Source organism: Sorex araneus, chromosome 11, assembly GCF_027595985.1.
Source record: "Sorex araneus isolate mSorAra2 chromosome 11, mSorAra2.pri, whole genome shotgun sequence".
Taxonomy (NCBI): Eukaryota; Metazoa; Chordata; class Mammalia; order Eulipotyphla; family Soricidae; genus Sorex; species Sorex araneus.
The window spans coordinates 34,200,390-34,261,337 of NC_073312.1; the positions used below are offsets into that span (position 1 = coordinate 34,200,390).

Consider the following 60,948-nt stretch of genomic DNA (forward strand, 5'->3'; position numbering starts at 1 on the left):
GCAGAGTCAGGAGTAACCGCTGAGCACCATCAGGTGTGAACCCAAAACCAAAAAAAAAAAAAAAAAGATAAAAATCTCTATAAATGTGAAAAAAAAATCACCTGGCTAGACATAGAACATTCAATATAGGGAGCTGAGAGATAGCAGAGCAGGTAGGGCACTTGCCTTGCATGTGGCTGACCTGGCTTCAATCCTTGGCACCACATATGGTCCCCTGAGCCCCACCAGGAGTGATCACTGAGCAAAACCGGGTAAGGCCCAAAGAAAAGAACATTCAATGTAGATGAAATGTTAATTCATTATTGAAAAGCCCTTAGCAAGCTTTTATTTTTAGGTCTCCGAATAGTGTTCAGAAGGCTCAGAACCCGAACCCCAACAGTTGTCAGCCAACTGGGTTGGCTGCTCAGTGTGAGGGCCTGAAGATGCAGTGCCGGGGGCTGGGGGGGGGAGGGAGGGGACAGGATTAACAGTGCACTGACTACATGCAGCTCCAGGCCTCTCTAGGGCTGCACCCACGGGTGCTCAGTCACCAAAGTAAAGTGAAGGAGTAAAAGAGATGAGTCCAGACTGAGCCCAATGAAATAAGGTCCAGTTCCCAGGTTGGAGGGTGCCCCTGGACTCATCGCTGCTGAAGATGCGGAGTTGTCTCGGTCCTCCCTCGCCGTATGCTAGCACATAGCCTGAAGCCTGCGAGCATCAGCAAGGATAGATGAAAATGAATACAAAGCATAAGACTCAAGAACTGGAAAATTCAGTGAACCCCCTCCCTCCCCAACCCCTCTCCCGGCAATGCCAGAGGAAAGGACAGGAGTTGGCGGACTGAGAGCCACCTGTGGGGCTTTCTGAGGTTTAGCGAAGGGGCTGTGTGCTTGGAGCAAGCAGGGGGTCAATGACTTGATACCGGGGGAGGAATAAGCAGAGGAACCAGGAACAAGAGCAATCATAGGGCTGCAAGTGTGGCATGACCACGTGGCAGCAGCTGTGAAAATGAGTTAATGGCAGTGGCAAGACCCAACACCGATGCCAGCTTAGAGCAGAACGCTGTCCACACATGTAAGTCCTGGCTGGAGCTGCATGCAGGCCAGGCTGCTAGCTTGTTTTCTTTCCTTAGTTTCTTTGTTCCTCTTTTCCCCTCTTTCTCTCCTCTTTCCTTCTTTTTTTTTGCTTGTAATTTTGCCAGACCTCATGGTGCTCAGGGGTTACTCCTAACTCTGTGCTCAGGGATTATTCTTAGCAGAGCTCGGGGGATTCAACTTGGGTGGCTGCATGTAAGACTTAAACTCGATACTCCCTCTCGGGCTCATCGTTTTTTCTTCCTCTCACTTTGTCTGTTTCTCCTTTTCCTTTCTACATGGCTGAGAGCTATAAGGGCCAGACCCAGTGGTCTTCAAGGAATCACTGGTGCAGGGGATGGAATCTAGGCCCTCAAGAATGCCAAATTTGGGGGCGGAGAGATAGTCCAGTGGAAAGAGCATTTGCCCTTGCATGCAGCTAACCTGGGTTTGATCCCCAGCATCCCATACAGTCCCCTGAGCGTTGCCAGGAGTAATTCCTGAGTGCAGAGCCAAGAGTAACCCCTGAACATTAATAGGTGTGATCCAAAGAGCAAAGAAGAAAAAAAGCCATAAAAAAGAGCTAAACTTGGGGCTAGAGCAATAGCACAGCAGGTAAGGCGTTTGCCTTTCATGCAGCTGACCCAGGTTCAATTCCCCATATGGTCCCCTGAGCACCGCCAGGGGTAATTCCTGAGTGCAGAGCCAGGAATAACCCCTGTGCATCGCCAGGTGTGACCCAAAAAGCAAAAAAAAAAAAAAAAAAAAAGCTAAACTTGCACTCCAGTCCTCTCAGCTATCTGCTGGTCCTAGAACCTTTAGTCCATTGCCTGTAGCTCTGAGCCAGCAAGCCCCAGGCACCATGGAATAGCAGCCTTCCTGGGCTGGAAGGGCAGAGACCTATCATCCATCACAGCTCTGGCACAGAGAGGCTTTGAAAGCTGGGGGAGCAGAAACATTTTGAGAGAAGGCCTCCAGCAATATAGCTCCACCCAGATCCAACTACAGAAATAAGGTAAAGAAAAGTCAATGCAGGCTAAAGAAAAATCCATTAAATGCAGAAAAAGCTAAGAATCTCATATCCTGACTGTTGTACTCGACACTGCAATGGGCTAGGTGTTCAAATGTCTTTCTGACTTCATGATTTTGTGCTCTGGGGTAAAATGCCAAGAAGTGGAATCGCCATCATAGGGAAGTTTTTTCCCCCTCAAGTCTCTCTCCTTTTTGCTTGTATGCTAGTATGTTGACAGATTTCCCTGAAAGCCAGTATCCAAAAATAACTAAAACAAGAAAACGGAGAGAAAATAAATCCTCCAAGACTCTGGAGATTGTTAGAACACACCTTCGCCACTTAGTTATTTTAAATCAGTCTTGGCTTTCACTTCCAGCTCGGACTGAGCAGAGATCAGAAGTGGTGAAAGCCGTTTCTTTCTTTCTTCAGCATCCTCCAACTTGCCATAGACATATGAGTGGATTCTCCACTCCCTGAATGACCCAATTCCCTCAGAAATCCACTCCCATTATCAGAGGCCAATTTAGGCTTGTTTGACTCAAACGTAGTCTTTTACACCAGGCTTTAGTGGATTATTCATTTGTTTGTATGTATGAGACAAGCCTGTTTATTTTCCAGTTTGATTAGGTTTGGGGTCAGATGAAACACAGGCTAGAGTCTTGTACCAGCCCTCACATAGCCACAGACAGGTTATAACAGTGTTTGGAGATACTTCTTTCTTTTTCATTTTTTGGGCTACACCCAACAGTGCTCAGTTTACATCCAGCTCTGTGCTCAGGATCACTCCAGGAGCGCTCAGAGGACCGTATGACACTGGGATCAAACCCAGATCAGGCATGTCCAAGATAAGCACCCTATCTGAAGTACTCTGGTTCTGGTTCCCTTTGGAGAAGTCTCTCCTAAGTTCTCCTCTACTCCTTCAGAACCCAGGAACAGAAGTGCCATGCTGAGAACAGTCAGCCTTCTAGCTCCAAGATCACCACAAAGCCAGTGAGGAATGGAGAAAGGAAAAAAATGAAGGGAGGGAATCCTCAAACCAAAAACCAAACTCACAAAGTTTTTCTATTTTTAGATTACCGTTACCTTAATGTTTGAGTACTGCTATACTCTACTTTCCAGAAAACTGACAAAATTGTTTTTGAATGGGAAGCTGCCTGACTGCCATTTGTGAGTGCACAACACTGTAAATGAAAGCTGATATAACCAGTTTAAGGTCCCAGATGTTGAATTTCTTCAGAAACATACTTGCCTCTGTCAGAGTTAAATGACTTGCATCAGCATTTCCGTGCAACTTTAAAACGGGGCATGAGCTGACAAAGCTAACTTCAGGCCCAATGCGGGTCTGCTTCCTCAGAGTTTTTCTGTGTAGATGTTCATTTTTAGGAATTGTAATACAACTTGCTCAACTGCGTAAACAAACCCATTGCCAAATAAGAAATAGGGCAAGCAAATTAACATAGAAACCAAATTTATTGATCGTATATTTACTGAGGGCAGTTAATTTTATTAGACATTTAGTATCATAGTTTATGCTTACACTGAATAATTTACAGAGAAATTATGTCATTATTTTCTTTAAGATAATACTCTGCAAGGTACGTTTCATTCCTTGAATTAGCACAATTTCTAACTCTCTAATAGGGCATAATTTTACTAGGTATCAAGGCCAAATCTAAGTTTTATATGCTTAATTTCAACGTGGGCACAATACTTATTCCTTCTAAGCGCTCTTGCTTCCTCATGCAGAATCAAACACCTCAGCTTCCAAAAATTTGGCTGCTACATCAAAATGGTCCGAACAAAGATTAAGGGATATGAGTTCAATAGAGAAAAAAATATATTTACATTTTTCATTATATACAAAAATAACAAGTTTCATACCATACCTAGGCATCAGTAATAACTTCAGAAAGACCATAAATCACTTATGCAGAAGAGCAGCCCTCAAAGTGGGGCAATGGAGTCATTAATCAGTGCTCTAGCTCTAGGAAATTCTCCCATAATAGAATTTATGTTAAACTTGTTGACTTTTGGGAGGCAGAGGACAGGTGGGGAGGGGGTAAAGGTGGGGAGTCCCGCCCACAAGCAATGCTCAGAGGGCCCAGGGGCTACTTCCCAGATGAGCAGCTTAGTGCCAGGCCTGAGAAGGTGGAGCTGTTTGGGTTCTGCATGGGGACCCCCAGGTGGTGTTTGGGGTTCATGTCATCCAGGGTCTCGAATATGTAAAACATGTTCCCTGAATGTTCCCTGACACCCTGTGCTATCTCCCTGGGCCCAAATTTTGTTGCCTTTTGAAGTTAGTACATTAAGCCTCATAAAGAAATGAAATACTTTCACGTCCAGGAGAAAACAATTTAAAGATATTAAAATGAGGGGCTATGTGGTTTAGAGGTTAAGGCACTTGCTTTGCATGAGGTTCCCCAGCTTTGATCCCCAGCACCACCCCCAAACCCACCCACCTGGGATCAACCTCAAGCACAGAGTTGGCAGTGGTCCCTGAGCACCACTAGGTGTGGCAAAAAAAATTTTAAAGAGGGTCGAGAGTGATAGTACAGCAGGCAGGGTGTTTGCCTTGCACACGATCAACCTGGATTCGATCCCTAACACCCTATATGGCGGGTCACCTAAGCACCGCTGGGAGTGATCCCTATATAGCTAGATATATACTGGGCACCATCAGAGATGGCCCCCAAGTAAAACAAAACAGAACAAAACAGAACAAAAAATTTCAAAAGGAAAAAAGAAGAAAGAAAATAATGATGAAGAAGTGCCTCCAGTATCTACCTGTTAATGGGGTTTTAGAGACAGCCACACAAAATAGAGATTTTTAGACAAAACCATGGCTATCTCATCAGACTGGATTACAATTTGGAGCCCTACATATGATTTGGTAGTGAATAACGGAGGAAAGTGATTTCAGAAGTTAAAATAAAAAAAGTCCAGGGAAGAAAGCAACCAAATACATACATACATAATTCAATCAGCAAAAAATGGGAAAGAGATGATCCTTCCCGAAGCAAAGTAGTGGTAATGTCTAACTCTCTAAGGTCAAGCCTAAAAGAACAAGGCAGCTTCTCTCTTTCTAGATATATATACTACTCAGTAATATGCAGGAAAGATTTTTTATTATCTATGAAATGATTATATTAAAAGCTTTAAACTCAGAATTACTCAATGAAAATCCCAAATTAAACCCTACTTACACATAATAAACTAAAGGGATGACAGAAAAATGAATAGATACATTAAAATCAAATTTACAGTATTGCCTTGATCTTTTTAGTTTTAAATCTGTACACAAGGCTCAAGTTCTGGGTTTACAGTTTTTATTTTTATAAAAATATGCGATTACCAATCCTCAAATTAACTAAAGATTAATCTGGGCTCGAAGAGGCAATTTGCTTTTTGCAAATGGTTCTGTATTTTCTTCCACTTTAGACCTCTTCACTGGGTTAATGCCTCTGTTTTCTTTGTCTTTTCCATGTGGCCTTTCACGCTGCAGATTTAAGGGAGAAAATAAGTCAATATAAAGTAAAATTTTATACGTATTAGCTACATTTCATTATCAAAGTTCTCTAGGTTACAGAAATTAAGAATGGAAAAAAAAAATCAGAAAAATTTTCTTTTCTGAATGAAGCACAGCAATTTGAGCCAACCAACTGTTTGGTTAAATAGACATGAATGGCTTCATTTTACCGCAATGAAAGGATGGGATGAAAGAAATATTAATTTTCTGCCAGATTTTCTAAAGTATATTTACAGAGATTTTACTGTAGTTAGTGGCTCAGAATTTTTTTTTTTCGGCCTGCCAGGTAAAGTCTAGAGACATTTTTGACTGGTGGAGGGTATGATGCCACCAGCAGATCAACCTGTACCTGTGGGGCAAGCGCATCAGCAGCCTGATGGGCCTTCAGGCATCTTTTTTTTTTTTTTTGCTTTTTGGGTCACACCCGGCGATGCTCAGGGGTCACTTCTGGCTCTACACTCAGGAATTACTCCTGGCGGTGTTCGGGGGACCATGTGGGATGCTGGGAATCGAACCCAGGTTGGCCACGTGCAAGGCAAACGCCCTACCTGCTGTGCTATCACTCCAGCCCCAACCTTCAGGCTTCTTGATACCCCAAAATTGCTGCTGTGCCTTTAACCGTACCTCAACAACTTGGGACCAAGTTTACCAAGAAATGAATTGGCCAAAAGTTAGGTATGTGGGAGCCACACCCACAAACACCTCTGGCTCAGCTATACAAACTCATTTATTGGCCTTATCTCAGAGACCCATAAATAAATTTTTTTTTTTTTTGGTTTTTGGGTCACACCCGGCGATGCACAGTGGTTACTCCTGGCTCTTCACTCAGGAATTACCCTTGGCGGTGCTCAGAGGACCATATGGGATGCTGGGATTAGAACCCGGGTCGGCCTCGTGCAAGGCAAACGCCCTACCCACTGTACTATCGCTCTAGCCCCCCATAAATAAATCTTGAAAGAGATTAAAAGCCGCAGTTAAACTTGGACCCCCGCATGGCTGAACAGACCCGGGTAAATCTAAGTGGGATAGGTCAGCCTGGTGCCTGCTCAAGCAGAGCCCCCAGCAGCTACTTGCTCCCACAATCCAAAAATCACTGCCATATCCTGGCCTGACTCCCCTGTCTCAGGGCGGATCTCACTGAGACATAATCTGCTGAAAATTTGGGTATGCAGGTTTCGTGACTGAAATCTCCAGGCTTTTTCAAAATGGGGATGGGCTACCTCTCCCCCCCACCAACTCCCTTTACTTCCGGAAGCCTCAGCAGTCACATCCACACCTAAAAACGGCCCTCCTAATTGAAAAGCTACTCCAGCCTTACCATTCTGATAAAAATACCAAATGCCCTAAACAAAGACCATGACCTATTAGCACCTGTATTGCAAACCATAATGCACAAAAGGAAAAGGAGAGAGAGAGGAAGTAGAAAAGTGCCTCCCTAGAAGAAGGCTGTGGTAGGGGCTTGGGTGTTGTGGGATGGTGGTAGGGAAACGGGACATGTGGTGGGAAATATACACTGGTGGAGGGATGGGTGTTAGATCATTGTGTGACTGAAACCCAATTATGAACAGCTTTGTCTATCTCACAGATATTCAATTTAAAAATTTTTTTAAAAAGTAATGTGGAGGGGGCTGGAGCAATAGCATAGCGAGTAGGGCGTTTGCCTTGCACGGGGCCGACCTGGGTTCGATTCCCAGTATCCCATATGGTCCCCTGAGCACTGCCAGGGGTGATTCCTGAGTGCAGAGCCAGGAGTAACCCCTGTGAATCACTGGGAGTGACCCAAAAGGCCAAAATAAAAAAAAAGTAACATGGAGTTCATGCTCAATTCAATCAGCTTACTCAATGGCTGAATAACAGCAGTACTCTTAAAAAAAAAAAAAAGAAGTAGAGGGTGTTATTGACTTCTAAAGGTTAAACATAGTTAAACATATAATACACAGGGCAGCCCATTACAACAAACAATTATCTGCTCAAAACCCAAAAGTGCTCCTGGGAAAGCAAAGATTTGCCATCATCAAAAAGAGCAATTATATTTTAAGCAGAAAATCTGATCAGAATTATCTCAGGCACTTATTTTTTTTTCCTTTTTGTTTGCAATTGGGAACACACCCTGCAGTGCTTAGGGTTTGTTCTTCACTCTGCACTCAGATCACTTGGAGCAAGCTTAGAGGACCATAATAAGAGGTGCTGGGGATCAAACCCAAGTCAAGTGTGCAAGGCAAAAGACTGACTCACTGAATTATCACTCTGGCACTATCTTTTTTTTCTTGTTTCAAAACTTATTCACTATAGATTTAGTCATAATTCTTAAGGCAAACCATAAAACAACTTTAAATCTTTACCCCCACATCATACTATCAGGGTAAAAATAATTTCTGAATTTCAGCTGATGGTCTAAACCCATTCCTGATCTTAAATGCTTTTTGATACTCTAGGAACTTCCTACCCACAGCTGAGTCACTAAGCCTAACCTTCAAAATGCCATAAATAGAAAAAATATAAAACAGAATTCCAACCAGGAAGTCATCACTAGGTTGTTTTCATAACTTTCCCCTTTGCTTTACTTAAAAGATAGAAAGATGGTGGGGCTGGAGAGACAGTATAATGGGTAGGGCGCTTTCCTTGCCTGCGGCTGACCAGGTTCGATTCTCATAGTCCCCCAGCCCACCAGGAGTGATCCCTGAGCACAGAACCAGGAGTAAGCCCTAAGCACCGCTGGGTGTAGTCTAAACTTCCCCCTCAAGAAAACGAGAAGAAAACGATGGGGACACAGGGATGTGCCGGGGGTAGAGAGCCTATGAGCCCTGAGTTCCATCCCTGATGGCACTACCACTGTGATACCCAGCACCACAACAGGTATGCGAGTCCTAGCAACACCACAAGCAAGTATACAACCCCTGGACATCACAACAGTGACAACAAGAACAAAGGAAGGGAAGGGCGGGAAAAGATGAAAGCACCAAAGGGAAGGGCACTGTCAGAGTTCTAACACTGTCAGAGTTTTCTAACTGAAAGAGTAAAGCGAAAGAAGGTAGGAAGAACGAACTTTGGGATAAAACTGGCTTGAAGCAGCAGAGGAATTTCACAGAATGTGAATTAAAACAGACAGGTAGAAGCATACATCTATCACAAGCAGTGCTTCCCTATAAAATGAAGGCACCAATGCTTTCTGTAAGGAAACCCTTAAGAACTCTGTCTAGTCCCATGTTTTCAAAATAGCAAGAGCTAGACAGTAATAATCTGTCCCAAGTGTATAAAAGAATGGAAAAGAAATCAGAGGATTTAGTAGCACAGGATCAAGGCAGGTGAAAGGCACAGGAAACAGAAATAAAGAGCAAAACTGCAGGGCCAGAGAGATAAAACAGAGGGTAGGGCTTCTGCCTTGTTGGCAGCTGGCCCAGGTTAGATCCCTGACATTCCATCTGGTCCCCCGAGTATCAGCAGGAGTAACCCCTGAACACTACTGTCAGGCCCGAAAACCAAAGATAAAAATATAAAAAGAAGTGCTTCAGGCAAGAGAAATCATTCATAGCTCTGAGGAGCATTTGGTCTCTCAAGTGTTTAAATCTCTTGCCTTCTCAGTCTGTTTCTGGGCAGACTGAAACTACTGGAGTTCTACTTCCATGTCAGGTAAAAAGCAGAGAGAAATCACAGCTCAGAAACCTTTCTGAGAATGTAGGAAGCAGAAAGAGGATTCTTTATATTCAGTGAAAATATCAGCTAAAAGATTAAGTGGAGAATAAGTCTAATTTTGTCTTTATGCCATAGAAAAACCATAACCAATCACCAGGTTTGTGTAAATAATTTTGATTATAAAAGTTAACAAGCCATATCAAATAATTGTCTAAAATGAACTTGCCCTTCTACCCAACAATATATATAAAGGTATATATACCTTTATAGTAAGTAGCAAATGACTTGTATCAGATGTGGAAGGGTTATCTGATAAAATATCATTAGGTACCTGAAAAAATGGAACCCCACCACTTGATGAACAATCCATACTAGTATCTACAGAAGGCTCTTGACTTTGAGGTTCTTCTATGGTATGCTCCAGAACTGCCTTTTCTTCATCCGAGTCCTAGAATAAGAAGCTGGGTGAGTAAATCCAAGAACTTAAAAAATCACAAAGGGCAGTTTTCATCTTCAAAAGTACCACAATGCTCATTCTATAAAAGCTATAACTGCATATAAGTAGAAGCACCTGTACTAAAATGGTAAAGTGGGACCAGAGAGATGCTCAATGGGATAAAGTGCATGTTTTGTATGTAGGATGGAACTTGGGTTCCATTCCTGGTACCTCAAGATCCCCTGAGCACCACTAGGTGCAACCCTAGCTGGAAGTAGCCCCTGAGCACAACCACACACAATTAGGTATGACCCAAACACACCAAAATGGGGGTGAGGGGGGTGAATTATGTTCAAGTGGTTACTCAGGAGCCAGATACTACAGGGTTAAGATGCTTGCCTGCCATGAGGTTAACATGTTCGATCCCTAGCACAGCATAAGGTCCCCTGAACAACACGAGGATTAAATTATTTATAAGCAATGAGTCAGGAGTATGACCTGAGCACTGGCAGGTGTGGCACCAAAACAAATAAATGTTTAAAAATAAAAACAAAAAGGTAGGGGATGGAGTGATAGTACAGCAGGTAGGGTGTTTGCCTTGCACACAACCAACCCAGGTTCAATTCCCAGCATCCCATATGGTCCCCTGAGCACCGCCAGGAGTAATTCCTGAGTGCAAAGCCAGAAGTAACTCCTGTGCATTGCTGGGTTTGACGCACAAAAAATAAAATAAAATAAAATAATAAAAAGGTAATCTCGGGGGCTGGAGCGATAGCACAGCGGGTAAGGCGTTTGCCTTGCACGCGGCCGACCCGGGTTCGAATCCCAGCATCCCATATGGTCCCCTCAGCACCGCCAGGAGTAATTCCTGAGTGTAGAACCAGGAGTAACCCCTGTGCATCGCCGGGTGTGCCGCCAAAAAAAAAAAAAAAAGGTAATCTCAAAGTAATAATATTACAGGTTGTTTTTACTTTCTTCTTTGTAATTTTCTCATTCTCCAATTTTTCTATAATCACTATAGTTATCAGGACAAGCTATAAAGCTTGACTGTGTAGGTTCTATTGCCACGAAAGGACCAACATGAAAATAATAGTTGGAAATGATCATTTTTGACAGGAACTGTGTGTTGAAAGTAGGTAAAGGGATATACCTGATAATAAGAAGAGGAGGAGGAGGAAGAGAAGGAGGAAGAGGAAGAGGAGGAGGAGGAGAAGACGAAGAAGAAAAGTGCCTACTATAGTGGCAGGTGGGCTGGAGTGGGAGGGAAATTGGGACCACTAGTGGTGGGAAAAGTACATAGGAAGGAAGGAAGGAAGGAAGGAAGGAAGGAAGGAAGGAAGGAAGGAAGGAAGGAAGGAAGGAAGGAAGGAAGGAAGGGAGGGAGGGAGGGAGCGAGGGAGGGAGGGACAAAGGAAGGAAGGTAGGAAGGAAGGAAGGTAGGAAGGAAGGTAGGAAGGAAGGAAGGAAGGAAGGAAGGAAGGAAGGAAGGAAGGAAGGAAGGAAGGAAGGAAGGAAGGAAGGAAGGAAGGAGGGAAGGAGGGAGGGAAGGAGGGAAGGAAGGAAGGAAGGAAGGAAGGAAGGAAGGAAGGAAGGAAGGAAGGAAGGAAGGAAGGAAGGAAGGAAGGAAGGAAGGAAGGAAGGAAGGAAGGAAGGAAAAAGGGAGGAAGAGGGAGTGAGGAAGAAAAGAAAGCAAAAGGCTTCATGCGGCAAACATCCTTTTCTCCGGGGAGAGCACAGCCAGCAGTGCTGAGGTCCTCGATGTGCTCTGAAGTGAGAGTGGGCGACTACTGTTCATGAGAGAACAGGAGAACAAGGAAAGAAGAAAAATCTTCATGTCAAGTTAGTAACATCAAGAGTTGATAACGATTTTAAAATAACAACGGTAACTTTTACCTGACTGGCCTCTTCTTTATCCTCTAAAGTGTTAAGCAGCATTAATAGCTCTGGTTGTTTTCTTTTCAGCTGATCAAGAAGCTGCTCTCGTGGTTTGGTTCTCACCAACAGTGATGGATATGAGTAATTTTTCCTCTGTGGCGTTGTACCTTTAGTGAGCAGCAGATAACAGAAAAAATTTTGCATGGGATATGAACCAGATTTATTTTTTAATGCTATTTATACTTCCCAATGATGCTTTATTTTCCCAAAACATAACAATCTCAGTCAAGTTAACTTTCAGAGATTATATTATTCACCGTCCTTATTTCCTGACATCCTATCTTTGAGAGATTCAACTCACATTTTCCATCTCTGAAGATGGACCAAAAATGTTCGCTGTAGCTCTATATGAAGCCCCAGACCTCAAAGAAATGGCAGCACTAGGGGCTGGAGCAATAGCACAATGGGTAGGGTGTTTGCCTTGCATGCGGCCGACCCGGGTTCGATTCCCAGCATCCCATATGGTCCTCTGAGCACCGGCAGGAGTGATTCCTGAGTGCATGAGCCAGAAGTAACCCCTGTGCATCGCCAGGTGTGATGCAAAAAAAAAAAAAAAGAAAGAAATGGCAGCAATACTATTAGAAAAGATCACTGCTTTCCCAGCATCCCAGCAAGATTACTAAGAGGTATAATTTTACGGTGTAAAATTGGCAGTGGCTAACCATTAACCTGATACCTTTCTTTATAATGAGCTCAAGTTCTAATCTGCAAAGGACCTTGCTTTCCTGATTAACATTCACATTTCACAAACTAATTTTATTGAAAAATAGACAATATTATTTGTGGGGTATGGGCGTGACCCAAAACATTCTGTAGTGCCACCTCCTTTTATAAGTGCTGTAAAACAAATCTGACTTAGGGCCAGTCCCCCAGCACTTCGAGGGGTCACTCCTAAATTACAGAGCCAGGAATAGCCCCTGAGCACAACTAGGTGTGGCTCAAACAGACCCCTACCCATTAGCTTTCAAGTATAATTTAACAGCATGAAACTCACTCTTTAAGTTTTATTAAATGTACATCATCACAATCCAATAATAACCCTATTTCTCATCCTATGTTAAACTACTTGTTATACCTTCTTCACGAGGGTTTCCCTGAATCATTACAACCTAAATTAATCTTTGCCCTTCCAAGACCTCCCAAATTGGTGATGTTCTAATGCCAAACTAACAGTCCATGACAAAATGAAAGCATATATAAGAAAATGCATTCTATAGCAAACTTTGTATTAAATTTATTTAATTATGCCCCTTCTCCTGGCTCTGTGCTCAGGGATCTCTCCTGGCTCTGTGCCCAGGATCACTCCTGGAGATGCTCAGGGATCAATTCTGGCTCTGTGCTGTGGCTCTGTGCTCAGGGGATCAGGAAGTGGTTGAATATGGTCAGCTGTGTGCAAGGCGGACTGGAGCATATTCAGCACAGTGGGTAGGGTGTTTGCCTTGCACGAGGCCAACCTGGGTTCAATTCCTCCGTCCCTCTCAGAGAGCCCGGCAAGCTACTGAGAGTATACCGCCTGCACGGCAGAGCCTGGCAAGCTACCCATGGCATATTTGATATGCCAAAAACAGTAACAAGTCTCACAACGGAGACGTTACTGGTGCCCGCTTGAGCAAATCGATGAATAATGGGATGACAGTGACAGTGCTACAATGCTACTAATTTTTATATTAAATATCCTTTCACAAAGAGAGCTGGATAAATGATTTTCTTTTCATTTGCTTTTAAAACATTCTCTTTAACAAAGTCAGTTCTCTGAATGTTTGTAAAATTTTACTCAATTATGGCATCCAAATTTCTGATATGTTCACTTCTATCTTACTTGACTTTTAGTGCTACTTTAGAATACTAATTTTCCACATGTGAGTGAATTAGAGTGAAATGATAAATCCCCCTTAAGACTATGGGAGGACCTAGTTATTGTCTTTGTGCCACACGCAGCGATGCTTAGGGGTTAACTCCTGGCTCTGCACTCAAAAAGTAGTCTTGGTGGTGCTTGGGGTACCATATGGGAGGACGGAGATCGAACCTAGGTCAGCCATGTGCAAGGCTGACCCTACCCATTATACTACTGCTCTGGCCCTAAGACCTAGTTTTTCTTAACTTCTGCCCTGTGTAAGGTTAAGTTCAATTTAAATTTTAGCAATGCTAGAAATAAAGTATATTTTAAAAATGATTTTTGAAAATTCTGTTCTCTCTAAAGTACCTGTTGAGACATCTAGTTTCAGTTCTTGTTGCAGAAAGCTATTAAGCTTGGTCAAGCCAATTTTTATGTTGTCATTAAATTCCAGACTTTGAGACATTAATGTTTCTTCATCAACATGTATCTGATCAAGAAAGATGTTTCTCAAGTTCTCATTAGCTGCTTTATGTCCACTTAATTTTTCAGTAATTTCTGAACTTGAGGTCTCACAACCTTGGTTAACAACCTGTAAATTATGTAAATGGAATTTTCATTATTGAAAGTTGCAGTGATTTATTAAAAATAAATTCTCCTTACCTTAAAGCTTTCCATAATAGAAGCTTAAAAAGCATACACAGAAGTTGAAAGTAGTGTAACTACCCTCTATAGTGGACCCTACTTCTATATATCGAGTACCCAGACTGAACATTTATATAGATATAGGATATAGACCAAACAAAATTGCCACTTACTCCCCCCTGAACCCAGAACAAAATAATAAATAAGTCCAAAAAATAAGATTCATGAGTCTTATTTTTTTGACTTATACATTTTTTCATTTTTTTTGGCTTTGGGGGCTGGAGAATGCTGGATTCTAACAGTTTCTTGCATTAAAAAAAAGTGTGCTTGGTCCTTCCACGTATTTTAAGATACTGTAGTAATGGTTCTTTTTGATGTTCAAATTTTACCATCTTTTAAACAAGGGAGAGTATCATCAGTTTGGTACAGATCTTTTAACACACCCTGGGGCTGTGTTTAAGTGACACACTCATCTATTAACAGCTTCCTTCTGTTCTGATGTGATGTGTTCACCAATTAATCTACGCCTGCTTCAAACCTGACACCAGCTATTTCTCCATGAGTCTTGGTTCCCTCTGGTGACAATGGCTTCTATAACTTGAAATAATTAAATTCTTTAACTTAATCCCTAATAATATTAGTAAAATCTTCCTATTCAGGAGACAGAAAACCAAGCCACCATGCACTTGTGTGTTACACTTCAGCAAGCTCTTAGATCTAGCACGTGTTCTTCGAGCAACCAGAATACAATACTACTTACGTCATTCATTATACTTTTAAGTGTTACGTGTTCTGAAACCTAATTTTAGTCAATACTTAATTTTATGACTATCAGAATTTTCTCCAGGTGCTGGTTCCAGCTACAAAATTATTACCTGCATTAAGTTTTGAAGTTCCTCCTCCCGTTTATTTAAGCAAGATACCCATTCATCCGAAAAACAAAGTGTACTTGTATTCAGAGCCTCGCATCTCTGTTCTGTGTGTTGGGTTAGTATCCCAAGGTTGCTGTTGAGTTTATCAAGGTATTTCACCGACTCCTCGACCAAGTCTGTGCCTTCTTGATGAAAATGCTTGAGTTCCTGGGACAAACCATCTGAATCAGCACAAAATTTTGCATTATGAGATCTTGTTTTCCTGATTATATCCTTAGACTTCCTACAGGAAAAGGGGGGGGAAAAAAAAACAGTTAAAACGGAAAACATCAGGATCGAGGGCTGACAAAAGTGACAGGGCAGTACCAAGCATGTACCAAGTCCTTGAGTTTGATCCTGGTACTGTACAGTCCCAAAAAGCGAATGGGTGAGGTCTTCAAAAGGAAAGTGAAATTAAAAAAAGAAAGAAAAACAATTAGAGCAGAAGAGATAACACAGATCAGGGCACTTCTCTTGCACACAGCCAACCCAGGTTCAATCCCCAGCACCCGCTATGGCCCACTGAGCCCTGGGCAGAGCCAGGAGTAAGCCTTGCATAGTTTTGGTATAGCCAAGAAAAAAAAAAAAAAGAGAGAGAAAGGAGAGGAGGGTTGGGAGAGGAGGAAGGCAGAGGAGAAGAGGCGAAGGAGGTAGGGGAGGAGAGGAGAGGTGAAGAAAGGAGAGAAGAGGGGAAGCACTCAAAATAGGCATGGGGTTGGAGCAATTAGAGCAGCAGGTAGGGCATTTGCCTTGCATGTGGAGGCTGACCCTTGGAGGCTGACCTGGGTGCCATATCTTAGCATACCATATGGTCCCCTGAGCACTGCCAGGAGTGATTCCAGAGGGCAGAGCCAGGAATAAGCCCTGAGCACTGCTGGGTGTGGTCCAAAAACAAAACAAAAAAAATCAAAATATGCACCACTTGCCGAAGTTCACATAGCACGTGTGAGCTGAGGCAGTGTGGCTCAGCTGCTCTTGTTTGCACACTCAGGATGCTGCCTTCACCTGTCTGTCTCACGGCAGAGTGAAGTCCTCTCTGCTGTCAAATGACATTAGGAGAAGTCTCTTCAGAGAATCTTTTAGCCCTCTCCAGGCAGAATGTTCCTTCTGTATGAACCACAACTACTTCAGTGGAATCTACCCGTGTGCAATCTTCCACATTCCTCAAGGGCACCTCCAAGGGGCTCTTGCCCAGTCCCTGCACCCTGGGCTAGCTAGTCATTCTGTTTTTATGCTCTTTTTCTTTGCCTGGCACATAAAATAAATCGTAACAATTACACTATAAAGTAATAAGTTAGCTACGATGGATTTTAACAATGAAAAATTATATTGAGGCATGACAAACTATACATGTAGCACTCCATTCTAACAATGATGATATAAAACCTATCAGTGAGAATATACATTTAAGGGCTGGGGCTGTAAACAATGATGGAACACTTGCCTCGCCCATGTGAGGCCTCAAGTTTAATCCCTAGCACCACAATAAAATCAAATAGAATATATATTTAAAATTCACTGATGATGGGCTGGAGAGGCAGCACAGTAGATATGGCACTTGCCTGCATGGCACCTACCCAAGCTTGAACCCCTCCACCACATATGGTCCCCTGTATACCAATAGGGGTGATCCCTGAGCATGAAGTCAGAAGTAAGCCTTGAGCATTGCCAGGTGTGACCCAACGTCCCCCCAAATTAATAAGTAAAATTCACTGATGACTTCAGTCCCACAAAGGTTCAGAGGGCTGGAGTTAAAACTTACAGTTACCTTTTATTACCAGTAGATGGCATACCACAGTTTACTAAGCTAATTAAGTATTTTGAAAACGTGATTCTAACTACAAACCAAGTAGAAACCATTGAAAATGGGACAGAAACTTAAGCTGTAAGCCTCAAGACTATCAACACAAACCTATCCCCTCAGAGAACTCATCACCTCATAATAAGCTGACGTTTATTCATAAGTAACTATAATCCACACCAATAAATGCCAAAGACAGGACACAAGCTTCAGCATACACAAACTGGACTAAGAATTCCAAGCCCCACCTTACTCAGGGAGCTGAACAGACTCCCTGATTCACACTTTGAGGAATACCAGTACAGACGTAAAAGTTTAAAAAACAAGAGGGAGAGGCTGGAACGATAGCACAGTGGGTAGGGCGGCCTTGCTCGAGGACGACCCAAGTTCGATTCCCAGCATCCCATATGGTCCCTTGAGCACCGCCAGGAGTAATTCCTGAGTGTATGAGCCAGGAGTGACCCCTGTGCATTGCCAGGTGTGACCCAAAAAGGAAAAAAAAAAGAACAAGAGGGGCCCAAGTGATAATTCAAAGAAATGGGGCACATGCTTTGCCCCAAGTTCAATACCTGGCACTACAAGGCTCTTCCTAGAACCGCCGTGGTCCCTGAGCACCACCAGGTGTAGCCCCCAAAACTGTCATCCCGTTGCTCATGGATTCGCTCCAGTGGGCACCAGTAACATCTCCATTGTGATACTTGTTACTGTTTTGGGCATATCAAATACGCCACGGGTAGCTTGCCAGGCTCTGCCGTGCGGGTGAGATAACTCTTGGTAGCTTGCTGGGCTCTCCGAGAGGGGCAGAGGAATTGAACCCAGGTCGGCCACATGAAAGGCAAATGCCCTACTGCTATGCTATCGCTCCAGCCCAGCCCCCCAAAACAAAACCTCAAATCTGAAAGTCAGCATAAAACATGATATAGTGAATAGAAGCAATGACAGGACTGAAAAATGGACACAGAAGCCCAGAGGGATAGCACAGTGGCTCAGCACACCTGCCTTGCAAGTATATGATCAGGAGTTCAAATCCCCAGTATCCCACTGTGCTGAGCTTGATCCTGGCAGTTTTGCTGCCTGCGATCACCAGTGACACAAGCAATTTCAGGTTATACCTCAATCAGGTACAATCACTACAAAAAGACATACAACACCTGGCAAGTGAACACTAACTTTAAGCTATATGCTTAACAAAGTGCAAGCACTGACAAGCATGTATGTGAAGACCACAACTAAAGGAACTGAACACATGACCAGGGTTACAAGCACCAAGACCTAATATGTGACTCCTAATGGGTAAGTTTTGTGCACAAGCTCTGAATCATCTCAACATCAACATGGGAAGAAATAAAAATAAGTGTTTGTGGGTGGGTACACACACACACACACACACACACACACACACACACACACACACACACACACATTTTTAAAGAAGGGAGAACAAAAGTTGGAGTTAGGCCAGCAGTGCTGTGGACAGTTCCTAATGTGGTGCCTGGAATCAAAGCCAAGGGATGCATATCAGCCCTTTGAACCATCTCCCAGGCCCCTCGCTCCAGTCTTTAATAAGCACACTGTAACCACTTATGTATGTTTGTATTCTTACTTGTCAACTAAACGGCACTTGAAAGAAAATGTATCCCATGAATATGCCTTCATATTTTTATGCATCTCTATCACCTGTGATACAACAGGACATTTGCCCTATCAATAGGGCCAGAGAGCGTCATGCAGACTGCCAACCCAGGTTTGAATCCTGATACCACATATGCTTTCCCAAGTACTTCTAAGAGTCACTCTTTTTGTTTGTTTGTTTGGTTTGGTTGCCATACCTAGCGATGTTCATGGGTTACTCCTGGCCCTGCATTCAGGGATAACTCCTGGCAGTGCTCAGGGGACCATATGGGCTGCCAGGGATTGAAGCCGGTTTGGCTGTGTGCAAGTCAAACACCCTACCTGCTATACTATTTCTTAAGCCCATGTCAGGAACAGCCTCTGAGCAACATAGGTTGAGGCTCAAAAACAAACAGAAAATAAAATAAAGGACCACGAGTAAATAAATGTTATTTTGTGTTGAACATGTCTGATGATAGTTTATGATGAAATTTATCAAAGAATCCTTCAAAAATTATTTCTGTACAAAACACAAAAAATAATCTATGGGCCAGAGAGGTAGCTCAAACGGCTAGAGCACATGTTTTTTCATTCACCAAGCATCAAGTTCAATTCCAACACCCCATGGCCCCCAAACTGCAGGGTCCAAGCACTAAACCATCAGGCCAAGGGCCAAGTATCTTTGGAGTGGCACTGAGGCGCTCCCTTTTGGGGAGACACCTCCTCTGACAAAATTAAGCTGATCGAATTAAACAAAAATATAAACATGAAATATTTTAGGTTATGGGGTGTAGGATGACATTACTTTGTCCTCTCCCCGCTTGCCACAAGTAGCTTGTCCCGGTTTTTCCCGGAGTTTAGGCTTACCCCAGTCTCACCCATCAAGGTGTTCCCGACTCTCTCCCATCCCTTTGTTTAGCTATAATCACTTCTCCATGCTCTCTTCCCCAAAAGAGTTAATCCGCGGCTTTTCCTTAATCTGACTCTGCTAATTTGCAAGGTCAGACCTTTCTAGGATACTGAATTTATATTATATAAGTTAATATTGCCTTTCTCCTCTTCTTGTGCCTTTTGAATAACTTACCTTAAAGCTATGTCTGTTTTGTATAGACACAAGAAGACAATATTATGTTTTTATAACTTGGGAATTAATTGGCCTTGAATATTATTCCCTCCCGGGCCTCTGCTTTCTCCACTTAAGCCTCAGTTGCCCTCAGTTCCTAGCACCCCAAAGCAGGGTCCCCGACGTGGGACGGGAAGGATCCAGGGCAAGCGGTGAGTTATGTGCTACCCTGGCATCGAGATGGGCCTGGCCAAAGTGCCTAATTCTTTTTTTTTTTTTTTCTTTTTGGGTCACACCTGGCGATGCACAGGGGTTACTCCTGGCTCTGCACTCAGGAATTACCCCTGGCCGTGCTCAGGGGACCATATGGGATGCTGGGATTTGAACCCGGGTCGGCCGCGTGCAAGGCAAACGCCCTACCCGCTGTGCTATCTCTCCAGCCCCAAAGTGCCTAATTCTTAACTATAAGTTAAGAGCTTGATCATAGACAAATGCTGTCATGATCCAATAGTAATTATGAGACTAGGACCCTGCCAGGGATAGGAAAGACTGATCTGGCCTGAGCACTGTAGTCTGAGATTGAGATGGCCCCAGGAGAGCAATTCTATAAGCTTTAATGCATCTCTTATTGTGTCCATACAAAATAATTAATATTATGAATTCTTATATGTTTGCTAGCTGAGGAGAAGAGAAACACATTCATGGGACTCCGCCCTTGGGTGGATCCTCCTGCTGAAAGAGAATTAAGTCCTAGGAGAAGCATTCCCTGGAAAAAAGGACCTTACCCTATTGATGGTGACCACACCTATGTGTACCCCCTCATGCTGTAGAGATTTAACTAAGCTGTAAGAGTGGGTTGGGGGCCCAGATCCACGGGGGCCAGATCTATGGGGCGAGATCCAGGAGAGCGGGAGAGAAACGGAAAGAGAGAATGAAATAAACAGATCGAGCAACCAGTTTGGCCTTCTTCCTTCCGTCGCCTGCCCTCGACACACACAGCGGTTCCGGGGCACCAAACGTGGGCAGTGAGACAGAGCCGCCTGGAGAGCCCGCGAGTGCTCACGCCCCTCGGGGAGCTTTAGTTTTTTACAGCGGGGTATGCAATATTTGACATACTCTTGCAGTACAGAGGAAGCTGAATATAACCAATGAATATAACACATGAACAAACGGACATAGCTATGTTAAATAAATCATCTGAGGAATAGCCAACCAGGCTGCCAGCTACAGTTTGCCAAATCTTGCTCTAATTAATGAATATATCTGTCATCCAAAATGGTGCAGAGGGTCTGGAGCGATAGCACAGCAGGTAGGGCGTTTGCCATGCACACAGCCAACCCGGGTTTGATTCCCAAATCCCATATGGCCCCCTGAGCACCGCCAGGAGTAATTCCTGAGTGCAATGCTGGGAGTAACCCCTATGCATCGCCAAAATGGTGCAGAAATTAATGTATACTCTAAAACTAACCAAAAAAAAAATTATTCATTAGGGCCAGGTTTCTCATGGTCTGCAAGGGAATGCACATGCACCAGAAAGACATTTATGTGCATGTACATATAAATATACACACATATCATTCAAACCATATCTACAAATAGGACTAGGAGACATTACAGTGGTAATGTGTATAACTACTACTCAGAATTCAGTTTCTATGAATAGATTCTAGGGGTGGGTGAGAAAGCACAAGATAAGCTGGGACGAATCCAGAAAGTAAAATAATGCTGGACAGGGTAAGTCATACCAGAAGGACATGGGGGCCGACCTGGCATAGTTCTCACCAGTGCTGAGGGTAGAGCTCAGTGCAACAGCATTTGCCTTGCACTTGTGCGGCCCTGAGTTTGATCCAAGAAACACCAAAAAAAAAAAAAAGTTCTTCTAATCAACTCTAGAATTATTTGAATATCTAAATATAATGAATTTTAACTCTGAATAAATATATGATAACATAAATAAAATAATTGGGAGAGGAAAGAAAAAATTTCTTTTCTTTTCTTTTTTTTTTTAAAGAAGAACTAGCAAACCCAGGTTCAATCCCTGGCATCCCAGATGGTCCCCCGACCACTATCAGGAGTGATTCCTGAGTGCAGAGACAAGAGTAACCACTGAGCATCACCAGGTGCAACACCATCCTCCCTCCCTCCCCCACTCCAAAAAAAAAAGTACATTAGGGAGACAATTGGCTAAATCTGAATTGGGTCTGCCTATTAGGTAATAGTGGTCATCAATATTTATTCTCTTTTGTAAAATAATTATACTTCCAAATGAACAAAATTATGATTAAACTAAGATTATTAAGAGAATATCCATGATTTAATGAAAACACACTGAAGCATTTAGGACACTGTAATTGTAAATTATCCACAGCTAATTGACAAAGATCATAAGAGTGAGAGAAGACAGAATAAAATTTATAAAGCAACCATGTAAACACATTAGTTGAGAAATTGGATTGATAGTAATTGGACTTTTAAAAGTTTGTTTTGTTTTTCCTGAAATCATTTCAGACAGAAAAGGGTATTTAAAAATAGCTTACTGCTCTGTATTTTCTTGAATACTAATATGTGGCTTCTGGATATTTTCACATTTTTCTTCCAAAGCACAGAACCTCTCTCCCCAAAGATTGATTAACTGGAAAAGTTCCTGTAAGAAAGATGTGAGAGAAGAGACAGAAATTACGACACTTGATCTTTTTGCCAAACTGACATAAAGTATTATCCTATAGGTAAAGAGTCTACAAATCCCTGACAAAAAAATTTATTTGCTTGGCATGTCTGCCTCACCTGGCAGTCCTCAGGAGCTATTTCTGGCTCCCTGCTCAGAAGTGACCTCTGGCTGTGCTTGGAGGACCACATGGCGTGCTGGGATCTAACCAGGGTCACGCAAGGCAAGCACCTTAACTCCTGTACCATCTCTCCAGCCCTGGCAAAAGATCTTTAATCCTACTTTTTCTCTCTTAGAAGAAACCAATGGAAAAGCTATTCAAAAATATTATAGGAATCATATATTTTATAAAATGTATTATGAAATGCACTTTATAAAGTTATACATAATTTTATGTCTTCTATAAAATACATGAGATATATATGTATATATGAAAAACCCATATCTGTTTTTGTTTGTTTGTTTAGCTTTGGGGCCACACCTGGTGGTGCTCAGGGGTTCCTTCTACTCTGGACTCAGGAATCACTCCTGGTGACTCAGAGGACTATTCAGGATTCTGAGAATTGAACCGAGGTCAGTCATGCACAAGGCCAATGCCCTACCCACTGTATTGTTACTCTGTCCCCAAAATCCATATCTTTTTAATATCTTATACATATGTTTATCTTAAATAGCCTTTAAAGAGCTTATAATTCAAAATAATTTTAAACAGCTTACATATATCAAATATACATTTTAGTATATTAAAAAGTGGGCTGGAGCAATAGTACAGCGGGTAGGGCATTTGCCTCGCATGCGGCCGACCAGGGTTCAACTCCTCCGCCCCTCTCGGAGAACCTGGCAAGCTACCGAGAGTATCCTGCCTGCACCACAGAGCCTGGCAAGTTACCCATGATGTATTTAATATGTCAAAAATAGTAACAAGTCTCACAATGGAGACGTTACTGGTGCCCGCTCGAGCAAATCGATGAGCAATGGGATGACAGTGACAGTGATATTAAAAAGTAAATAATTTGCAAACTTTGCTATTTTAAACTTTTAGTAATAAATTAACTTCAGAAGATCTCAGATCTAACCAAATGTCCTAAAAGGCCACATTATATTTAAGAGCCACTTTGACAGAGACATATGGTAGTGTCTGATACCACTACTAGAAAAGTAATATTTGAGTTGAAGAGCTAGTACAGTGGATAAGGCGCTGGCATGCAGCCAACTCAGGTTAAATCCCCAGCACCACATATGGTTCCTTGCACCCCACCAGTAGTAACCTTAAGCTCAGAGCCAGGAATAAGCCCAGGGCACAGCAAAGTGTGGACCAAAACTAAACAAATAAAAAAGTGATAATCTACTGAATAAGGTAGTATAAAATAGTATTAAATTACTGGAATGGGACATTTGACAGATCTAGTTGGACCATTAGTGCAGAGTTTTATTTATAATCCTTATTTCACATCTTTAAAACAAGGACTTCCAGGCATATAACACACTAAGGACTTGGGTTGCAATATGATAAAGATAAAGAGCTGAAAATGTACCAGCATCCTAACTACTCAGTATATTATTTGGTCACCTTCCACATATTGATTTTGGATAAAGTCCTCAAGTGCTTTACCTAAGCTCAAAGTTTGAAATGTAAGAATGATAGATTACATATAAATGGGCATTCAGAATTTTTTCTTTCTTTTTGGGTAACACCCAGCGATACACAGGGGTTAATTCTGGCTCTGCACTCAGGAATTACTCCTGGCAGTGCTCAAGAGACCATAAGGGGTGCTGGGAATCGAACCAGGGTCGGCCGCATGCAAGGCAAACACCCTACCCTACCCCCAAACACTCCAGCCCCAGCATTCAGAATTTTACTTAACTTTATTCTTTCTTTTTGCTTGGGCATTCAGAATTTTACTTGACGTTCTTATCTCTCTCTCTCTCTCTCTCTCTTTCTTTCTTTCTTTCTTCCTTTCCTTGAGGGAGGATCACACCTGGCAGTGCTCAGCATTTACTTCTTGTTCTGTGCTCAGGGATCACTCCTTAGCTGTGCTCAGTGAACCATACAGAGTGCCAGAAATTGAACATGGGTTGGCTGCATGCAAAGCATAGGTCCTGACCTCTATATCTCTACAGCCCCCTGTTTTTCTCACATAAATTCAATTTCTAGAAAATCTAAGATATTGCTTACTTAGTGAAATTGCTTCCTTAAAGCAAGGGAAGCCAACCCATTCATGCTAAATACTTTGCAAATTACAGGTGATTTGTTTTTTAAACAACTGTTTATCAACCATAAACATTTCAAAACAGCTAAATGATAAAAGTGGATCAACCACAAAAGATGTATTTAAAACAAGACAAGTAAAAGGCATGTACTCTCCCTATGCAATGACAAAGACACTGCTGCACTTTCAAACAGCAAAAATATGTCCCAAAATACACAGGAGATCCATAAAATAGAGTCCTTTTAGTATAGTTCCTGCTACCTAAAAATGATCTAAGTATTCTTAGATCCTTACAAAGCCCAATTCCTCATTAGGAAGGTGAGCTAGAACACTAGTATATATTGGTGGAAGAATTAAACGTAATGAATTATTCAATAAATGTCAATTATCAGGTTTCTTTGGGGAGGGGCCCCACACCCAGTGGTGTTCATGGCTTACCTCTGGCTCTTACGCTCAAGGATCATTTATGGTGAGCTCAGGGAATGACAGGGGTGCCATGGATCCAACATGGGTTAGCCACATGCAAGGCAAATGCCCCACCCACTGTGGCTATAGGTGGTTGTAACCCTAAAAATAATTTATCACATTATAATGTAAATATTCATTTTATTATTTTGTTTATTTGGGAGCCACAACAGGTAGTACTCAGGGGTTACTCCTGGCTCAGTACTCAGTGGTCACTCTGGAGGAGCTCAGGGGATCTTATGGGATGCCGGTGATGGAAGCCGGGTGGGCTGCATTCAAGGCAAGTGCCTTACCTGCTGTACTATCACTGTGGCCCTGATACTCATTTAAATACCCTCAAGCACAGGGTTCAGCAAATCTTCAAATATTACCAGGTCAAAAAAGAGAGTATTTTGTATTATGTTAACAGTGCTAATTGGTTTGACTAATAATGGCTACGGTATTTTCAGATTTCTGAGTTAGTTATACAGCATTTATCTGTAAAACATGGATTTTCAAGTTACATAACTTTCTCTTTACACTTCCCAAGTCTGCTAAGATACCTGTGAATGGATTTTCTTAATTTCCTTCAGATCTTCTGTTAAGTTTTCATAACGCTTTTGTAAGTCAGCCAAGGAAGAAGTTGTATTTTCTTGTAATTGGTGGAGACTGCTACAAAGTGTGCTGAGAAAGTCATCCATTTCCTTTTTCTGTTCTTCTATCTTTGAAGAAAAATGGGTTTCACTTTAAAATTTTTTAGATTAGCTTTTTAAAAGACAATAGGGTAGTTCTTGGGGGTCACCACAGTCACATCAAGCAATGCTGAAGGAGCAGGAAGAGAAAGTTCCTTCCTCTCCCTAGAATCACACTTACCGCCCCCCCCCCCACACACACACACATATATGAGCAAACTGCTACTTTTTTTCTTAAGTAAAACAAAGTAGCTTTATACTGAAAGAAATCTACTTAGGGAAATGTTTTTAAGTGAAACAAAGTAGTTTTTATCTGAAATAAACTTACTTAGAAAAATATGAACCGAAAGAGAGACTTGGTTCCAGAGAGAGTACAGGCTTCGCCAGAGTGCAAACTGCTATATTTTTACACACTTGCAGAGATCATTTATACAGATTTAAGCAGATGTGTACATTTATACATTTTTTGTTCCTCATTCACCATATTATTTATGCAAAAATTTTACACTGACACATTTTATCATTTATCTTGAAAATTATTCCTTCTCTTTTTACTTTTTTTCCTTTTGAGCCACACCCAGCTGTGGGGTGTGCTCTGGGGCCATATGTAATACCAGGAATCTTACTGGGCTCAGCCAGGCAAGCGTCTTACTCCTTGTACTATCTCTTTACAGTTCCCAGTTTTTTCTTAATCATTATTCTGATTAATGTCCACAGAAATGGTAAAAAGCATCATAGCTCTCCCTTCTCTGGACTGTTTATCCAATTCCTGGAGTGCTCATGAAGATGGGTCTCTAAGTACAACGAGATAAAACAGAATTCTATTCTTTTTTTTTTTTTTTTTTTTTGCTTTTTGGGTCACACCCGGCGATGCACAGGGGTCACTCCTGGCTCATGCACTCCAAGGCAAACGCCCTACCCGCTGTGCTATCACTCCAGCCCCCAGAATTCTATTCTTGTACAATTTAATTTTGAGGGACCAGGGGTGTGGCTGAAGTGACAACATGTATCATCCATGTATGAAACCCTGGCACTGTCAGTTATGGTCCCCAAGCAATACTGGGTGAGATTCCCTCAAACAATAGCAGTAGCAACATTCACTTTTGGGATGTTAAAAACCTAACATACCTACCTTATCAGTCAATGTCAATGAAGTCTTGAAAATATTCGTTAGTTGACTATTGATCTTCAGTATAGACAACACAGTAGGGGATAAAATTGTTTTCAGCGAATTTTGAAGCTCAGTATTGAGTTCACTCTGATTTTAAAAATAAACAAGTCTTTAAAAAAAGAAAAAACTTTCATTTCCATAAACCTGACTAGTTAATTGATATCTTAAATATGTTCTAAATTAAATGCCTACTGATAAAATTCTAAGTGCCCATTCTCTATCCTTTAGTCTTACAGATGCTATCACTAGACTTTATGTTCACAATAAGTCATTTAGACCCACTTACAGGAATTAGGGAAATAGTTGCTTAGGTGTAATAGAATATTTATTTTGTGCTGGGACACAATCCTGGAGTGTCAAGCATGTAGCAAGCACTCTGCCACTAAGAATTACCTCGTTGGCCAACAGAAGCTAGCAATCTAAAGCCAGGTCAGAGAGGGGAGAATGGCAGTCACCTGACAAGGTTACAACATTACAAAGGAAATTAAAAGAAAACAACCCCATAAACAAATGGATCAGGGCATGTAGATCAGTGGTAGAACACTGGCCTTGCAAGCTTGAGGCCAGGAGTAGGGACCTAGGAACCACCCCGCATTCTGAGTATAATTGACAACACTGCACTGCCATACAGGATCCCTGTGCCACAACCAAATGTGTGAGCTCTGGTGCATTCCAACCAAGCATATGTGGTCCCCAGTCACTGCAGGTAATAGGACAAAAAAGTGGTGGGGTAGGGTGGAGGGAATCTGAACTCCATCCACCAGGACAGAGGTCTATCTAGGGAACTAAAACAAATAATTAGTGAAAGATACTAAAAAAGGTTACCATCATTTTTCAGAACGAAGATGTTTATACTAATTTTAACTGCTCTTTGAGAGCATCACTCATTTCTTTTGACTCAAGCAACGCTTATAACTTCTAATATAACTTCATAAAAAGACACGTACAGACCACTTGTTAGTAAATAGATTCATTTCCAAAAAGTCAATACTGTTAGAGCATCCCTTTTGAAATGCCAGGGATTGAACAAGGGTCTTACTCATCTAAAGCATGAGCTTTACCACTGAGCCACACATAAAGCTCCAGTACATCTTAATTTTCTCAAATTTGGGTGACTGAAAACATCAAGCAATAATGTCATACAAGCACTAAAACTAGGCAGTGTCAACTAATATCTATTGTACTTGAGAAGAATCAATACCCTCAAAAAAGACCCAAAAGCGTAGAGAAGCAGCACAATGGCTAAGAACTTCCTAGCCAATGTATACAGTGACAAACTGTACAGAGTACACAATGTATAGCATGCACAAACCAGGTACAGGGTGATATTAACTAGATGAAAACCTGTTTCTACTTATTTTACATACAGGCTTAGTCACAGAGATCGGACCCCTCAAACCATTGTACTTATAGTCCTGTATGTCCTTTCTCTTACACATCTTTCTGTTTTAGTGTTAAGTAATTTTTAAATTAACCACTTAATGTCTCTTTCAGGATGGGTCAGTATAACACCAGCACAAACATTCTGGGGCCAATGAAGAAATAATTCCATGGTCCATTAACTCATGGTCTCTAATTTACTGGGAACCAAATCTAATTTTCTATTACACTCAGTAACTCTTACTCAGTTCCAAAGGTTCATTATATGTATGTGGAAACCAATCTCCCACAGAGGAAAATACATGGAAAGATTAGTCATTAAAAAAGAAAAAATAAAAAAAACACCAGGATTGGAGTGATAGTACAGCAGGTAAGGTGCTTGCCTTGCACACACCGTATACGGGTTCAATCCTCAGTATTCTGTACAGTTCACCTGAGTATTGCCAGAAGTGATTAATTCCTGAATGTGAGTAACCCCTGAGCATCACTGGGTGTGGCAAAAAAAAAAAAAAAAAATCAACCACCCCAGGATTGGAGACACAGTAAAGCATGTAGTACAGTGCTTGCCTTGCATACACCGCCCCAGGCGTGGTTCTTGGGCCTACATAGGGTACCCCAATCACCACCAGGAGTCATCCCTAATGACAGAGCCTAAGTAAACCCTGAGCACAGCGGGGTGGGTCCCAAAACAGGCAAAAAACAATTCTCTCTTTTTAAAGTTAAATGAAGGCAAACAGGAGCATTTTTTATCTCAAAATATTGTTTTATCACTATGTTCATTGTACAAAACTCTAGATGACAAAATAGCATCTGACACTTTGTGAAGATGTGTCAAATGCAACACTTCAGAAGTACTTTATGTCATCAGGGATGTACCTCAAATGGTAGAGCACATGCCTTATGTGTTGAAGGCCCTGGATTCGATCCCTGTCACCACAATACACATACACAAAAATTAAGAAATTCACTAACAATCAACATCTGAAGTACAGTTTTACTTTCCGCTGCCAATGACTGTTCTTTCAATATCATATCAGAAATCTGAGAAATATGTGCAGACACATTTTCTGGAATAGATGTGAGAGATCCAAGTGCTGTTCTAGCAATGGTGTCAAATGCAGAAACACTGGAAGATAGCAGGTTACCTATACCAAAATAGGGTGAAAAAGAAAAAAAATCTTAACATAAGTATATCTAAAAAGAGAACCAGTAAGAAGTAAACAAAATTTCATTCTTGTGGAAATTTTATAAATAAGCTTAAAATTGGCTTAATACATAAGCAAGGAATATCTTAAATGCATGTGTATTTATGTTTGATATACCAAATATAGTAAGCACTTACACAATTAGGTATATTAGACCCAGCAATAACCTACAATTAAAAGAATTAAAATATCTGAGCAAAAGAAAATATTTAGTAAAATGTGTAAGGTGCTTGCTTTGCACATGGCCAGTCTAGGTACCCTATATGGTTCCAAGTAGCACTGTAGCACTTCATCCCGTTGTTCATCGATTTGCTCGAGCAGGCACCAGTAACGTCTCCATTGTGAGATTTATTACTGTTTTTGACATATCAAATATGCCATGGCTAGCTTGCCAGGCTCTGCCAGGTGGGCCGGATACTCTCGGTAGCTTGCCGGGCTCTCCGAGAGGGACGGAGAAATCATTGAACCCCAGGTAGGCCATGTGCAGGGCAAACTCCCTACCGCTGTGCTATCGCTCCAATCCATGGTTCCAAGTACCACCAGCAATGATCCCTGAATGCAGAACGGGAAGAAAGCCCTGTTCACCATCAGGTGTGGTACAAACCCCCCACCTCCAAATATTAATAATAAATCAGAATAGAGGATAGCAAGAGAGAGAGTACAGCGGAAAGGGTGCTTGCCTTGCACACAGATGATCCAGACTCAATTCTAGCACCCCATATGGTCCCCGAGCCTGCCCGGAGTATCTCTGAGCAGAGAGCCAGGAATAAGCCCCGCCCCCCCAACCACCAAATAGTCAGAAAGTTAAAGACAACTGCTAGATGGTTTCACTCACATATGGTATATAAATAAACAAGACCTCAAGCCAGCAAAATAGAAAACAAGGAACTCTCGGACTGTGAAAAAAATTACAATAGTCACTACAGAAAAAAGATGCAGAAAAAATAGGTAGAAAAGCTCATTTTGACAGCATTTCAGCAGTAGAAGTTTGGTGTATGAGATGTATACATTTATAGATGATTGATGCTGCACACCTAAAATTTTATAGTAAACTAATGATAAATCAATACATTGATTAAAAAAATACGGTAGACAAATGCCCAACCCGCTGTGCTATTGTTCCAGCCCTAGGATATTAAATTTTTTTTTTAATTTTATTGAATCACCATGTGGAGGGTTACATAGTTCTCAGGATTATGTCGGTTATACAATTCTCAAACACCCTTCCCTTCACCATCTTCCATCACCAACCCCCCCAGTATACCTGCCGCCCCCTCCCACCTCCCCAGTCCCCACCCTTGTACATGATAAGTTTCACTTCGTTTATGCCTTATCTCGATTACATTCCATGTTTCAACACACAACTCACTACCGTTGTTGGGGTTTCCCCCAAAAAAGGAAAGCAGTCCTATTGCCAAGGAGGCATTTGATAGTTCTCCACTGCTAAGAATATAGAGATATTAAGTCCCGCTGTTTGTTACATAACTTTTCTTTTTCCCCCTTGCCCCGCGCCACCGAGTTCACGCCTGTTTAGTAATCGCCACGCTGCCTGACAAGGGAAAAAAAAACGAAAACCGAAAAGGATGGTTATTTCCCGTCATCGGCAGGCGTAGGGCTCTGGCTTAGTTGATAGACTAGTAGAGTGTCTGCAAGCAGTTTCTGGAACCGAAGGGCTTGCGCTGGTATCGGCTCCGGCTCGAGATTAGGATATTAAATTTTTTAAATCTTTAAATTTTACACTTTTTTACAGTGAGGATAATACTTAGACAACAAATTAACAAGTAATCATTTTCCTAAGTGAAAATAACAGTGGTTATAGTTTAAATGACAGGCATACATATTCTAACAATATAGCAAAAATTCAAGATACATATATTCTTGGGTCAGAGAAATAGTATCTGTGTACTGCTAGGTGTGGCTCCAAACCCAAAAGAAAGTTGCAGAAAATTTATGCAAATTTATAGAGAAAAACAATAAATTAAGCAGAAATATGAAGAATGAGACAGGGTCAGGGATAAAAAAGAATTAAACTTTTAAAGTTTACATCCTTAGTTTAATAAACCTAACTTATATTACAGAAAGTGAGGGTAGGAAAAGCCCAAGATTTTTGTTTCTGTTTTGTTGTTTGAGAACTACACCTGGCAGTGCTTAGGGGATAATTATTCCTGGCTCTGTGCCCAGGGATCACTCCTGGTGGGGCTCAAGAAACCATAGGTGGTACTGAGGGTTGAACCCGGGCCAGCTTCATGCAAGGTACGAACTCTCCAGCTGTACTGCCACTATGGTCCCCTAACTAAGATTTGACTTTTTAAGATTTATTTGGGATCAGGAGACAGTAAAGAGGTCAAGGAACCTGCCTTGCATGCAGCCAGTCCCCATTCATTCCCTGGCACCACTGGCTACCTGGGCACCCCGACCCAAGCATCCAGAGACCCAGAGCACAGAGCTGGGAGTAGTTCCTGAGCACTGCTAATCCCACTGAACCCACACCGATCCTCTTGAAAAATAAAAACAAGATTTTGTTTTAATTCTATGGCAGTAAAAGCATCAATTCCTGCTCGGAACAGTGTGTGTATGTACTGAAAGAGGAAAAGAGGAAAAGACATGGTTCCTTGACTTTTTTTTACTAAACAATCAGTGTTAAAAATAGTCTCACATTAAACACAAAAGAACTAGAATAATTCGAAATGCTCTAACTTACCAAACAGGGCCTTGTGACTGTCAAGCATGGTCTTTTGTTTGGAGCTGCCATCCTTAAGCAATTCTTCCATAGTATTAAACAGACTACTCAGGTTTTTGCCAAAAACATCCTGAACTTGTGCATTGTGCTCATCGACTGCCTTCTTACGATCCAACTTGAAATGGAGGCCAGAAACATCTTTTGTAGTTTCTTCAACGGTGTTAAGCAACTATATGATTTAAAAAAACAATTATTGATAAAAATGGATATGACAATTTAACAAGATATCTGTGCTCTACAAGGAGTTCTTCTGAAGAGAACTACTAAATTTTACATACTGAATCAGAGGAGCATTTTAAATTCATGCTGAGTTATCCAATTGGTCAGCAGTGTTTGTTTTACCCTAAGTTATCTAGTCAAGGAAAACCAATTCTGCCTTTTATTACAGTATTATGCTGCCTCACCTTTCTTTTCCCATTCTGAGCTATTTTATCAAAAGCAAATAAAAGTTAAATACAACATTTTCTAGCGCTAACACTAAATTTTTTTTCTAACTTTTTTTTTATCACCATAGCACTAAATTTTTAATGACTAATTGGTTTCAATCAGGACCACAGGGAAAGCACAACAATATCATTATTCTAGGGACGAGAACAACAGTATAGCAGGTAAGGTGCTTGCATCCCATCTGGTCTCCCAAGCACCACCAGGAGTGAATTCAGAGTGCAAGCCAGGAGTAACCCCTGAGCATCCACAGGTGTGGCCCCAAAACAAAAACAAAAAAAATTATTATTATATCAAATAAAATATATTAAAATCATGTTCTAGGGGCCGGAGTGATAGCACAGCGGGTAGGGCGTTTTCCTTGCACGTGGCTGACCCAGATTCGATCCCCGGCATCCCATATGGTCCCCCAAGCACCGTCAGGAGTAATTCCTGAGTGCAAAGCCAGGAGTAACCCCTGAGCATCGCTAGGTGTGACCCAAAAAGCAAAATAAAATAAAATAAAATAAAATAAAATCATGTTCTACATAAAACTTTAGCAATAGTTTTTTTCTTAAATTATCATTTCCAAGTAGAAAATATTTAATACACTATTTAAAAAAATTTTTTGAAATTGGCAAACATTTAAGGTAATCAATTTTGCAATTAAGGCTAAAGCAAAGAAAGTTAAGTCAACCCATTCTGTAGTTTCCTTAAAATGTATACAAATTAAAACAATGAACAAACCCTGCTGGCAGTATCATGGAGTTTTTCCTCGGTATCTTCCAAAGCTGAGGTGATATAAGTTTCTTCAACAAGCTGTAATTTAGTTTCTTCTAAGTATTTTTGAGTGGTTTCAAGTTCCCGTGCCTTATTTTGCAGGTCAGATTTACACTGATCAAGCTCGTTCTTATGTTCCGTAAACAGTTCTGTAACCTGAATAAAAAACATTAATATTTTTATTTTTTTTTACCATACAAAGCTTTATTATTTTATTTCTTTTTCTTTTTTTTTTAATTTTATTGAATCACCATGTGGAGGGTTACATAGTTCTCAGGATTATGTCAGTTATACAATACTCAAACACCCTTCCCTTCACCAGTGCCCATCTTCCATCACCAACCCCCCCAGTATACCTGCCGCCCCCTCCCACCTCCCCAGTCCCCACCCTTGTAAGTGATAAGTTTCACTTCGTTTATGCCTTATCTCGATTACATTCCATGTTTCAACACACAATTCACTACCGTTGTTGGGGTTTCCCCCAAAAAAGAAAAAGACAGTCCTATTGCCAAGGAGGCATTTGATAGTTCTCCACTGCTAAGAATATAGAGATATTAAGTCCCGCTGTTTGTTACATAACTTTTCTTTTTCCCCCTTGCCCCGCGCCACCGAGTTCACGCCTGTTTAGTAATCGCCACGCTGCCTGACAAGGGAAAAAAAAACGAAAACCGAAAAGGATGGTTATTTCCTGTCATCAGCAGGCGTGGGGCTCTGGCTTAGTTGATAGACTAGTAGAGTGTCTGCAAGCAGTCTCTGGAACCGAAGGTCTTGCGCTGGTGTCGGCTCCGGCTCAAGATTCCACCAACGTCCCACTGTTCCATGTACATAATTTTTCCCCTTATATCCCATTCCCACGCCACCAGGTCTGTTTGCTTAATGGACATCACACTATAGTTGACTCCACGCTGCGTTTCTTCCCGAGAAAGAAGAAAATTTCTTCTCAGCCGGCGTGGGGATATAGCTTAGTTCAGTCTAGAGAGATGGCTACCACTTTGATTGCCTTCAATATTTCAGCAACAGACTTACTATTCTTGTTAGGATCTCCCACAAAAGTCCGACCCATTAAAATGGAACCATTACATATTGCTAAGATGACATTAGGTCGCGCGGCCGCTGTAGTGGCCACGCGGTTTTGGGTTTCTGTATAAAGTCCAGGGAAAGTACAACCAGAAATAACATCACTACAAACTTTTACCCTTTTATGGTGCTCATAAGATGGAGAAACCTAGAGAGAGGCTCGGCGTCTCCATTTTGCGCTCAGCAAGCCGCGGCCCCTGCGCTGTGCTCGGGAGGAAGGAGTTGAGAGAGAGAGGTTGAAAGAATTGGGGGATGCCCGGTTCCCACTGTTTCAGCCCACCGTGGGGTCTCCGATCGCGTGCCGGAATTAGTTCAGTGGGCTGCTTGGAGTCCAAGGGCGCTTCCTTGGGCTCTTCCATCATGCTCTCTCCGCGGCAGGGTCCAAAGGGCAAAAACATTAATATTTTTAAGAATAAAAATAGGAACTGAGGGAAGGGGGAAGGAAGGGCCCGTGACAGTGGGAGGTAATGTTGGTACTGGTGGTAGTCATGGTTTAGTAACATTTACCCCAAAACTTACAAATATTTACATACTATTTCTTTTTTCACCCTTGGCTCTAAAGTGAGGAATAACTTGCATCAGGCGCATGCAAGGCAAGTGCCTTGCCCACTGTGTACTATCTCTCCTGCCCCACAAATACTTACATATTACAAACCAGTGACATCTCAAAAAATCTTTATAATAAAATGTAACTGGTTTATGATTCTTGACTAGTTTATAATCAAATATATTATTCTCATATTAGAAAAATTATACCACTGTATCACTGTCATCCTGTTGTTCATCGATTTGCTTGAGTGGGCTCCAATAGCGTCTCCGTTTGTCCTAGCCCTGAGATTTTAGCAGTCTCTCTTTACTTGTCTTTCCCAACAGTGCTGCATTGGAGGCTCTTTCAGGGTCAGGGTAATGAGACCCATCATTATTACTGTTTTTGGCATATCGAATATACCACGGGGAGCTTTCAGACTCTGCCGTGCTGGCAGGATACTCTCAGTAGCTTGCCAAGTTCTCCGAGAAGAACTAGACAATAAGAGGTCATAGTGATTATATAACATAAGCAAATAACATATAAGCTAAATATTACATTACTATATAATATAGGATATTAGAACTAAACAAATTATTCCCATGAAAGAAACTGCAATAGGTTAACAAGTCATGGAGCACACCAGCCCATTTTATTTGCCATCTGTCCAAAAACACAAGCATGAAGGGCAGGGAACAAAGCTCCCATGAAAAAGTACATGTCTGCCACAGTCAAGGGCCGGAGTTTCCTCTCTGTACCACCATTCCCACCCTAGCACCTCGGTGTGTCCCTTAGCACTGTTGGGAGTAGCCCCAGTGAAAAACAGAACAATTTTTTAAAAAAGCAAATTCAGGGCCAACGAGGTAGTACCACAGATACAAGTGTCTTGCATGTGGTGAGCTCCCCGTTCAATCAATCTCTGGTACTACATGTGATCCCCTAAGCACCACTAGGAGTGAGCCCTGAGCACAGCCTGGGTGACATCCAACAGCATGCTTCAACCAGAAAGGTTTTTTGGGTCATACCAGGAGATGCACAGGGGTTACTCCTGGCTCATGCACTCAGGAATTACTCCTGGCAGTGCTTGGGTGACCATATAGTATGCTGGGAATCAAACCCGGGTCAGCCTTGCGCAAGGCAAATGCCCTACCCGCTGTGCTATCGCTCCAGCCACCAGAAAGATTTTTTTTTTTTAATCAAACAAATTACAGAATAGTGTACTGGTGTTAACTCTTCAGGTTCCTAGTATCACTCCCAACATGAAGAGGGATCAGATCTTAGTTCACCGACATTGGGTTTCTCCCAATATCTGCATTCCTTCCTCGATTAGCATGTAGATGAAATGGTTCAAAATCTGGGGCTGGAGCAATTGCACAGCAGGTAGGGCGTTTGCCTTGCATGCGGCCAACCCAGGTTCGATTCCCAACATCCCATATAGTCCCCCGAGCACCGCCAGGAGTAAGTCCTGAGTGCAGAGCCAGGAGTAACCCCTGTGCATCGCCGGGTGTGACCCAAAAAGAAAAAAAAAAAAGAAAATAGTTCGAAATCCATTATTTCAATGTAAAAATTAAAATTACACAATTTGAGGGCCGGAGCACTAGTACATCGGGTGGGGCACTTGCCTTGCATGGGCCCAACCCAGATTTAATCCCCAGCATCACATATGACCCCCTTGAGCACCACCAGGAGTGATCTCTGAGCACAAAGCCAAGAGTAACCCCTGAGTACTGCTGGGTGTGGCCCAGCACACCAATCGCAAAATTCTATTAATTTCTTGCATTGTGCATTAATATAACTGTCGAAACAGTGTTTATTTATTTTACTGATAATAATAAAATTATAAAACAACTTACTTTATAAAAATCTTCAGAAGAACTGAAGGTCCCTCACAGACTTAGGGACTGAAGTTTCAATATCTGTTTTTTTTTTTTAACATAACGTTTAATATTATTTTGAATGCTTACCCTGCTTAGTTCTTCCTCTAATGCACCAATTTTTTCCATCAATTCAACAATCTGTTCTTCTTGAACTGTTAGTTTTCCACTCATGGTTCTAAAATAAAGTTTAAGAAGAATGTAACAGTATGTTTTCCAATTCCTATAAAATATATTCTAATAAAATTGTGGCAGTTATTCATCATCAATACCACTATCAGTATTTTGATAATAAGCCTGAAAGTCAATAAACAATAATTACAAACTGCAAACACAAATATATTCCTTGCCTTTATTTTAAAACTACTGTTTTCCTAATGAACTCCATGTTTAAACTGAGAATCCTTGCCTAAGAAGGGAGGAAATGTGTAAGTATAAAACTTGAAAAGGTACACAACTGACAGAGGACTTTAATTCACATAAAGCAGGTACTATGAAATACAACTTAAGCACCTTTGTACCTGTAAACTGGAAACATAGGCCCTAGACAAGAAACAAAACCCAGGACAAGCTAAACTTGAAGGCAATAAAGGGCTAACAACTACAAAAGTGAATTACGTAGTTGTACTTTCAGAACAATTATACTGAACACAACCCAATACTTGCCCCAACACATACACGACTACATCACGCAAGCAAGACTCTTCTCTAAGGTGTAGTTTCTCAGCCTCAGTACTACTGACATTTTTTTTTAATTGAATTACCATGAGATACAGTTACAAAACTTTCATGTTTGATTTTTAGTCATACAATGATGGAACATCCCTCCACCAGTGTACATTTTACACCACCAATGTCCCCAGTATCCTCCCTCCACGCCCACCCCTCCCCCTGCTTCTATGGCAATTTCCTTCTTATTCTCTCTCTACTTTGGGGAAATATGGTTTGCAATACAGATTACGAGAGGCCATCTTGTTTGGTTCTCTATCTACTTTCAGAATCATACGTCTCCCATCCCCAGTGATCCCTCCAACCATCACTGGCTTTGTGATCCCTTCTCCATTCCAGCTGCCTCCTCCTCTAGCTCATGAGGCAGGCTTCCAATCGTGGAACAATTTTCCTGGCCCTTGTTTTTGTCTCATGTTATTTTATATTCCACAAATGAGTACAGTCATTCTATGTACTACTGACATGCTGAACCGGGAATTCTGGTCCATCATCATGAGTCTTTCTGATCTGTTGAGCTTCAGAAATGACTGCTGGGCCAGAGACAGTACAGGAGCATTTGCCTTGCACACAGCTGACCCCACTTCAATCCTGGCACTGTATATGGTCCCCCGAGAGTGCCAGGAGTGACTCCTGGATGCAGAGCCCAAAACCTCAGGCCCCTTAAAAGCAGCACTTTGTTTTATTTTTGCCCCCTACCTGGCGGTGCTCAGGGCTGGCTCCTGTGTCTGTGCTCAAGGGTCATTCCTAGTGAGTTCAGGTGACCATAGGGGATGCTAAGGTTGAATCAAGGCTGACCATGTGTCAGGTAAATGCTTGTCCTATCATTGGAATGTACTATCATTCCAACCCTGAAGTAACATTTCTAATATGCACTAGATCTACTTTAGTGTCGTATTTGTCCATTTTAATTCAGTTCTGTTAACAGAAAATGATTATTCTTGGAAATTAATTTCCATTGCCAAGAACTTACTTAAAATTTTCTTCTGAAATGTACACCCCATTTTTCTCACGGGTCGCAGCAAGATCTCGTTTCAGACGCTCTATCTCTTCTGTATATTCCTACAGAGAAAGAAAGTTCAAGGGGTCAATTTAGCACTTAACTCTTTTTAGTATTAAATGTGGGGAGGATATGTAACAAGTAAAACAACAATTGCTACCTTATGGTTTTTAAAGTATAAACATGTTGGAGGAAAGTGAGCAGCAGGGCTGGGGAGTCTCTGCATGCTGGCTCCCCAGGAAAGGCCAGCACTCTCCAAACCCACAACAAACCAAGTCATAACCATGCTTTTCGTTCTGTTGTAATCTGCTTACAACAATATTTCAACAACCTTCAGAATTCTTTTAAAGGGGCCAGAGCCAATGGGCAAGGCGCTTGCCTTGCATATATACAACCCTGGTTCAATCCCAGATACCACATATGGCTCCCGAAATACTGCCAGAAGTGATCCCTGAGCACAGACCCAGGAAGAAGCCCTGAGTTAAGCCCAGATATTGCTCAAAAAGCAAATTTTAAGGGGCTGGAGCAATAGCACAGCGGATAGGGTGTTTGCCTTGCACGAGGCCGACCTGGGTTCGAATCCCAGCATCCCATATGGTTCCCCGAGCACCGCCGGGAGTAATTCCTTAGTGCATGAGCCAGGAGTAACCCCTGTGCATCGCCGGGTGTGACCCAAAAAGGAAAAAAAAAAAAAAGCAAATTTTAAAAAAATAAATAAATAGGACTTCTGAAGAACAATGTATCCTGGGAAATGTTTCAATGTCTCAAGTGATATAGCATATATTTGGCTTATGCCAGGCTCTGAGTTTGATCCCTAGCACTCCATACACACACACGTACACACACAGTACAGCAGGCCTGAACACCACCAGGAGACACAACCCTAAAGAATAATAATAGTAGTAGTAGTAATAATAATAATAATAATAATACAGCCACTAATGCTCACCTTGGTCTCCAAATAATCATTTCAAACGAAAAAACAAAACTCGGATTACTGGGAAGGAAGGAAGGAAGGAAGGAAGGAAGGAAGGAAGGAAGGAAGGAAGGAAGGAAGGAAGGAAGGAAGGAAGGAAGGAAGGAAGGAAGGAAGGAGGGAGGGAGGGAGGGGGGGAGGGAGGGAGGGAGGAAGGAAGGAAGGGAGGGAGGGAGGGAGGGAGGAAAGAAAGGCAGCATAGAAGGATAGACAGAAGGAAGGGAGGGAGGAAATAAAGGAATCTAGAAATCTTCAAAATTAGCCGCAACTTACAGAAAACATAGAACATGCAAAGATACAAGAGAAAAACTCCATAAAACAAATAATGCAAGTATTCCCACAAATAATGACTAGGGTGGAAAATGATAGAAGAAGAGGGACTGGGGACATTGCTCAAGTGGTACAGGACAGCCTTGCATGTGTGAGTTTAATCCTTGGTATACCCATGCAAGCACGCGCGCACGCGCGCGCGCACACACACACACACACACACACACACACATACTCACACACTCACATACACATCCTCTTGACAATCCATTTAAAAATTGGGAAGTACATGTCTCTTATGTCTGAGGTCATGGGTTTGATCCCCAACACTCTAATATATAAATAAGGAGCTAGAGAAAGTCCACAAGGTAGAGCAAATGCCTAGCACATGCAAAGCCCCAATTTTGATCCCTGACACAGGCCCAAACATTAGCACCACTATGTCAAGCATTGTTGGCAGAGGCCACCACCCCCAAAAGAAGTTAAATATGAATGTATTCCATAATGAGAAATTAAATTTCTGGGTCTTATCCAAGAGACATGAAAATACATTAACACAAATATGTTGCATTCAGTGTTCAACTTGCACCCAAATTTTCACAGAACCAGAAAAATAATTAAAAATTTAAAAATCCATCAACTGGTGAATGGATAAACAACATGTGTTATTATCCAGAAATGGAGTACATTTCCACAAAAAAAAAAGAAAAGAAAAAGCGTACTTAATTGGTACATGTTACAACACAGATGAAGCCCAAATGTTATACCCAGTAATAGACGATGCAAGACACAGAAGACTGAATAGTATGTGATTCCAATTATAGAGAAAACGTCTAGAAAAGACCCATCTATAGACAGAGCCAGTCAGGGATACCTGATTGAAAAGGGACAAAAAAAAAAAAAAACTCTACAGGAGAAGAGAAAATTATTCTGATCCCACTGTAGTGATGTTGCAAAATTCTTTAAATATACTAAATTAACTCATTGAATGGTGGGCTTACAATGACTAAAATTATGCTGCATAGACCTCACTCTGAAGTGGCAAATATGTCTTAAAATTTGCAGAGGGGCTGGAATGATAGTATAGTGAGCAAGGCATTTGCCTTGCATGTAGATGACCTAGGTTTGAGTCCTTGCATTCCATATGGTCCCCTGAGCACTACCACAAGTTATCCCTGACAGCAGAGCCAGAAGTGAGCGCTAAGCTCTGCCAGGCTTTTGGCCCCAAAACAAAAAAAGAAAGAAAATTTTGCAAAGGGATCTGGAGAGACAGTCCAGTGAGTTAAGGTGCTGACTTATAAGTGGCAGATCTGGGTTCAATTCTAGCCACTAGATATAATCACACCACCAGGAGGGATTCCAGAGCACAGAGACAGAAGTAAGCCCTAAACACCACTGGGTGCAGCTCCAAAACAACAATAACAAAAAATTGTTTTTGTAAAGGGACAGAGGGAACAGCAAGCAGAGTGCATGCCTTGTAAGCAGCTGACCAAGGCTGGATCCCTAGCACCGCTTGTACATATGGGCCGCTAAGTAGCACCAGGAGTGGCTCCACCAGGAGGAATCCCCAGACCCCAAAATAAGTAAATAGTTTACTGACTCCTATAGTTGCTAACATCAACATATTAACATTAGGAAAGAACATTTTAACATAAAAGAGATTTAATGTAAATCATTAGCAAAAAAGCGTTAACAATGTTAAGTTTAATTTTTTATTTTCACTTCTGTCAAACAAGACTGTACTATTCCACAAAACTTCATAATTACCTTAATAAGAGCTTTTTTGGTGAGTTTCTGGTTGACTTCAGGCTTATTCAGTATGTTCTTTGCTCTATGAGCATATTCCAATGTGCTCAGAGTTTCCTGCAGTCAAAAGAAGAAAATTACTAAAGACATTATGAGAGTCATGTAGTTTTTTCTGTATCAAAATCCTCTGCATAATAGTTTAAATCTGCCAATAAGGATACTAAATCCAGCGTCAGGTGAAGACTGTCCAAGGTCTGGGTCTGTCTGTCCTGCAGACCTGAGGCCGGAAGTTCCACTACCCACTGTCCCACCTGAGAAGGGGCATCTGGCACCATGCCCATGGCAATCCTGGGGTGTCCCAACAAAGTGAGCAACCTCTGAAGAACTGCAACCTCCTGATCATCACCATCACAACAAAGGCAATGGAAGAAAAAAAATTTAAGATAAGAAAAAGGAGGGCAAGAGTGATAGTACAGGGGGTAGGGCAGAGGGAGGGAGGGGAAAAGGGAAGGAAGGAAGGAAGAGGGTATCTGTCTTACAAGCAAGCTGGGCAGGGGACGGGCGAGGGAGGTACTGAATGGAGACTGGGGACATGAAATGTACACTGGTTAAGCGCTAGGTGTTGGAACATTGTATGACTGAAACAATCATACAATGAATTGTTCATATGAACAATTTTATAACTGTGTATCTCACATCATTCTATTATAAATAAATAAATAAATAAATAAATAAATAAATAATCCCTACAGGATTCTCTTGGGGACAGTAGCAAATCCCTGGCTCTGCATTCAGGTATCACTCCTGGTGGGACTCAGGAGACCAAGTGGAACCAGATATCAAATTCAGGTCAACTTCATGCAAGGCAAGCACCCTACCTTACTACACTACCTTTCCAGCTCCTGAGTTATACATTTTGCTTTAAGTTTATGGTTTGTAAATTACAATACAGTAAGAAAAACAACTTTTAATGAAAGGAGGGATTGAAGAGATATGCTACAGGGTAGGGAATTTGTCCTATGCATAACCAACCAAGGTTCAAATCCCTGTACCACATATGGTACCCCAAACCCCGCCACGAGTGATCCCTGAGTTTAGAGTTAAGCCCTGAACACAGCTGGGTGTGGCCCCAAAGCAAAACAAACCAAAACCAAAAAAAAAAAGTCATTTTTCTACCAGGACAATGAAAATAAATTCTTAGACTATGACAATACAATTGAGAATTACCAAGGATTAGGAAGGGATGAAGCAGATATTAATACTATTGAAAAGAAATAAAAGCATTTTAAAAATGGAGAAATTTTTCTCAGCAATATCCTTTTGTTCATATGCAAATTTTTGTGGGGCTGGAGTGATAGCACAGCGGGTAGGGCGTTTGCCTTGCACACAGCCAACCCGGGTTCAATTCCCAGCATCCCATATGGTCCCCCAAGCACCGCCAGGGGTAATTCCTGAGTGCTGAGCCAGGAGTGACCCCTGAGCATCTCTGGTGTGACCCAAAAAGCAAAATAACAAAACCAAAAAAAAAACATGCAAATTTTTGTTTTTGTTTCTTGGGTCACACCTGGTGGTGCTCAGGGATTGCTCCTAGTACAGCTCCGGGGACCATATCGGTACTGGGGATTGATCCCAGGTCAGGCACATGCAAGGAAAGTGCCTTACCAGCAACACTATTGTTCCAGCTCAAAAGTTTAAAAATAATATGATTACTATATAAGAATGAGAACAAGTACATTGCTACTACACTTACAGATATCTTTCAAAGGGCTTACCTCAAGATTGAGAGATGCAGGGGAAATTGTTGCAATGATAGATGTTTTCGTACGGCCCCCAAGAGAATCCTGTAGGATTCTTGTTAGCTTAGATTCTCGATAAGGTACATGAGGTGTTCTTTCTACGAGAGCAGTAATAACTCTTCCCAAAGTCAACAGAGACTGATTGATATTTCCAGCTTCCCGAGCTCTCTTATCAACTGCTCCAGATCGGCCAATGTTTTCACTTCCTGCAAGATCAACCTTAAAAAAAAAAAGTTGTCAATTATACTTAGACTTGAAGACTTTTTCATTTTTATATAATGTTGAGAGATATATTATACAGGGTAGGACACTTGCCTTGTATACAGACAACCAAGGTTCGAACCCCTGCACCACAAATGGTATCCCAAACCCTGCCAGGAATGACCAAATAATTTGAAAATTAGCAACTCACTATAAAGCTAATAAACTAGGGACTACAAAACTATTGAAGAGGCACAAAATGTGAAATCGCTGTGCCAAGTGATCAAGAATCAGGGCTGAAGGGGTATTAGCACAGTGGATAAGGCACTTGTTTTATAGGTGGCTGACCGGGGTTTGATCTCTAGCACCACATAGTCCCTCAAGCCCTGCCAGGAATTAAGCCCTGATCACTAATGTGCTCAACACCCCCACCCCCACCCCACAAATATAAAGATGAGTAAGTTCCAGGGAACTGACTGACCGCCTGTGAGATGTTAATACTGCACTGAAGGCTAGCTGAGAATACTTCGTGGCTCGAATGGCAAAGTGCCTTGCATGTACAAGGCCTGGATTCTGTCCCTGATACCACTTACCAGCAGCACCAGGTGTGCCCTAGGGACACCCCACAACAAGTACAAAAATAAGACTCTGAAATTTGTGGAGTGTAGAGTTTTTGGTTTATTCTCTTAATTTACAGGGCCACACCCAGCAGTGTTAGGGAATTCAGGGGCTACCTAACAAGAGCCTAACAGTTCAAGGAAGGAATCAACCCCTCAGCTCCAGACTCAGGGCACGTGCTCTGGCACTTGACCTATCTCACAGGTGGAGAGCGATCTTAAGTGTACACACACACACACACACACACACACACACACACACACACACACACACACACACACACACACACACACACACACACACACACACACACACACACACACACACACACACACACACACACACACACACACACACGTGAAGGAATCAAGAGAGGCAACGGATGAGATAATTATCCTCATAGGGTAATCATTTGACCATTTTGCAAAGTATACCACACCAGCATGTTGCATACCTGCTTTTTTATTGCTGACATTTTAAGGTTTCATTGAATTACATGATACAGATTTCAGATGTGCAGCATTGAAAATTAACATGTGCATTTTGATTCATACACATCTCCCATCCCACCTTCCCTTCTGGCACCACTAATTGGTCTTATAGTACAAAAGCTTAGTACTGTTTCATTTAGTTTATGTTTGTGTTATACACTTTAAATAATTGTATCATTTATACCTCCATAAAGCTGGAGTGGGAGCTGGGGAACCATGATATCAAGGGAAATGCTTACCAAGTTCAACTTTCCAATTTTAACAAGCTCCTCTCCATCGATGGTAGTTTCTTTCATATGGATTGTAACAGAGAAGACTGAATGGGAACGACTGAAAAACAAGTTCAAGTTGCCCAATTATTACAATGAAAACATGTATACTTTCTAAAAAATACTCAAAGCAGAAAAAAAATCTAAATCTAAATCACCAGAGTGAAATAAGTATCCAAAAGGAGACAGCGTAAGATTTAGATTTTGGAAAACAGTAGATAGAGCAAAATTTGGGTGGATATTTATTTTTAGGTACCTACAGTTTTCAGAGGATATCCTAAAAAGTCAGTAATAAAAAAATATCCTAATGGTCATAGGAACTTAAATCCTCAGACACCTCAGAAAAGTGTATGTGAAGTGAGATAGGACTGGAATAAGCCACAGTTTGAATCAGAGGGAGAAGTTGCAATCAACCTTGCTAATCATGAGAACCACTGAAAATATTATTCATAGTCCAACAGCAGCAAGGAAACCATTAGGTTACTGTAAGTGTATACTATTCTCCTTTGGGAATGTCAACAGGAAAATTCTACCTCAAAACTAGAAATGGCTATAACGAAAACATTACAAAAGAGTGATTGCTGGATCCCTGTAGTATCTCTCGTCCCATAAATGCAAGAGATAGTACTTTTATTTATTTAGCTTGGTTTTGTTTGGTTTCTTGTTTTGAGCCACCCCCAGTAGTTCTCAGAGTTTATTCCCAGCACTATGCTCAGGGATCACACCTAGTGGGCTCAAGGAACCATGTGTGGTCCGGGGGATAGAAACTGGAGCAGCCACATGAAAGGCAAGTTTCTACCCACTCTAATATCTCCATAGTCCCTTAAATGCACACTTCTGAAAACAGAATTTCAACTAAAACAGTTATGAGATCCAGAGACAGAGAACAGAGCTTGGAGCTAGCCTTGTATGTGGTCTCCTCGTTCAATCCCTGACACCAGGATTGATATTCAGGATTCCCTGAATGTTACCAGGAGTGACTTGAGAGCAGAGTCAAGAGAAAGCCCTAAAAGCCACCAGGTGTGGCCTAAAAACAAAAATAAAATAGGGCTTGTGCAATAGTTCAGCAGATAAGGACATTTGCCTTGCACGCGGCCAGCCAGGGTTCAATTCCCTGAGCACTACCAGGATCGATTCCTGAGTGCAAAGCCAGGAATAACCCCTGAGAATCGCCAAAAAAAAAAAAAAAAAGAAAAGAAAACAGAATGTAAAATAGCTCCCTAGTCTGTGCATCTGCCTTGAATGTAGGAGGCAGGCCCAGGTTCAATCTTTAAGAACAGAGAAGTGAGCCCTAAGCACAAAGCTGGGAGAGATCTTGGAGCAAACCCGCCTCCCCCAAAATAATAAAATTGTATGGGGCCAGAGAGATAATATAGCCAGGAGTGATTCCTAAGCACAGAGGCCTGAGCACAAAACACTGAACACCTCCAGGTATGGCCCAACAAATAAAGAACCTAGCATACAATCTAGGTGTGATCTACACCCAACAGAATACCTTTGTTCCCTAGACAACCCACATCAAGTTTCTAATTATTAGGAAAAAAGTGGAGCAATGGAAATATGGTTTCCTTACCTAGAGTATGCATTCATCAGTGTTGCTGCAGTGGTCCTTTTCGCTGCCCCTTTCTCCAAAATTTGATAAACTTCATCCTTGTTGTGTACTGTAATCTCTTCCAAACCTTTGATTATTACTCCCCTCTGACCAGATATCAAAAAAGCATCCCATTAGATTAACATAGAGAGAGAGAGAGAGAGAGAGAGAGAGAGAGAGAGAGAGAGATTTCTCAAGGCATCACATACAATTTATAATTTAGAGACTTTTCATCACAAAGACTGAACTACCTTGTTACGGGGATCATCAAACATCTGCAATCTCTCAGATACGTCAGAAGATGGGTTAAGTAGATCAAAGAGTTCCTCATTATAGATTTCCAACAGGGATACTTTGACGGAAAATTCAGTGCCATTATTACTAAGTTTCTCAAAAATTTGATGAAGAGTACGTGGAATTATACCAGCCAAGGGATCCTGAAATTATAGTAATAAGGACTAAAGATTGCCATTTAGTGAAGCAATTTAAACACACGTAACAAGAGTCTCCTTTAATAATACATTTAAACAAAAGTATGCCAAAAAAAAGTTTTAAAAAGGAGAAGTACTGATGTTAAAGAAGTCTCTCGACGGCCCATTCAAAAGTAATTCCTCATTATTCTACACATCTATCACAATTGCTAGGTACTTGATGCCTGAGTACTACACAGAAACCAAACAAGCCAAATTACTCATGGAACCAGTTCAATGATTCTTCCCAACTTTCCTCATGAGAATATAACAATTTAAATCAGGGAAGTGGCACAATAGGGTCAAAGAGATAGTATAGCAGGTAAAGTGCTTGCCTACACATGCGGCTGACCTGGGTTCAATATCCAACCATGCATATCCTGGAACACTTTCAGGAGTGATCCCTGCGCACAGCTGAGTATGATCCAACACCCCTCCCCAAAGTAGCCCAACAGTATATTCTCTAATTGCCATAAAATCTCTCAAATACTGGGGCTGGAGCAATAGTACAGCGGGTAGGGCATTTGCCTTGCACACAGCCAACCCGAGTTCGATTCCCAGGATCCCATATGGTCCCCCAGCACCACCAGGAATAATTCATGAGTGCAGAGCCAGGAGTAACCCCTGTGCATCGCTGGGTGTGACCCAGAAAGAAAAAAAAAAAAAACCCTGCCAAATATCTAAATGTCCTTAATATGTGGAGTTTACAACTATTTCTTAAGCATATTCCGTATCTCCTATCATTACAATTCATGTAACTTTATAATCCCTGCATAAAGAAAGTTAATATTATACCTACAAAACTACAACAAAAACAATCTACATCCCTTTTATGTTAATTTAGAAAATTAAGTTAGTCACTAATTTAATATATATTTAGTGGAAATCTTTGTGAAATGTACTATGTGTTTTTTATAAAACCCAACAATAACAGGGACAGAAAGGCAAGTAAGGTACTTGCCTTGCATGCAGTCAACCTGAGTTTGAACCCTGGCACCAAGTATTGTAACCCCCAGCACTACCGGAAGTGATCTTCCAGCACAGAACCAGAAGTAAACCCTGAGCACTGCCAGATATGGCTCAAAAAAAAAAAAAAAAACAAAATCCAATAAAACAAAATCCAACAGTAATGATTTTAATTTCTTGAATATGCAAGGTCATCAGTAAAATATCAAACTACTCCAGCAAGGCTAACTTTAACTTATTCTCAAAGCAAAGTCTTCCCTTTCAAATACTACTCATATTTCACATTTCCATAACATCCTACTCCATCTATTCTGTCCCGAGTAGACTTTTTCAGTTTTTGGGTCACACGTGGTAATGCTCAGGGTGTCCATATGGTACCAGAGATAGAACCAAAGGCTCCTACATGCAGTGCATGTGATTCAGTACGCTGAGCCAGCTCCCCAGCCCTTGACATCATTTAGCTGTGCCTTATGAATTGGTTCTCTCTGTCCCAATGAAACTATGTTTCTGAAATGGGAGCCACCTGATCAGGGAGATAGAGGGGTTAAGGCACTTTCCTTGCTTGAGGCTGACCCCAGTTTAACACCCGGTACTACATATGGTCCCTCAGCACTACCAGAGGGACTCTCAAGTCCAGAGCCAGAGGTAGTCTAATGTCCCACAGAGAGAGCACAGTGGGTAGGGCGCTTATCTTGCACAATCCTCTCTATTTCATGACAAAGGCCTTCAAGCAAATTATATTCAGTTACATTTAATCACTTTAATGATAGAAGTCTTATATAAACAATACCTCCTCCCAAGTATATTCTCCATTAGGTGACCTTTCACCTTCCATTGTAAAGGTTTTTCCAGTACCAGTTTGGCCATACCTGTCAAAACGAAAGAAGCATTGGTGAAAAGCAAAAACATCCAAACCTTTTCACTAAACCAAATAATAACATTTTAGAGTTGGAATGACAGTACTGCAGGTAAAGTGCTTGCCTTGCATGTGCCCAACCCAGGTCTGACCCTGTACCATTATGGTCTCCCGACCACTACTAGCAAGGAGCGATCCTGAGCAGAGACAGAAGCATTGAGAACAGACAGGTGTCGTCCAAAAACAAAACAAAAAAATAGCATTCACTCACGCAAAAATTGTGCAATTGTAGCCCATAATAACTTCATCCAGAATTGGACAAACAACACTTCGGTAAACATCAATTTGTTTAGTAGATGGCCCAAACACCTATTTAAAAAAAAAAGTTTCTTCATGGAAATAATCCTCAAAATTACTCACTTTAATAATTCTTGTCTTAGTTGTATGCATGAAATCATATCATTAACAATATTGTAAATCACTGAGGTTAAATAAAATTCAAAAAAAATTTTGTTTTTAATATCTTAAATAATTGGTCCCACAATAGATCATTACCACTCAAAAAGTCAAATCAGACTTATCTGATTTGTATGTATGAGAATCCATAGAACATACTATGAGGGTGACTTCACATCAGCAGATAATAAAGTAGTAGCAGTATTTAAGCAGTACCATATCGAAAGTATAGGTTTTCCTTGAGCTCTTATCTGTCAATCCTCCAGTTCGCACGCTGACTTCTTTCCGAATGTGATCACATTCTACTACAGAAAGGGCACTAGCTTTCCGTTCTGCCGAATTAAATGGTCTATTAAAAAAAAAAGTACAGTAATTTAAGAACTCCTAATAATCATTTATGGCATTTTCATTACCTGCTTAAAAACAATGTGAATTTTTGACTATATTACTGATGATAGAGATTAAAAGTGGACTAAATGACACTATAAATCAAACATAATTTTAAAAGTACAAATCCAAAAAGAAAGTTAGGGTTTTGTTATTTTCAAACATATGGACAACTAAGTCTGGAAGATGTCTGGACTGTATACTTTGGATGAGAGAACCCCAGGTTCAATTCCTGGCATTTCAGTAACCCCTCACAACCCCCCTCCCATCATCAGGTGCCCCTTACCCCCCATACTAGCTAGGATGAGTAAGAACACTCAGGCCAAACAAGTAAACTACACCATTACATGTTTATGAACTAGAAATGAACAGAGGGAGGGGAGGAGAGGGAAGTCCCTGAGCAATGCCAGACATGGTCCAAAAACAAAAGGAAAAGCAAGGAAGCCAGCCACGTAGCTAAAGCCTGGGGAAGCCTCACTGCTTCAGTCCCTGGTGCTGGAATCACCAGGAGACCATGCGGCAAGGCAGGCACCCTAGCTGCTCTTCTATGGCCCTGGGCCCTACCTAGCAATTTTCAGCAACTGTTTTCTAGTCACAGAGATTTTGCAAAGACCATAAGGTAAAGCACTTAAGTTTGTTTTCGAAGGGAGAGCCAGGGCATCACATTGAGAGCCTACTGCTGAATGATACTGAGCTCTGGGGCCAAGCCTGGCCCTTGCCTTACCTAAGAGTAATTTTTACAGGCTCATCCTCCGCCCTGGGAATTGGCAGAATAGCAATCCAGGTTTACTCTTCTCAGCTTTTAGCTTTTCTTCCCCTCTCCCCTCGAGAGGAGAAAAGCTGGAGTTCTCCTTGAGTGTGAACGCGCTCTCTCTCCCTCTCCCTCCCTCCCCCAAGACCTTCCCTTCCTCCCTCTCTCCCTTTCTGTCTCTCTCCCTCGCCTGCCTCACATTTATTACTTTAAGTACATTTCTTAAGTACAAGCTATTTTACTCAATTATTTTTCTCTTTTCACAACAGTTGCTTTAAAGCCTTTAACACACACACACACACAAAATAAACAAGTGAATGAATAAATAAGGGGCTGGAGAGATAGTTCAGATGACCTGAGTTAGGGTTAGATCCCCAGCACATATAGTCCCTTGAGTCCTGCCAGGAGTGATTGCTGAGTACAGTGTGTGTTGCCCAAAAACAAACCAAAAGAGAGCTAAGGGCTGGAGATGCAGGGCACACTATGCAAGCAGCAAACAGGTATTCATTCTGCAACTTAAAGCCACACAATCTCACCACTTTCTGTTAAAGACTACTGGCATGGGAACAATAAGCAAGTGGCCATCTTATTGTTTACTTGAGAGAATATGATAGGCTACTGGGAGGGCCTTCTCAAGGCTTAAAAAAGTTATATTTCTTAATTAATTTTTAATTTCTTAAAAACTAGAGGTAGTTACAGAGGTATTGTTCATCACAATACCTCTGCAACTATGATGATCAATCCATGCTGCATAAATGTCAAATGTATAAGCATTACTGATTTTTATTAGTATATCAACTATTTATTGAACAAATTGATAGAGTGCTATTATTGTACACATCAAGTTAAATATTAAAATGTCTCAATGATCAATTAAACTTTACATTTGTTTTGTGTGATTTTCTGTATTTTTTTGTTTTCTCGGTTAAAGTTTTGTTTTTTTTTTTTTTGCTTTTTGGGATGCTGGGAATTGAACCTGGGTCGGCCGCGTGCAAGGAAAACGCCCTACTCGCTGTGCTATTGCTCCAGCCCCACCCTCGGTTAAAGTTTTAAAATTTAAAAAAGGGGCCGAAGAGATAGCACAGTGGGTAGGAAGTTTGTCTTGCACATAGCCTATCCAGGTTCAATTCCCAGCACTCTATATGGTCTGTAAGCCCCACCAAGAGTGCGCCCTGAGCACAGAGTCAGGAGTATGCCCTGAGCACCAATGGGGATAGCCCAAAATCAAACTACAAACCAAAAAAATGATTTTTTTTAAAGATTTCTAGCAGGAGGGGCTGGAGCGATAGCACAGCGGGTAGGGCATTTGCCTTGCATACGGCCAACCCGGGTTCGATTCCCAACATCCCATATGGTCCTCCAAGCACCACCAGGAGTAATTCCTGAGTGCATGAGCCAGGAGTAACCCCTGTGCATTGCCAGGTATGACCCCCCCCCCCAAAAAAAAAAAGATTTCTAGCAGGATATGATCCAAAACCCACAAATAAATCTTGGAAGAGAGCAACAAGCTTCAGAGAAGCTTCAGACCCTGCACCAGGCTGAGTCTCATCCAGGACAACCCAAAGTGGGGGTGGGTGAGTCCCTCCACACACCCCAACAGAGTCCTGGGAGCTGAAAACCTCCAGAAGTCAATCACAGCCATGCTCCTGCCCAATCTCTACAGGCTTGGAGGAGCCATATCCATGAGTGAATCTGCAGAAAAACTCAGGTATGCAGGTTTTGTGACTGAAATCTCTAGGCTTGCATGAAGTCAAGAATGGGTGACCTTCCCATATCTCCCTGCTCTTCCAGGAACCTGGCAGACACAACCATGAACTGCCTCTAGTGCCATATAAGCTCATTAATGGCCATGATCTAGGATACAAATACATCTCAGAAGAGAACAATAAGCTGCAGAAATGCCTTCAGACCCCAAAGTCACAATCCAGTTAAAATTTAACTACAGCTATATCACCCTATTTAAAATGTTTAGAATTCCTAGAGCGCGCACTGCCACATTTGTGGCCATGCAACACTGATGTACCAAGAGTAGCACACCAGGGGCTGGAGTGATAGCACAGCGGATAAGGCGTTTGCCTTGCACACAGCTGCGTTCAATTCTCAGCATCCCATATGGTCTCCCGAGCACCACCAGGAGTAATTCCTGAGTTCAGAGCCAGGAGTAACCTCTGTGCATTGCTGGATGTGACCCAAAAAGCAAAAAAAAAAAAAAAGAGTAGCACACTTTGGTGGGGTGTAAAGTAGAAGGCAATTGATCTCAATCAAAAAAAAAAAAAAATTAGCACACAGTCTCAACCTGTAGCAACATGTTAGTAATCTCTTGTACAAAGGTTTAATGGCTTCAGGATGAGATACAACAATACACACTTTCCTCTAAGGAAACTTTCAGATCATTTTTAGCGGATTATTCATAATAAGCAATACAAAATAAATTATTTAGGTTCTACTTTGGGGGCAGACTTTGGGGGTGGTGGGAATATTCAAAATAATGGTTGTGGGAAGGTATGGTGGTGGGATTGGTGTTGGAATATGGAATGTAATATTGTAAACTTTACAAAAATAAAATAAAAATTTAAAAAATAAGGTCCCCTGTGCCCAGCCAGGAGTAATCCCTGAGCACAGAGCCAAGAGTAATCCCTGAGCACCCAAAAACCAAAACAAAAAATAACAACACTGCATCATCTTATAAGGGAAAAATGAAATAGTTCCTCTCCTCAAAAAAGGTAAATTATAAACATCTCCTAGAAGAGATCTACTTTCAGTCTGGGTTTTGTTTTTTGATAATAACCACTAATATGGAGCGTGGTGGCTGGGTTGTGGAGATAGGCTGCCAGGGCTGGGTCCCTTGGGGCGGGGAGGGCTCTCACCCTCTGGGGCACCACTCATGGGACTTTACTCAGGCGTGGGACATCCGTGGGAATTCACTCATGCGTAAGGCTCAGCCTGAGCATGTGGGAAGCGGCCTGGAGCATGGTGGTAGTTGGGTTGTGGAGGTCGGCTGCATGGGCTGGGTCCCTTGGCAGGAAGGGGGCCTCTCACCTGCCCCCCTCTGGGGCGGCCCAAATGAAAACAGCCTGACAGGGACTCCAATGGCATGGTTATGGGGGCCTCTTCCCACATGCTCGGAGCAGAGCCTCATGCATGAGTGAAGTCCCATGGAACCCAGGTAATGCAGAACTTTGTGACCTTGGACTCTGGGCTCAACGGAACCTGGAGCAGAGATCTTCTGCTGCTTCTCCCAGTCTCCAGCAATCCATGGGTCATGCCCATAAGCCACCTCCTGCTGGCACCAGATAAACTCCTCATAGACCACCGACCAGATCCCACGGCTACTTTTTCCGGAAGAGGGTATAAAATGAATCCCCCAAAACCATGCCACCAGACTCCGCAGTAGGCTGTTTTCACTCGGGGTGCCTGGGTGGGGGGGTGAGAGCCCTCCCCACCCCAAGGTACCCAGCCCTGGCAGCCAACCTCCACAACCCAACCACCACCGTGCTCCAGGCCGCTTCCCACATGCTTGGACTGAGCTTCACATACGAGTGAACATATTCTTGGACTACTCGGCCGCATGACACATCATAAGACACTCCCTATTCATTTTCCATACCTCTCGGAGAGCTTGGCTAGTTACCGAGGATATCCCGCCCACTCGGCAGAGCTTGGCAAAGCTACCTGTGTCGTATTCAATATGCCAAAAACAGTAACAATAACGTGCTCTTCATGTTCCTAGAGCGAGCAGACACCATTGGATTATACTAGCACTGGACAGGGATAAATGGAGACGTTACTGAAGCCCGCTCAAGCAATCGATGAGCAACAGGATGACAGTGATACAGTGAATCACTAATATAATTTAAATGGTGTTAAATTAGAATATTGAACTCTGGAGTCTTTATTTTCTAAGCTGGGCTTTCTGTAAAGTTTCCTCTGCTGATTTACTGCAGAATACATCTTGAGTTCTATTTGGTTCAACTCTCATGTCATATTAGGTTACTATTTAAGAAAATGTGGCCATTGGCCTTTGAACAAAGCATTTGTATACTATTCCAGTAGTACCCGCAGCCAGCAGTGTGAGGAACAGGTGTCCCTCCCCAGAAGTTGGCCAGCAGTGAGGGCCTTGCTGTCCAGCCAGACACATTGTGGTGCTAGGCCTGGGGGCACTGGGAAGTGATGCCAAAGATCACTTTAGGAAGCTCAGAGCCTCACACGTATCATGCAGATTGGCTCCCAGAAGCATATACTTTTAAATGATTCAGACACTGAGCCCTAAATTGTTTAAGCACCTGTCTATAATAAAATGTCAAGAAAAACTTAAATGCTACAACTGTTATACTTTTGTTATACTTTACTCTTAACAGTGTTTGTGCCTACCTGTACCATATACTAGGAGAGCTTTGCATATGTGTGTGTATTTGCACATACACATATCAGTTTTGTTTTCCTTATTAAAATTTATACAGTGGTAGGGTATTTGCCTTGCATGTGGCTGACCCGGGATCAATCCCTGGTATCCCATATGGTCCCCCAAGCACTGCCAGTAATTCCTGAGTGCAGAACCAAAAGTAACCCCTGATCGTTGCCAGGTGTGACCCAAAAAGAAAAAAAAAATCTCTAGAAGCCAGAATAGTACAGCAGCACTGCCTTACATGCAGTCAATCTCGGTTAGATCCCCAGCACCCAAATATGATCCTTCAAGCAATAGGGACCAAGAAGGCTCCCAAAGCACAAAACCCAGTGTAAGCTTTGAGCACAGCTAGGTGTAGCCAAAAAAACTACCAAAAAGAAAAGAAACCTACAAGAACAAAAATTTATATGAAGAGTTCCCCAATTGCAGAAATTATATGATTATTTAAGCTGTGCATATTTATACTAAAAATTATTTTCATATAGTTATTGTAAAAAAATAAATAGAAAGATTGTACTCATTGTAATTTAGTCATTTGTTTTTTTTCTTGTGATCTTACTGACATACAGACTACTATAAATTTTGCCAATTATAAATTTGAAAGTGGGAGGAAAGAAATCAGAGCAGAATATGTGACACAACACATGGGACAAGTAATTTACTGATATGTTCACAGAGCCAGTGTTAATTTCAGAATTAAATTTGGGGCTGGCAGATCCTTTGTGGGTAAAATTCTGATCTAAACTTACTTCTTGTAAGTTTCCTTAAAAAAGAAATACAAATGGCCAAAAGACACATGAAAAAATGCTTCACATCACTAGTCATCAAGGAGATGAAAATCAAAGCAACAATGAGATATCATCTCACACCACAGAGACTGGCACACATTCAAAAGAACAAAAGCAACCAGTGCTGGCATGGATGTGGGGAAAAAGGGATGCTCTTTCACTGTTGGTAAGAATACTGACTGGTCCAGCCTTTCAGGAAAACAATATGGACAGTCCTTCAAAAACTAGAAATTGAGCTTCCATATGATCCCACAATGCCACTTCTGAAAATATATCCTGAGGATGCACAAAAGCACAGTAGAAATGACATCTGTAGCTATATGTTCATTGCAGCACTGTTCACAATAGCCAAAATCTGGAAACAACCCAAGTGCCCTAAAACAGATGACTGGTTAAAGAAACTTTGAAACATCTATACAGTGGAATACTATGCAGCTGTTAGGAGAGATGAAGTCATAAAATTTGCTTATAAATGGATAGACATGAAGAGTATCATGCTAAGTGAAATGAGTCAGAAAGAGAGGGACAGACATAGAAGGACTGCACTCATTTGTGGAGTATAGAATAACATCACATGAGGCTGAAACCCAAGGACAGTAGATACAAGGGCCAGGAGGATTGCCCCATAGCTAGAAGCCTGCTTCATGAGTGGAGGGAGAAGGCAGATGGAATAGAGAATGGATCACTAAGAAAATGATAGCTGGAGGGATCAGTCAGGATGGGAGATGTGTGCCGAAGGCAGACAAAGGTCCAAACATTATGACCTCTCAGTGTCTGTGTTGTAAGTCATAATGCCCAAATGTAGAGAGAGAGTATGGGGAATATTGTTTGCCATGGAGGCAGGGGGAGGATGGGAAAGGGGGGTGGGGTACACCAGGGATATTGGTGGTGAGGAATGTGCACTGGTGGAGGGATGGGTGTTTGATCATTGTGTGATTGTAACCCAAACATGAAAGCTTGTAACTATCTCCCAGTGATTTAATAAAAATTTTTACAAAACTCAAAAAAAAAAAAAAAAAAAAAGAATATGTGACACAGAATGTATGTGGTGGGCTGGAGTGATAGCACAGCGGGTAGGGCGTTTGCCTTGCACGCGGCAGACCCAGGTTCAAATCCCAGCATCCCATATGGTCCCCTGAGCACCGCCAGGGGTGATTTCCTGAGTGCAGAGCCAGGAGTGACCCCTGTGCATTGCTGGGTGTGACCCAAAAAGCAAAAAAAAAAAAAAAAAAAAAAAACAGAATGTATGTGGTCTGCAAAGTCTAAACTGTTATCTGGGCCCTGTACAGAAAAAGCCAGACTTCAGAAGTTGTTTGTTTATTAAAGCTTAAATAGACATTGAAATAAAAAGGCCATAGAAGAAAGAAAAGCTAATCTTAAAAAAAAAAAAATCTTTTGACTCAAAACCTATTGCAAGTAGCTAGGACAGGAGTAACAGTATAGCAGGTAGGGCCTGGGTTCAAACCCCGGCCCTGCAATCCCAGGCCCTGCATAGGGTCCTCCCAAGCACCCTAAGGAGTGATCCCTTAGCACAGAGCCAGGAGTAAGCTCAGTATGGTCACACACACTCCACCCCCGCAAAAAAAAAAAAAAGTATTGCAAATAACAGACACAACCCAAACACTTCATTAATTACAAAGTAAAAGAGGGGCTAGGACATGTCTCAGAGGGCTAAAGAGTATAAACCTACATATATTACGTAGGTCTTCTTGCTGCTGTGTATGACAAACTCCCCTCAACCCCCAAAGTCAAAATATAAGATAAGGGTTGAAATGTTTAGGGATCAGACATGAAATTCAGTGACCTGATATAGGGGTTAAGGAGCCTTTCTTGTAATACACCCAGCAGTTAGATCCAGATACTGACCATCCAATGGTCCACTGACCACCCAAACAACCTGCAGCACAAAGCCAAAGGTAGACCCCAAACATCATAGGGTGAGGCAAATACAAAAGCGGAAACAAAAAGGAGAAGCTCTGGGTAATGTTAAACTAGAATTTGAAGGATGGCAAAGAATGAAATAAACCTATGTTTATTACTTAGATCTGGTATATTCTGTAACTAACCAAAAATGAAAAAAAATAAAGAAATAAAAACGCAACAAAGATTGCCTTAAACAATCAAAATATTGCTTTAAAATACCAAAATAAACTAAAAGTTTGCAGCTGCAATAAGTGTGGAGAGCCGCCACGGGACCGTGCTTCATGGACACCTGTTTTTCTTGTTAATTACACCGTGCTTCGTAGATAACACCTGATAAGGAATCAGGATGTCTTGTCACACCATGAGCTGTAACTAGTTTATCAGCTGCAGACACTTGGGCATAAGCTGCCTAGCTAGGTGGTTCCTCCTCATTCGTCCCTCGTTAGGTGGGTCCTCCTCGTTCGTCCCTCGTCCCTCTTCTTTCCCGTTTTTCATGAGAAGGTCTCTGAATAAATCACTGCAAGAAGAATCTCCGGGTTGCATGATTTCTTACAGCTGGCGTCCCTGATTGCAATTTTTTTTTAGTCTTCCGAAAAGTAAGTTAACAGAAACCCTTAAAGACAGCTAGTGACATCTCCACTGAAAAGATCCACCACATTTTCTCTCTGGCACATACTTTACAAAGCAAGCAATGTTTACCTCTGATAGCTACAACTCAAGTCGCCAACCCTGAGACAGCAATAACCAAGTTTACTAATACATTTTTAAACAACTTCTTAATTTTAGAATACTTGCTGATTTACAGTATTCTGTGCAGATGGTTGGTAGAATCCTTAAAACAGCCACAAAAACATAAACAAAATACACTTCAATAAATTGGAGGACCTTTTAATAAGCAAATCTCTAAGCAAAGGTTTCTTGCATGTTCAAATAGTTCCTTCCTTTCCTAGACTTTTCTGAAGATTAAAAAATATTGCAGATTTTGATCATCTCCAACCTATCTCCTTTGGTGTAGGGAAGATCCATTTGCAGCTCCACCAAACAGCTACGCTCCCTACTTGTTTCCTTTACCGTTTAAAAACAAGCACTCTTAATTTTTAAAAACCACAATATTTACTCATTTAGTAGGAGTTAGGAAAACTTTATAATAAAGGAGTACAAGTTTTCTAAGATCATTTTCCCAAAAGTGAGGGGGGAATAAAGCCTGGCAACCCCAGCGCCAGTGCTGAAGTCGGACAAGTGTGCATGACACCTTACAAAAAACGAATGAACTGCAAAGAGAGAGGCCCAAACCCTTGTCAGGCAGGGGTGGGGTGGGGTGGGGTGGGGTGGGGTGGGGTGGGGTGGGGTGGGGGTGGGGTGTGTGTGTGTGTGTGTGTGTGTGTGTGTGTGTGTGTGTGTGTGTGTGTGTGTGTGTGTGTGTGTGTGTGTGTGTGTGTGTGTGTGTAGCTATCCAAGCCCTTGTCAGTATCGGGTTTGGGGATGTGCGTGTGTGTGTATTCAAGCCCTTGTGTGTGTGTGTGTGTGTGTGTGTGTGTGTGTGTGTGTGTGTGTGTGTGTGTGTGTGTGTGTGTGTGTGTGTGTGTGTGTGTGTGTAGCTATCCAAGCCCTTGTCAGTATCGGGTTTGGGGATGTGCGTGTGTGTGTATTCAAGCCCTCGTGTGTGTGTGTGTGTGTGTGTGTGTGTGTGTGTGTGTAGAGCTATCCAAGCCCTTGTCAGTATCGGGTTTGGGGATGTGTGTGGCACCCGTGTGTGTGTGTGTGTGTGTGTGTGTGTGTGTGTGTGTGTGTGTGTGTGTGTGTGTGTGTGTGTGTGTGTGTGTGTGTGTGTGTGTGTGTGTGTGTGTGTGTGTGTGTGTGTGTGGTTATCCAAGCCCTTGTCAGTATCGAGTTGGGTGTGTGGGTGTGTGTGTGATTTGTTTGTGAAAAAGCATCTGTCACTAAAAGAGCAGTTTCCAGTCCAACCTCCAGTCCAAACATTCTTTCTTCCGAAGAGCGGACGCCAAAGAGCTCGCAGCGACCCGGGCTGCTTTCCCGCACCACAACCCGGGAAGGTTGGGTTCCCCCGGGAAACTCTGCCAACGAAAATCCCGGCTTGGGGGTCGCGCAGAAGGAAAAGCCCCCCCGGAGTTCGACTCCCGCCGGGCCCGGCCTACCTGCATCTCACCACCACCTGGATGTTCTTGCCCTTCTCGTCTTTCTTCTTGGCCGAGGAATTGGGCTGGGACGCCATGACGGTGCCGCCGGGATACCAAGGCCCAGGCGGGCGCAGGGGGCTCGGCGGAGGGGCGCGGGGGTCGGCGGCGCCCCGGCGGGCGGCTCGGCGTCCCAGCAAGCCTCCGGGGGCAGTACCTGGCCTCGGCTTTTGTCCGACGCCAGTCCGAGACCCGAGTCACCGCCGCTACTCCTGTTTCCGGGCCCGGAGCCGGAAAAACGAATAGGCGCCTTAATTTGAAAAAGGGCTCCCGGGCCGCCGGGCCAATGGCAGCGCGGCCGCGCGAGGCACCATGGGGCGCCGTGACGTCATCGGAGCCCCGCCCGCGGGGCGTGGCCAGCGCCGTTCCGCCTCCGCAGCCTCAGGACCTGCAAAGCGGCCTGCCTCGAGTTTGCACGTTTTTTCTTCTGGGTTGTGAGAATGAGTGAGCTAGTGCGGGTAAAGAGCTGAGGTCACGTAAACGCGCGGGAAGGCAAGCCGGGATTGTAATTCTTTTTTTTTTTTTTTGTCGCACCCGGGGATGCACAGTTGTTACTCCTGGCTCTGCACTCAGGAATTACTCCTGGCGGTGCTTGGGGGACCATACTGGATGCTGGGAATCGAACCCGGGTTGGCCGCGTTCGAGGCAAATGCCCTACCCGCTGTGCTATCGCTCCAGTCCCTGAGAGTGTAATTCTTTTTTTTTTTTTCTTTGCTTTTTGGGTCACACCCAGCAATGCACAGGGGTCACTCCTGGCTCTGCATTCAGGAATTACCCCTGGCAGTGCTCAGGGGCCCATATGGGATGCTGGGAATCAAACCCAGGTCGGCCGTGTGCAAGGCAAATGCCCTACCCACTGTGCTACCCACTGTCCAGCCCCTGAGATTGTAATTCTTAAGACATTTTTTAAAGAAAGTGGGGCTGTAGTGATAGCACAGCGGGTAGGGCGTTTGCCTTGCACCTGGCGACCCGGGTTCGATTCCCAGCATCCTATATGGTCCTCTAAGCACCGCCAGGAGTAATTCCTGAGTGCAGAGCCAGGAGTGACCCCTGTGCATCGCCAGGTGTGACCCCCCCCCCAAAAAAAGTGCTATGGGGGTCGGAGAGATAGGTTAAGGAGCTGGCCTTGCACGCGGAGAAGGGGGCTCGAGGGGGGATTCAATCCCTGGTACTGCATTTGGTCCCCTGAGCACTACCAGGAGTGATCCTTGAGCACTGCCATGTGTAACCCAAAAACAATGAAAGTGCTGTGGTCAAAAAACAAAAGGAGGGGCTGGAGTGATAGCACCGCAAGTAGGGCATTTTCCTTGCACACGGCCCACCCTGGTTCAATTTCCAGCATTCCATATGGTCCCCCAGCACCCTCAGGAGTAATTCCTGAGTGCAGAGCCAGGAGTAACTCCTGTGCATGCTGGATGTGA

General features: G+C 42.3%; 1 protein-coding gene across 1 annotated transcript; it reads right to left on the reverse strand.

Annotated features, from left to right (window-relative positions):
• Nucleotides 1–4,553: 4,553 nt before the first annotated feature.
• Nucleotides 4,554–59,590, reverse strand: KIF11 (kinesin family member 11). The gene is made up of 22 exons (XM_004607366.2): nucleotides 59,489–59,590; nucleotides 49,295–49,427; nucleotides 48,894–48,991; nucleotides 48,557–48,635; nucleotides 46,582–46,767; nucleotides 46,313–46,437; nucleotides 44,710–44,800; nucleotides 43,137–43,379; nucleotides 41,386–41,481; nucleotides 38,346–38,434; nucleotides 36,737–36,824; nucleotides 33,137–33,325; nucleotides 31,928–32,135; nucleotides 28,994–29,166; nucleotides 26,603–26,728; nucleotides 25,342–25,500; nucleotides 21,997–22,103; nucleotides 14,949–15,228; nucleotides 13,798–14,020; nucleotides 11,553–11,701; nucleotides 9,555–9,671; nucleotides 4,554–5,560 (listed from the first exon to the last, which is right to left on the reverse strand). The coding sequence occupies exons 1-22, from the start codon at nucleotides 59,563–59,565 to the stop codon at nucleotides 5,432–5,434; spliced, it is 3,165 nt and encodes a 1,054-aa protein (XP_004607423.2). The 5' UTR covers nucleotides 59,566–59,590; the 3' UTR covers nucleotides 4,554–5,431.
• Nucleotides 59,591–60,948: the final 1,358 nt, after the last annotated feature.

Coding starts and splice junctions, on each gene's coding strand:
- KIF11 (XM_004607366.2), bottom strand. CDS start 59,565: ATGGCGTCCCAGCCCAATTCCTCGGCCAAGAAGAAAGACGAGAAGGGC. Junction 43,380..44,709: donor AAATTGGAAAGTTGAACTTG/GTAAGCATTTCC, acceptor TTTTTTTTTAAG/GTTGATCTTGCAGGAAGTGA. Junction 15,229..21,996: donor ATTCAAGAAAATACAGAGCA/GTAAGCTATTTT, acceptor CTTTTCCTGTAG/GAAGTCTAAGGATATAATCA.